Source organism: Diadema antillarum, unplaced genomic scaffold (assembly GCF_040938485.1).
Source record: "Diadema antillarum isolate AM-2024a unplaced genomic scaffold, OU_Dant_1.0 seq00000961_RagTag, whole genome shotgun sequence".
Classification (NCBI taxonomy): domain Eukaryota; kingdom Metazoa; phylum Echinodermata; class Echinoidea; order Diadematoida; family Diadematidae; genus Diadema; species Diadema antillarum.
The window spans coordinates 294,958-349,252 of NW_027271808.1; the positions used below are offsets into that span (position 1 = coordinate 294,958).

The following is a 54,295-nucleotide window of genomic DNA, read 5'->3' on the forward strand; positions in this document are numbered from 1 at the left end:
GATACAAATGACGCTTTTCTGCTTATGCACAAAGTGGAATTACGAACTGGTCTAGAAGCCCAATGAAAATCAGTGGCGCGAAAACGTGATTCAGAGCTGAGACTGATGTGTATTGAAGCACCATTGAACGCTCGATGGATCTACCCGGGGTGACTGGAAGACGACTTCTGCCTAAATTTCTATCAATGTTTCATGAGGGTTTCATTTGTTTCACTCGTAAGATAATCTGAGACTTTCAGACCGGAGTATTTCAGTGGGTTACTGTAACTTACAATTAGGCAGGTCCGCTGTTTTTATATTTTGCTTGGTCTCAACAGGGTATTTAAGAGTATGTTTTCATGTAATGTAATCTTCATATCCTGTCCTCACCATGACTGTGTCATTGCACTGTGGATCATATAAACGAAAAATCCAAGTAGCACATTGTATCACGCACACCTCGGAAAGAGCAACATCAAGTATTGCAAAAACAAAAACAAAAACAAGAAATGACACAATTTGAAAAGCAAGCTTCTCAAGAGCAAAGTATTATTTCAAGAACAAAAATACACTTGAATGAAACCCATCATTGCCCATATAGGAAAAACATTTGAGTACACACAATCACGAATTTCCCCACATATTTCAAGGGAATTGATATAATTCAACCTAGATTCAATATGTGCAAGAAAAAAAAATAATGTATGCGAAACGTTAACTCTCCTTACTACTTCGAAGGAAGTTTGAACTTTCACTTTAAAACATGCCATATAAAAAATATTGACATCTACAATTAAATTCACCTTCACCTGGAAGGCTTACAAAGACTCGTGAAGAAAACCTCTGTTATCCCTTTTCAAAAATACAAAAGCGGCAATTTTGTACTATTTGGTACAAAATACACGACCACTTCTGAAGTGTCTGTTTTAACTTTGATTGACAGAAATAGACGGTCTGCTAGTTGTCTGTCTCTTGAGTATGCTTGACATTGACAATTTCTTAGGTGACAATTTTCACTTCCTCTTTCCTCTTCCCTCTTCTGTGAGACTTTCACATCTGAGCTATCCTCTACTCTAATCGTTCCTATCTGGAGATTTGCATGATGGAATAACTACCTTAAAAACTAGTCATGAAAACATTATTGTCATAAATAACCTAGTATTCATTCTAACAACTACCACAGTGGTAAAGATTTGTTACCATTATCAGGAAATACAAGTCCACTGGAAAAAAAAAAATCAAAAGTGTGTAGACGTGAGCTCAACCATTGCAGAACAGAATTTGGACTGTCTTTGAAGTGCTGTCGACAACATTCACTTGGCAACACGTTTTTATTTCCTTCTTCCGCAATGAGACTTTATTTCCTTGTTTATTCACATGTCACAGAACAATCAGTATTGGTATAATCATTCTGATGTTGCTAAAAGGAAAATAGAAAAACATGATGAGATAAATTGACATTCTTCTGTCTCTCAGATTTATATTCACAAACATGTACTGATGACAGAGGAGTTAAACTACATATTTTCTACAACAGAGCAAGAAATGTGAATAGTTGAGGGCACTTTTCACTAAATGCATCAGCACATATCAGTGCACACATTGGAAATCTGGTCATCTCACAACAATTCAAGTCCTTCACCACGGAAAGGGCCCCATCCAAAATAACTATCTGACGAAACAGACTTTGAGTGCAGAATCGATTTCATACAGGGAAAAGCACCATAAGGCTTCACACTGAGGGTAACATATGTTGTGCCATTTCTTCAAAATAAAACAAATGCCATTTTGTTTTAATAACAATTTATAAAAGCCATAATAACGATGACAATAATGATGATAATGATGATAATAATAGTAATAGTAATAATAATAACAATAATAATAGTAATAATAATAATAATAATAATAATAATAATAATAATAATAATAATAATAATATTAATGATAATAATAATTGATAATAACAATGATAGTAAATACCATTTATGTAGCAATGCATACAGGCACTTCTAAGTGCACTGATACAGGAAAGTTGGATCGAAATACAAAATTAAATTACATTGTGATATGTATACAGCAAAACAAAACAAATATATTACGACTGATAGAATTAGTAAGTTTCAAACATAGATTTTGATTTGAAATGCAGCTGTATGAGTTTCTAGGTAGGTAAGGTTTCGCTTTTATTTGCAGCAGTCAACCAGTCAATGACCTCCTTTCAACGATTTGCCGTCAACATTGCAGACAACTTGGTTCCATGGCAATGACTACCTTACTTACAGCTGATTGGCGGTTTGTCTGGCTGTTGCCATGGTAGTCAGCAGTACTTGCTGCACATTTGCACATGTCACCAGTCCTTTCCAAAAGACCCTGGAGGGTTGTACATCAAGCCGGAAGCATCACTTCATTTTATGGCTTCTTCCAGGAAGTATTAAGAAAAAAGGGGCATGTGACCCATTACCACAATAGCCTCATAAAGTTGTGTCCATATGTACAGCCGAGATAAGTGTTACATAAAGTGATCTTGGTTGTAAGTTTGAAACTTGAGGTTTGTTTAGAATTTGATACCATAACAACCTTCTCTCTCAATTTAAAGTCTTAAAATATACTTTGAAACTTTCTGGTTAGTGTGGGGTGTTTTTTTTTTTTTCATCACATGGAGCTTTGCTGTCCTAGTTTGACAGAAGTCTGTAGCTTCTGAACTTCAAAACCCATTTGTTGAAAACTGTGCTTCATTTTTCATTTCATTTCATTTTATTGTTTCTGTATGGCACAATATAATCAACTCTGATCACTTTCAGAAATAAACATATGATTCATAATAATTCATGGCTGATTTTGCACATGACAGGTAATCAAATCTTAGTGACAAAGAGCGAAGACATAATGATAATAAACAAAAAGTCAAGGTACCATACAGGAGGATCCCCAGTAAGCCGAGCTTGATATTGGGGCCTCATACACAGATAAATGAATAAACAGTTTCAACCAACTGTCGGTTTACTTAACTACAACAAGATAAACTAGTTTTACACAACAAAAACAGTTACACAACAAAACATACACGGACATGTACGCAGGTGATGCTAAGAAAGCTTACCTGGTATAAGACTGTTTCAACAGTAGTTGCTTGTAGGCAGAGGAGAGAGATTATTTTGACATTACATTCAGAAGGCTGCTGTTGGTACCAAATGATAATAATGATACATGTAATGATAAAATGGGCTCCTTTACCCTGGGTAGCCTCGTCAGTGTTGACAATGTTCTACCGGAGGGCCCTGCCATTATTATTAGCCTAGCATTGTCAGGTACCCATTTATACAACTGGGTGGAGATGGACATGGTGGGTTAAAAACATCTTCTCCAAGTACATACTCACTGGACGGGATTTGAACTTGGGTGCTTTGTTTAAAAGTCAGGAATCTTCTCCACTTTGCCACAGTGCCCCCAAAAGTAACAAGACACAAAAACAAATGTCAAGTTCACTTGTTTATCTTTTACATTGGACTGAAGATGTGAAGTGTGAAATAGATCAAACATGACAAGAGCATGGAATACATTAACATGCATCGTGAAAATACTTTTTTCTTGGTTGCTATCCTGCAAATGTGTTTTCCTTTGTCAAGCGGAAGTTTGACTGTGTTGTATAACGGATCACGGAAGATTTGATACCATGGCCCACCAAATAAGCACAAACAGAATAAAATGTGATCAACCTTTTTCATGGCACATGTATATCTGCCAACACTGGCTCAGATGCACTTGCATCGCCTGAGTGACATTTATTTCACAGTATTCCACATTAGTCCCAACCACTGAATAGCATACACTTATTAACCTACATAATATTGTGTTGATGAATGCACACCTCAAACATAGTGCCATAATAAACACAAATATGACATGCATTTAATATCCCCCATCCCCAGGCGTAGGTGATGTGGCAAACATTGCCTTGATATTGTAGTATGATAAAAACACGATTCTTTAGCATGAGGTGGCACTGTTCAATTATGTTCTTAATGTGATGTCAAATGAAAAGACAATACATAAGACTAGAAATGTCGCTATGGCGACTGGTATGCCACCGCCATAATGCATGATTCTCCTAATAGGTCTAGATAGTATATGTGGACAATGTGTGATTACATTTTCACAAAACTGGCAAAATATTGAAATGACAAGTTTGTCACAAATGTGTTGAATGTTCACCTTCCTTGACCTTGGTTTAATTGGATGAATAGGAGAGCATGTATTTGGGGATTTAAGGACTTTAACTTGACTTTGACCCATTCATACATTTATGCATTGAGTAATTTTCATGGTACCGGTATGGAGAAAAAGTGCAATTTCTGTACTGAATAGTAAATAGTTACCATGTTCATCTGGCCTTTGACCCTAAAATTCATAAGATAATCACTTTCAGGTAGAACATGCATAAATATGCAGTAAGTTTACAATAAATTGAGCCACTTCCGAGATATGGAGGAAAAAGTTAGTTCAGCACTTTCACTTGATCTTTGACCTTTTGACCTTTGAGGCAAAAAAAAAAGAAAAAGAAAAAAAAAAACTCTCCTGAGAATTTCTATTAGGTTACACATGCATACACCAAGTGTAAACAAAAATGATAATCCTGCTGGCATTGCATGAACATGAGGGAAATAGTAAAATTTTGAAGTGTTGCACTTGGCCTTTGACCCCTGACCTTTGACCCCATGAACCCTACATTCTCTAGATAATCACTGCCAGTCAGTACATGTATATACTATGTTCCACGAAGATACCTTGAACAATTTTCTAATTTACACAGAAAAAAAAGAAGTTTTAATACTTTTACTTGACCTTTTGACCTTTGGCCTTTGACCTCATGACCCAATCTTTCACCAGAGAATCTAAATTAAGTAATACATGTATACACTAAGTTTCAAGAAAATATCTTCTGGCATTGCATAGATATGGTGGAAATAGTGAAATTTTATGTACAGTATTTGACCTTGACCTTTTGACCTTTGACCTTGAGCACGTGCACCCAAAAGTTGATAGGCACAACTTCACCCCCTAATACACATACATGCCAAGTTTCATTAGGATACCTCAACAGGTTTTGATAGTTACCTTGTCCACAAAATTCATTATGGACGGACGGAAAGACGGACGGACGGACGGACGGACGGAAGGAAGGACGGACGGACGGACGGACGGACAACCTGAAAACATAATGCCTCCGGCACCACTTCGTGGCGGAGGCATAAAAACAGAACATCAATTTTCAAAAGTAGAGCCTCTAAAACAACACAAAATGACTAGGTATGGGTAAATTTCTTGTCTGATTGTCATTCAGGCACAGCTGTCATCCAACAACGCGTCTTGACCAGGAGTACTCAATTATACCTTCAAAGGGAGGTGAATGTGATAACTTTCTCCTCTCTACTTGAAACTACCCTGTAAAATGTTCGGTGCAGACTCCAACCTCCAGTTGCCCTCTCAATAGCCAATGCCACTGTGCTCTCAATAGCCAATGCCACTGTGCTCAAACCTAACGGAAGCACGTAGAAAGTCTGTAGAGGCAAATGAGCAGGAAACAAATGCGATGATTTACCACAGAAAGCTGATTTATTGCTGCGGCTCCAGAGCACCGTTTGGAAGAGTTTGAGGCGTTCAAATGTTCATCAAAAGTTCTCTCTCCTTCCGTTTCATTTCCTGTTGGAAGTATCAGAAAACACAGCAAGAAAGAAAAGTATTAACTCATTTGAGCAAGAGTTTTTCAAACCCCACAAAACAGGAAAAACATGTGTTCATCATCCTATGTTTTTAGAAAATAAACATGCTATAGATCAATTGATCAATGACCCTATTGAACTACCAAACTTTCAAAAACCCAGTGACGTCAATACAGAATATAGACTCTCACTTCTACAGTATTTCATACAGAATCTCAAATATCTGGAGTGTAAGACTACAAGTCTAAAATGTAAAGTTATGAATGTGATGCTCTACCATTTTTACTTCCTGAAAATTGTTTCTGAAAATACTGGACCATCTGTCTATTTATCTCTCATAGCAATCTGCAAACATTCACAAATCAAAGTAGTATACATTTTACTCTTACAAAATTTCAAGCACACCCAACAAAGAGCAAGCAGCTTGCAAAGTAATCCACAATGCACAAACCTGCTACATGTACATCTTCAATCACCCTGATACAAGATCAAAGCAAGCACTCCGCACATTGTCCCAAAATGCACAAACATTTCATTTGTGCATTTTCATTGACCAAGACTCACATCATTCATGCAACTATTTACAACGCAACTGTGAAATGAGTCACTAAATCTCCCTTCGGCAAAAAGACATAAACGTCTTGTTAAAGCTAACTAGATGTTTGTTGTTTCAAACAAGAGAAGCAAAGAAGTGTTCAATATTGCTATACAATTTCAATCTGTCTGGTCAGCACTCTACAAACTCTGCAAGGATAATTATGAACAGATATCTACAGAAAGACAAAGGTAGAATTGATCAGTCAGGGGCAGAGTCAGGAATTCCATAAAGGGGAGGCGCCTTTACAAAATTAAAGGGTGTGTACAGTTCTGGTCAAGGTGAGGATTTAGCATTCAACGTTTTGCGAGATATTCAGATACCACTCTATGAGATGGCAAAGAGCATGCAATTCTAAGGGTTATCAAAAGTTTATTTGATGAAAATCGGTTTTGAAATGGCTGATATCAAAAAAATAAGGTGAAACAAAGAGATCCTAATAAAAGGCATGGCCTGCCGCCTTTTATTATTATCACTTTTTCGGTTATCTCAGCCATTTGAAAACCAATTTTCATCAAATAAATGTTGAATTCATCTTAAAAATAAATGTTCTTTCATAAGAGGTTTCTCATTATCTTACTTAGGAATGTTCAAAACATTAATCCCCACCTCAACCAATACTGTACAGTCCCTTTAAAGGGGAGGGCACATGCCCCCATTATTTTCTTTTTCTTTTTTTCTTTTTTAAACAAAAATAAAGAGGGGGCGTGCGCCCAGTGCGACCCCCTCTGGATCCACCACTGTCAGTAGTCCCAGTGACCCACTTTTGACTATCTGTCTTCCCACAAGCAACAATAAAAAATGAAAGAAAAAAAAACACATCAAAACAGTCCTGCCAAGGTTATCAAGGGCAGACTTTTGTTCTGACTTCGCAGATTCAAGGCAAGAAAAGATAGAAAATAAATCACTATCATGAATACCTAACTTCTGTAAACGTTGTGTCAATAACAAACTCTTTCAATAGAAAGAAAGTCCTTGCATTCTAACCTCCCTAACAAAGTACACTGCAAATGACAAAAGAAGAAGAAAAAGAAAAAAAAAAGTTTAAGACGCCTCCCCCATCCCCTCCCCCATAACTATTGAATAGTTGAACAGAGGGAATGGATATTGTATAAAGCAACAAGAGTAACAATGCTTTCTTAGGAGATCACATTTTAGCGCATGGCATTTGAAAGAGCGTACAAGGCAATATCATTTTCAAAGGCATTGTGCTATACAAAGCAATACACCCCCACAACACTTTACAATGGCCATCATAGGTGTTTTCTCTCTATTAATGAGGTAAAGTACTGTGTCATGGAGATCTAATCTATGTATTACATATTTCATGATCATGGTATTTTGCACAGATCAGGACTAAAAAGAAAAAAAAAATCTGCATGTGCTTTGAATTCATACACAAAAACCACAGCCACGGAAAGAAAAGTTGGCATGATCCCTTCATAAGAAGCAAAGTTAGGAATTTCCCACCTTGATAGCAATATGATTATTTTTGCATGTCGGCCTGTAACATTTGTGAAAATAAAACCACTGCTACATATCTCCCTGAGGATCATTCGGCAGACACTGAAATTACTATGAACTGCAAAGTGGGCTATTTTGAGGCAATATGCAAGACATCTACATTTCCAGGTGCTGGCCAAACTACAATGACTGTAGAATAAAAGTTTTAATAGGTAGCTTTGCTTGTTTGTTTGTTTGTTACCATAGGACCAACAGCTGTTAAGTTTTCCACCTAAGATCCAGGCAATGTTGTAGCAAAATCAGTCCATCCTCAACGGGTTAAGGGGTGGTAGTACTTTAAATTGTCTATGGATGAATTACAAATGGGAATTCCTTAGTGAAAACTTTGCTTTCCGCTCTTTGAAAGTTCAATGTCAGAATGGAAACCACACACTTTGATAGAAATAAAAAAAAATCATACAACCATAGTGCAGTTGCCTTGCTCTCGCAAGCCATATAAACAGATTGGACAAAATTGGAAAGCACACAAACCCTAAGTTTGCAGAAAGACTGCAGCAGGCAAAAACACTACACTGAATAGAAACACATCAGATTTAGACAATTCTACATTATGACTAGCATATAAATCTCAAATCAAATGCAGATAAAACATATCTCATTCACAGCCCAATGACATCAATAAGCTCATAAGACATGTACATGAGCATCTTGGTGATGTTAGCACTGTCCAACTCAGAGGAGATAAAAGTTTAACACATTTGCTGACATAACTCATCAATGATACTGGGGTCCATTTTATGAAAGTCTTATGAGAGACTTTTTTTGCTCACAAGACACACTTATGAGAGACTTCATGAAATGGATTTTACTTCTCTTTGAAAGTCTCACATAGCTACATATGAGCAACTTAGGCAATTCTGAGATTTATGTAAAGCCTTTTATGAGATGACTTCATGAAATGGACCCTAGGTCACTAAAATATCAAAGGGCCACTTTGAAACGTTGACGTTGAGTTCTCATGACATTTACAGCATCCACGATTTCTCTTTCTTCTCTGGGTTTTTCTTGGTTACACTGCGGGTTCCGAGGGTTCTGCGCTGATAACGTACTGGTATATGTAGTTCATAATGATATTGATTGTGACCTTTGCCTCATATAAATGATGGAATGGTTCAGTGTTCTGTCCTTCTCTCTTGACTACAAGACACCATGAATGAGGCACAGTCAGGCATGACGGAGTGGGCTTTCATGCATGTAATGATCCCACATTGGGTGTAGGGTATAGAAACTGTTGAGGGGGCTTTGGTGCACACTGTTTGGATATGGGCAAAGTACACTGCTGTGATTCGTGTACAACGAATGCAATCAACAACATACACAGTGGCAAAAGGAAATTTCGCAAACACATGTGGAGCTCAATGTTAAGTGGTACAAGACACATTTTTCAACAGTGGACTCAAAGTACATTACCATGGTAACAGCTCATTAAGTTATGTCAAAGTCATACAGATCAAACATCTTCTCTAGTTTAAAGCAATTCAAACGTTTGGCAAACATGTAGAGCTTAATGTAGAGTTCTTCTTCTTCTTCTTCAAAGTAAGTAAGGTCCACCATCTGGTGTATTTTCGCACTGTTTGGCGGGTCTGGTGTGGTGTATGTACAGTGCCGTATAAAATAACTACCACATGATAACTAAGTGCAGCTAAAAAACAGCATTCCCCTTCGAGTTGTGTAATAATTGTGTGTGTGTGTGTCCGTATAAAATAACTACCACATGATAACTAAGTGCAGCTAAAAAACAGCATTCCCCTTCGAGTTGTGTAATAATTGTGTGTGTGTGTGTATGTGTGTGTGTGTGTGTGTGTGTGTAAATAGAAGCTAAAAGTGCATTGCCATGATGGTATTACGACATATTATGGCACCAACTTTCAGGTAAAAGCCTTGGAGATTGAAATTCTCCTGATGTTTGTAAGCAATTGAGAAGAAATGTGGTGATTGTGATGTAAAAATGTGCAGAAGTTGGGCATATCTTTAAAGAGTGGAGTAAAGTACGTTGCCATGGTAACAGCACATGAGTAAATTTTCCATGGTGCCCCTTGATTGGATATCATTAAACTGAATTGTATCTCTCAAGGGGCATTCATGGAGGCCACCTGAATAAGTTGAACAATCCATTTCACATCCCCTACCCTCTGCGAATGATTACTGCCCGCTTCTATCCAAATCTGACCATGCATTTTACAGGAGAAGATGAAAGTGTCAATTCCTAACCCCCTACACAACTTGTTTTCCCTCACATGTGCCCGATTATGCCAACCTCTGCAAATTTTATAAACAACTTGTATTATATATCTCCGGGTATGTCTGAAAGAAAAATGACATGGTTTCATCACTTGCAGTTCTTGAAAGGAAGACTTTTGAAAATTATTCATTTGTTTATTATCCCCTACCCACAGAAATGATTACCAATAAGTTTGTTAAGACTGGATGATCAGTTTTAAAAAAAAGAGAGAGAAAAGATTAAAAAGTGTGTGAATGACATACAATGAATGACCCACAATGTGTAGTGCATGACAGTTGATAATAATTGCAATAGTCAAAATAATTCATGCACACTCTTGCCTGTGGTTAGCTAAAGAAAACTGGGGAAGTCATTTTCTCTGCTGGAATTCTGTAGATTAAGAAACTGTTGACTGCTAGTTTATGCTTGGTCTTTCTGCAAGTTCTTCTGCTATGGATAACTGACTGAACTACTAGTACATGCTGATTACCACCAGTCCTTGTCAAGCTTGTATGGCAGTACACATGTAGGTGTTATTCTTGGCATATAGGACCAAGCAAAAAGGAAAAATATTTTTTTCTGGAAAACAAAACTTGTATGTTGGTGCAAAAATTGATAAATAACTATACTTTACATGGCTATTCAAACGAAAAAAAAAAATCTTCATTTCACAAACATCTTCTTAGTGAAATGCAGAAAAAAGCAGTACATCCAACATGCTTCAAAATATCATTAAATTTACTGACTGTATAAGCGGACATTTTCGCACATTTTGCGCAACCAGAAGCTAGTGTGAAAATAAAAGCACACAAATGTTTCTGCATGCCATAATGACCTGATTCCGCAGAATTAAAAACATGCCAAATTAATCTTATACCCAGCTGAGCGCAAAATATCACTCACACTTTTACAGTATATAGCAGTTCTGTATCAAAGTGGCAGAAAATAACTGTACAATGCACTGTCACCTGGCCTATTAGCAAAGAATTGAAGAACGTCTAAGGCTACATTCATGTATGTCATCAGACAATCAGTGAGGAGTTAATTTGGCCTTCAACATATGCTTGCTGCAAAGAAGACATATAACATAACATGATAAAGTAGGACAGGACATGACACAACACAACACAACAACACACCACGTGACATGACATACGCCTACAAATGCACTGGCAATTGCACTGAATTTCTGTACAATTTGCTGCAAATTTGTTAATAAAAACTCAGATGGTTGCACTGCTCTCGATAGAGAAGTGTTAGTAAGTAGCACATATGAAAGATAAAAATATAAAATCATGCAACTTATACTAATCAACAATATTGTTTCCTTCACCATCCATCATTTCCAACTTCCAGAGCTGGGTCTCTCATCTCCTTTACTCACGATGTCGAGGGGAAAGTCCTGTGGTGTGGGAACTGGGAACAGGAACCTTGTGTAAATGCTGGGGCAGAATGCTCTACCCCCCCCCCCCCCCCCCACAGAGTCATCCCATGATACCGACACTCGGAAGTCCATAGAGCCCACCAGTTTGACATTAAAAAAAAGGTCCATGAGCCATACGGCCAACGAGTTATACAGCCCATGAGCTTGACACTAGGCAGATAAGGCCCATAAGTTCAACAAATAGGAAAATACAGCTCATAAATTTGACACTAGGCAAATAAGGCTCATGACTTTGACACTAGGTAAAAACAGCCAATGCGTTTGACAGATACAACATGGTCAGTCTCATGGGCCTTGTTTGCTTAGTGTCGAACTCATGGGCTGTATGACTCGTGGGCTGTATGATTCGTGGCGTGCACCCATTTGGTGTGCTGCATTGTATTTCAGGGAGGTTGTAAATCCCAAGATGATTCAAACCCTCTGGATGAAAGAATTCTGTCTGGTCACACTCCTTGGTCAGTCACCATCTGCAATTATAATGTGACATAGCTGGCTAAAGAGAAAAAATAGCTTAAAGTGTACCAATACCCCGAGTATTATGTTTGTTATATTTGTAGAATATACTTCACAACATTACCTCTGCAAAATGTTAGAATTTTTTGTCATTCCAATTCTTATTTATTGGGGTTTCAATCTATATAAATTTTAGAGAGTTTACAAAAACAACAACTTGAAATAGACGATTCTACTCATTCTTTCAATTGGACAATCGTGCTATCACTGCTATCACTATTTTTTTTTCTCTCCATATTTGTCTTGAACGATAATGATATGCAATGCCTAGATGTACTTTGATTCTAACTTACCGATTGACATGGAATCTTGATATCATTTGTAAAAATGTATGTGTATAGCTAGAATGCACACACATCAATACCGGTGCTTGCGGAGCAGAACTTAAATGCACGAAGCACAACTGCCGGACTTGTTAGAGATATGATCTGATTGATCAAAATATGTATACTTTCAGGGGCTATCACAGGTGAATTATGGCTGTTTTTGTGTATTCTAGCTGTACACAAATTTGATTTCCAGGGTATTGGTACACTTCAATGATTTGGAGAAAGGAAGGCAAAATCCCATACAACTGAAGATGTTCATCATGAGCAACAGGTGCAAGAAAACAATAGCCACAGTGTTCAGTGCCAGAAGTAGAGGGTTCTCATGAGGGACTCCCACAGAGAATAATGGCAGGAGGAATAAATCCCCAAGGATACTCCAAGAGGGACATGTCAACACAATGATCCTCCTTCAGACACAATGCTTCTGCATTATCATCTATCAATCCTGGTGTAGAGTTGTAAAATGAAGTGGGGCCGGGTTGGGGGTGGGGCAGCATATTGGGTGGGGAAGGGAATGGAAGGGAGGGAATGGGTTATATTTTGTTTTGAAAGCAACCTACAAAACTTCATCTCAAAACCAGATTCTGATTACTTCTCACATTCAGAGTAAGAAGAGCTCTCATTTAATATAGCCAATGTTTTAGTTGAGGCAAATGCAAAAAAAAAAAACCAACAACAACAACACAGGAACTTGGTAGGAATTGGAGTGTGACTTGCCATTCTACGTCACAATAGGCGCGGTCAGACTGGCAAAAGATCGAGAAGTTCAAGATCGCGATCTTTAAGATTTCGAAGTTTTGCCAGTGTGACCGCAAACTTCCCACATCACCAAGGGATTTTCCCCCCACCCCCTCCAAACTTCTCTATCTTTTGCCAGTGTCACCGCGAGAAACTGAAACTTCACGATCTTTGTCACATGACCAGTCCACCACCTGCTTGCAGGCAGTGTCTACGAAGCACGAGGCCATTGTCATGTGCAGGCATGCATTGTTACATCACAATCACCAGCCATCAGAAGGCGCGCTCTTTCTTCTTTGTCACACGCGTGCACCAATGACCCAAACTTCTTGATACAAAGATCGAGAAGTTTGGCTGCCAGTGTGCCCGCAAGACAAACGACCGGGAAGACTTCGCGATCTCAAACTTCTTGATCTTTTGCCAGTCTGACTGCGCCTAATATATATATATATATATATATATATATATATATATATATGATATTACTTTGATATGCCATCTTATACTCTCCAGGACACAGCCTTTTGTAGTTCTGCCACCACAATGACTTATTGGCTCATTTCCTGGGGATACAGACTGCTTTTCCTTGCATAAATTTTGCTGGTGCCAGGTATAAAAGGGGACTTATCCCAATCACATATGTGGATTTAGTGACTGCAGAATATGAGAATAACAGATCAGCAGATGCTTGGAAAAAAAATGTGACAATCTACTCTTAACCCGTTGAGGATGGACTGATTTTGCTACAACACGCATTTCCCATAGACCCCTGCCAGAGTATACTTGGGATTCGTCCTCAATGGGTTAAAGTTGGATTTGGATTTTTTTTTTTTTTTTTTTTTTTTTTTAAAGATTTGGCTAAAGATTTGGCTACATCCATGTGATGTCATTGCTGGATGAGAAGGCTACTGATGTCACAGTAGGGGACAAATACAAAGAAAATGTACATAGAATACCATAAAATTTATTTTCTCATGACAAGCACACATTCCTTTGACTTGCTTAATACTGACATATGTTAGGAATATCATTATTTCCTTCCTTCTGAAGGAGGTTAGAAAGGGCTTGTTCATTATGCTAGAAAAATGAAACTATGTGGAAACTCTCTATTTTCTTTGTACCATTCCCCTACTGAGACATCACATAATCATCATTGTAGCATTATTAAATCCAGTGATGACATAACATGGTTTTAACCAATACATTAACATTCATATGGGTAACTTTTGAACGGATCATCCAATTTTCCTCAAACTTCGCACGATGTGTTCTACTACAAATACATCTACATTCACTGACCCTGAATGAATTAAGGGTGAATTCCCCTTTAACCGCACCTTCAATTTTGATTGTTTTCAAATCTGCAACACAATGCATTCAATAAACTGGTAAATAAGACTACTGTCTGAGTTACTAGGAAGACATTAAATTTAGATGAAATGGACAGAGGAATGATCATCTCTAGCCCTTTTTACACTTGTGTTTCTTAACCCCAGACTTTCTCTGACCCAGGACTATCGTTAGTCCTGTACCAATTTTTTCAGCTTTTTACACTAGCCAATTAGTCCCGTACTATCTCTTGTCCGGGGCTAAGGAGAAAACTGACCTTTTTACACTCGTATTTCTTAGCCCCGGACTTTCCAAACCACATGAATATTCATGATTACGCTGTGCACTGTACACGTACACGCACGCACCGGCAGCACTTGATTACCTCGTTTCTGATTGGTCAGTGGGGGTCGCACTTCGTTTCCGTCGCTTAGCCCCAGATTATTTTTTCGTTCTGTTTACACTCACTTGCTTGGCACCGCAATTGTGGTGCTAGCACCACAATTGCGATGCTAACCCTGCTATTTTGCAGGGCCAGATAGTACCGGACTATCGGTGGGGCTAGCCCACTTTGGCAAAAACGAGTGTAAACAGAAAGTGGGCTAAGGATAGTCCCGTACAAACGGTGGGGCTAAGGCCCCCCCTTAGCCCCACCGTTGGTACGGGACTAAGCAAAAATTTACAAGTGTAAAAAGCCCTTCTGAGGCCTAAAGTGCGGCTGCATAAAAATAAAGCGCAAAAAACCCCCCAAAACTTCAAAGACAATACCTAAATGCAGGATGCAATCTTTCATTCTGCCATCAAGGGAAGGATTTTCAAACAGGAAATTAACCTCAAACTTATCATTGTGCCAAAATGGTGTCCAATAAAACACAAAAGGAATCCTGTTATACAGATCATTAAAAAAAGAAAGATATCCAGGTGACTCCAGTTTGGCAGATCCAGCTGTTTTAGCCATTGTTCCTGGCCGGTTTCCCCTTCTACATATGGATCCTTTTTAAAAGACAAAGTCTGCTTGCTAGCTAGCATGAGAAACTTGTGTATACATATTGTATTTGACCAAAAGATCGGTCTGTATCTGGTCGTCGGGGAAATGTTCCACGGAGACTGCGTCTCGTCTGGCTTCACGGATCCCCTCCTATACGGAGGAGAGCGATAATGTCAAAAAAATAAAAGACTCCTCCGGACAGATGGATCTTTCTGTCTAATATTGTATGTGATCTTTGGTTGACAGTTAACTACCTACACATCATCAATCTCTATAATGAAGATGGCAGCAATCATTATGCCATACAACAGCGCCCTCTTGAATCCCAGGTTTGTGTGCCTCTTAACCTGTTCCCTACTAGATTCTAAAATCTCTACAGATGTTGCCACAGGACCGATCAGGTTTCTGAAAAGTGGTGGGCTAAATCATTTTCCCCCTATCATGACGACAGGCGATTATTTACACACTCAAACATCACTTCTCCATACAATATTTCCTTACATAATAACCAGGAAAAAAAAGAAAATCAATGCAGACTGTAAGCTGTTTTATCTCTTTATGTGCTATGGTGTAAATCCCCTGTGTGCCACATTATTCTGAGACAGCAACATAGTCATGCTTACGGAATATATTCTATTTTTCAAATCTATGTAACTTTTTAAAATTTTGTTACCTTCACCAAGTAATGATCAAAGTTGTAGAGAAAGTCTCAAGCTTTGCTTTGATGTACTGTATACGCTGTTATTTTCGCGTCACAGACTTTTTCACTAGATGTTGCTTTCGCGAATTGACACCTACGCCATAAATCTAAATGTACTATTACTCTAGTGTCTGGTGACATTTTCGCGTGTTGTTAATTCGCAATCCAACTGTGATTCGCGAAATTCGCGAAAATAGCAGCTTATAGGGGATGGCTAGTAACTGATCAGTGGGAATCAGTGGGAATGCTGGAGGACGATTGTTCCAATCCTTGTGGGATTCATTTAAGAGTAATTATATACGACTTGTTGAGTGAAAATTATTTGCTTCAGAATGGTCTCATATTCAAGTAATGTGCAGTTTAATGTTTCCAGCTTAGCATGCCTGGTCAGTGACGGGGCATTAATCTGCACATTACTTGAACATGAGACCGTTCTGAAGCAAACAATTTTCACACAACAGTAGATATATAATATACTCTTAAATGAATCCCACAAGGATTGGAACAATCATCCCTCAGCATTCCCACTGATCGGTTACTAGCCATCCCCTTTATACAGTAAATTGTATGACAAATACACGTATATGATTATTTTTCTTTCAAATGACCAGTAGCTATATTATTGTAGAGGCATCACTTTCGCACAAAAAACAGTGACAGAAAGTTAGAATTTACTCGCAAACCCAGTAGGGAACACCACTTGATATTCAATCACCACATGAAATGCGAGCTACGTGTGACGGAAATGGAACCTCGAGAAACGCTTTCATTGTACTGTGGCATTTGGTGATTTATCGATCTGTTTGGGCGGGTTTATGCGTTTGAGCAGCATATGCGAACTTGGCACGCCGTCGACTGAGTCGGGCATGTGAACGTGGCAAATAAAGAGTTTTAAATGAAAGCTGTATGTCTACTGAAACCGTACAGTGGTGGGGAAAAGTTAATGTAAACTAGACAAACATCAAGTAAAGTTCAACCATTTGAGTACAACGTGGGCAGTCAGATGTCCTGCACAGTATGTCATTTTTTAGTGCCACTGCCAACATGTGATACAAGAGGCACAAAACAAGACAGCACTAATTACTCATATTTCTGTAAAGGAACAATCGATTCTGGACCTCTCATGGACAACTTCCAGCAGAAGTAAATCCCCTTTCACAAGTTTGAAAATAGAAATGTATTTTCACTGGTCTTAATATGTTTACTACAAGCAAGGAGTAATCTTAAAGCACAATGTAGGCACACTGAACTGAGACAACTATCTCTAACCCTAAAGGGGCCGGACTTTTTTGGCCATGCCCCCCCCCCCCCCCCCCCCCCCCCCCCCCGAGATCTCGGCCATCGGTGGTGCGATTGCGATGAAATTTTGCATGCGTGAGACCCGCGTCATGATCTACAAGATTGTGTCATAAGATTTTTTGAACAATCAATTTCTAATTTTAGTTAATTAATTATGCAAATTAAGCTCAAGATCATATTTTAGCCTAATTAAAAGCATTGAGAGTCTAATTTTTGATCTGTAAATATATTTTAGCATATTCAACAATTGTACATCACAAAAATTTCCATAACTCATTTCAATTCTTATGTATTTTATTGTTTTCAGAATTTCTTATGTATTTCATCGTTTTTCAACTTTTGTTTTTTTCTTTGTTTTTTCATTGGAAATTGTCACTGACCACTTTTCTACCATAATTAGCACAAAACTAATAAATGAAAGTGATTAATTGAAAAAATAATCAGGTTTTTATGACTTTCATGACAGATCACTGTTTTCCATAGGAAATGTACATAAAATCACAAAATTGTGCCCGTTTTGGGGCGACATTCCGTTACAAAAACGGGCGTGGCTTCGCAAAAGTATGCGTGGATGTCGCAAATTTGGTCTAAAAAGTTGCGCGAGGCCTTCTTGCGTCACAGAATTATAGCGCGAAACGTCGAGGGGAGGCGGATTCCTCTAGCACCCCGTTCAGAGTCCCACTTTGTCTAGCACAACCTCTAGAGGTTGTGCTGTGTTCACGCCAGATGATGGGGACTCTGAATGGTCACGGCGTAAGCATTTAGCACAAGTCTGGAGACGAGTCTGGCGTGAATGTCGTGCTAGACAGCCTAGCACGAGTCTAGCATAACCTCTAGAGGTTGTGCTGTGTTCACCCCAGATGAGGGGACTCTGAACGGTCTCGGCACAAACACGGAGCGAACATAGTCTGGTTTTCAGACCCTTTGCCAACTGTACTCCTTTTACAAAATGCACCCTCCGCGGATTTTGTTGCCGCCCTTAATAAAGTCACCGTTTTTGTCAAAGGGTAAGGCCCATCAGCTTAACCTGCTACTTCTTTTGTTGTTGGAAGCAGCAAATATTCTGAAAAGGAAATTAGTGTCAGAAAACAGTCTGAAAACCAAACTAGCGTAAACACAGCACATACTTCCACTGACCAGCACTGTTTGTGGAGTAAAAAAATACCCTTCCACTGATTTCCATAGAAATGTATGCGGACCTTACTCTAGACAACAAGGGGACTCTGAACGGGGGTCTCTCTTACCAGTAACCATCCACTGAGTTTGTATAAAGAATAGCTAGTTTTCATCTAGCATGTCCTCCAGAGGTCCTCCTAGACAGGGGGACTCTGAACGCGGTATAACATTCAATATGTATAGTGAAGACAAGAACTTTCGGAGTGCATTTAAATTTTGCGAATCTTGGCTCTCGCAAATTTCGTGAAATTAAAATGCACCCGAACATTCCTCGTTTACAGCATTGGTAATAAAAGAAATAATAATTTTTTTTTCCTTCTCTCTCTCTCTCTTTCTCTCTGAGACTACACACTTTGATAAGAAAACATAGTTTTAATAGCATGTACAAACATGTACCATTCCGCAAAGTATTTTTTTTTTCCATTTTGACAGACTGCATGAGTGACAACAATATACCAACACAAGACTACTGCAATGCCGTTTCTTTACCCTCCTCTGATTAACTGTACATGTTTACATTTTGGCATTTCCAAGATAAAAGGGTACCTTTCAGGGATGTCAGATTATTTTCTGTGTACAATGTGCATTACACCCAAGACATTATGATCTTTGAGAGCACTTTAAAGAGAGATAACTTTGCCCCAAAATGCTTCAAACAAGCAACACATCAGAATCTATGCCAAAGTGAAAATTTTGGGGTGAACGTACAATGGCTTGATATTGAATAGAAAAGAAAATGACAGCCCTCAGAATCTGTTGAACATTGTGTTTTTATACCATTTCTAGACTTAGTGGTGAACTTATGTTATGTGGACTGACAAATATGTAACAGTGTTGTCAATGTGTACAATCATGTTTGATGTGCACACATATCAAACTTTATCATTTGGACACAAAATTACAAGTTCATTCTGAACGACATGCTTTGGAAAGCATCAAAATACATCATGCTATAATTTCTTTGGAGAGTGTCTCAAAGGTAGTCTGGATACAAAACTATCAGAATGGCCATAAGGTGATTACAAATGCTAATCGCGATAATTTGTCTACTGCAAGACAGACTATAAGGCTTCTTTGAACTTATTAGCAATAGCCGCTCCATTCTTTAATAAGCCTGTCTCAGGATGCACATGGAAATGAGTTACTACTGGGAAAGGGCATACAAGGCCACATCAACCTATCAAACATAAGGCAGTCTGCTCAGTATATTAGAGGCATTTCTCAAATGGCAAAATGGCCTTCCAGTGATCTGAAAACATAATATCTACCGTATGGTGATCAGAAATCTCCAGAAAGAGGACCAATTTGCATCCTGTAAAAGGCTGATATGTTTGTGAGGGTTTAACTTTTCCAAATTTTACAAATAACTGTTTGGCTGAAAATTTAACAAAATGCAAAAACATCACCACCTGATGCATTAGCTCAGTGAACGCACAAACAGGCATTACTGCACTTACGATAGCCTAAGTGTCAGATCGCGAAAACAACATCTAACAAAATTATCTGTGACCTCCTCATTTGTGAAAATATCTGTACACAAAAATTACAGCTCTTACAGTAAATGCTAAACAGTCACATCTACACTCACCTCAGATTCCTGCAAATGTTTGATGTACACTTCTTCATCCTCTGCATCCAGCTGGTCTTTAAGCTTCTTCTTGTATCTGATCATATAATACAAGAAATACCAAATACGAACAAAAAAACAAAAAAATATGGATGCAGCTTTCTATATCAGTGGTGGAGAGGACATGTTTGTGAAATCTCATAACTATCTTATCATAACACCACAAAACCAAAATGTCACTCATGAAAATATGCTACACTTCATATCATGACGGACTTTGCCCATAATTAAAAGTTTTGAACATATGTGGGATCAAATCAATGGATCAGTGGAAGTTTGAGTATGCTATACAATTATTCTATTTTTTTTAAAAGCAATTTAAAAATCTTTAGTCAAAACAGAAACAATAGCCTCTTGAAGATGTGGTAGCCTGCATGACTATCTCTGGTCATAAATAAGAATATACCAGGCACAACTGTTATATTTGTATGCATGCATGTCTTTTGTGTACAATTGTGGGTAATTCAGCAATTTCATTGCTGGAAGTCACAATTTCAATAAACAATGAATAACACATTGTTGGTATGTTTTCTTTTCTTTTTTTATTTCCCATGGTAGATTACACTAAGATCCAGCACGAGCTCTACCATCTATCCTTTAAGGGACTGTACAGTACTGGTTGAGGTGGGGGTTCTTGTTTTGAACATTCTTAAGTGAGATAATGAGAAACCTCTTATGAAATATGAAAGAGCATGTAATTTTAAGAAGGATTCAACATTTATTTGATGAAAATTGGTTTTCAAATGGCTGCGATATCCAAAATAGCGATAATGATAAAAGGCGACAGGCCACAACTTTATTAGGATCTCTCTGTTTCACCTTGTTTTTGGATATCTAAGCCATTTCAAAACCGATTTTCATCAAATAAACTTTTGAAACCCGTTAGAATTGCATGCTCTTTGTGGTGTCTGAATATCTCGCAAAACATTAAAAGCTAAATCCTCACCTAAACCAGAACTGTACACACCCTTTAATCTACAAGATTCAATGAAATATGTTTAAGACACAAAATTCAATATTATCATGGTTACTTTTTGTTGTTATTGCTACTGATGTAACTGCATTACTGCTGATATCTAGTAGTGATGTAATGAGGTAATAAACAAATGGTAGCATTCCAAACAGTGACAAAGACAAAGGAATTAATTAGAGTGCTGAATTTATGATAAATTATTTATGCCAAAATTCAAGACACAAATCCTGCAGATGTTCCTGATATTGATGTTATTGGAGAAACAAACCCACAAAATCACACACACACACACAAAAAAAATGTGAAACTGCAACCACTTACACTTCACTCTCTGGATTTAGCTCCTCATTGCGACATTTATCAAGTTTCCTCTCTAGTTGCTTAGCAACCTCTCTGTTCAACTTCGGCATGTTTCTCACCATCTGTCTGACGGCTGAAGAGGGAGAGTGTGTACAGTCATAAAACTTGGTCACATCAAACACTATGTATATCATAAACATTTGACAAACAGGTTCACCCATTTCTAGTAAAGCCTGTACATTGTTTTCACCATTGTTTCATCCTCACCTTAAAAAATAAAGAGCTCACTATGTTTTCCAGTTCGATTTACATAAATGCATATTTCTCCAAATAAACATATTGCACAGCAAGAGAAGGAAAGAAAATGACCCCAATGTACAACACAAAGCTGGTCAGATTTAATGCTTGAAGTACTTTTGAGTTAAAGCATTTCTAATGCACAGCCCTTACAATTCCCATGTTACACAGCTAAGCACTTTGCCTATGAAACTTTAAGATATTCTAAATTTATCATATATAATATTACTTGTAGCATACAGCAGAGGACATACAATAACAGCTGAATCACATATTTGGTGGTATGGAGGGGAATTTCAGATTTGACAGATACTCATGGAAAAAACAACAACAATCAAATAACCCAGATTAATGGGTAACTGTATAACCCGGTAATCTTGAAAGAAGACTAATGTTAGGACCAGCATGTTTCCCCGACTCATTGCTTGAGAAAACTCAATGGGATGAGCTGATTTTGCTATAGCATGCATTTCCCATAGACACCTACATGAGTATACTTTTTCCATGCTTCTTTCAATCTTTAATGGGGAGCTTCCTGTTTAGAATCACGGCACAATATCAATGAAAATGAGTCTATTCTGCTTCAAAATGAATACTGACTTCACAAAATCTATAAAAACAGGATGTATGTCCGTGTAATCTGTGATTTAACAAAAAAAGAGGAATTGATTCATACTAATTGGAGAGGTAAGCACCAAACATGTCAAGATATACGGAAGAAACTTTTGCTCCACAACAATTTCAGCGCACTCCTATTGCTTAAAATTTCAGATGAGATTATTCCTGTTAATATTTCAATATATCCCTGAAGCATGCACTCATTTTATTTCTATTTTTTGTGCCAGTCCACCAGCATGCAAAAAATTACAAATAACTGTATTTCCAGGTTAACAGTGTGAATTATCTTCTGTCCAATCTATTCCACTTATAATTACATGGCATTCCCGTTATAACTAACACGGTTACAACAAAGTAAAAATTCTGGCTACAACATTATTCGCTCAATGTTTTTTACTGTTAATTCATTCGGTTATAACATGGTTTTGATATAGCGAAAGAAAATTGCTGGTCCCTGGGACTTTGTTATAACCATGCACCGGGAGTCTACTGTATGCGAGTCTTTGAATGTTTGTTTGGTTCTTTTTAATTTTTCCTGGACAAGGAATTTTGCGCAAAAACACTTACTCTTGATTGCACTGATGATATCTGGGAGGTCTTCAGCACTGTCACGGCCAGCAAGCAGCAACTCTGTGACGTACCTTTAAATCAACAGAAATACAGTATGTCAAAAAAAAACAAATTACAATCAAATTTTCGCATTGATAACGTCCAATTTTGTTAAGCAGTCTAAATGCTACTCCAGGGTCTTAAAATTCAACATCTTAGCTCTATTTTGCAGAAAACCCCATTCAATTTGGTTAAGCGGTCACAGAGAAATGTGGATTGTTGTAAAGCATGTCTTGAGCCTGATTCTTCCAAGTTTAGCACTTGGATGCTCTTGGAACTGCATGTTAATGTGTAAACACAATAGGAAGAACTTGGAGGAGATATTCCTGACATGCTCTACAAATATTTCTCTTTGACCACTGAAGCAAATTGAATGGGGTGTTCTGTGAGATGTGGGCAATGAGTTATAGTTTCATACCCTGACATTGTATTTGGATTGATTCACTATTTTTAAAGTTATTGTTGCGGAGGGTAATGTTATAATTTTTGGGGGGGACATACGGTAGAATCAATCATCTCCTTTTCATTCAAGGAACATTGCGAAAAAAAAAATCATACAACATCCATTCTCTTTGCAAACACAAGCGAGAAACATTATAATCTCAGCCCTGTGTTCACTCTGAAGGAACTTGGCAGATAACAACTTACTCAGCATGAATTTTAGGATTTAGTGTTACATTACTGAAATTTGCAGTATCAACAGTACCCTTGTTCGCCCAACCAACGGCTCTCCATCTGACATACAGTTGAACCTCTCGTATCCGGACAAGTCGGGACCGGGGCTCATCCGGATAAGGGATTTGGCCGGATACGGGAGACTCAATGCTTTATACATGTACATATACATACACATGTACTGATGTAGCCCATTGTAGTACCACATGTAGTAATGTGTATACTGCAACCTTTTCATTGTTACACTTAGTAACAGACCCCAAAATAGAGGTTCGTGTTTGCAAGAATGAAATCATTTTCTTTTATAAATTCTTGGGATGATTTACCTGTATAATTATTAAGAAATGTATCAAGTAGATCTTGAAAATAAACAGTACGAGTCGACGAAACTACGCTTCAAAATTCGATCATCACGGCTCGGCAAAGTCGACTGTAGGTCGCCATAGTTAGATTGAGTTGGGAATCCCCCTTTCCTCCCGTAATTATAGAAAAAAAAAATCACGGCGAGATTGCGTCCATATAATAGAGAGATCCGGATAAAGGGAGGCCGGATAAGAGAGGTTCAACTGTACGACGAGAAGTTTTATCAATTTTTAAAGCAAGCAAAAAAGATAGATTAATACATGTCAGCAAAAAACCAAAGGCTATGCATCCCCTATCAGCTGGAATCAAATTCATATTATTTACAGTAGATTGTTTGAAGCTGTTAGTCATCTTGCGTACTTCATAATTATCATGCATCAGGTATATTATGACTGTCATTTCTAAATGAATGTTCTTCAGATGTAAATTAAAATTCTCTTTGGAAAAAAAAAAAGAAATTAGAAATATTGTGTGCCTCTGTCATCCAGAATTTTAACTTAACCTTTGACCCTTCCCCTTTGACCCCATGGCCAACAACTTTCTTGGAATAATCACAACTGGTATGAACTGGTGACATCCAACTTTAACAATACTTTGAGCTATTTCCAAGATATGGGAAAAAGGACCATTCTATTAGATTTTCACCTGACCTCTGATTCTATGGCCCAAATCTTTTTCTAGCGGTATATGCATATAAGTTTCATGAAGATACCTTCAGCCATTTCCAAGGAATAGAGAAAAAGCAAAAGTTTCAAAATTTTCACTTGACCTTTGGCCTTTGACCCCATGGCCAAAAACTTTCTCTAGAGGATCTTTATCTGGTAATGCATGCATGCATTAACTTTCATGAAAATATCTTCCAGCATTGCATGGATATGGGGAAAATAGTGAGATTTTAAGCATCTGACCTTGCTGGAATGGGCATGTGCAGCAGAAAAGTTGATAGACACAGCTTTCTCCACTCAAACTCACATATGCCAAGTTTTATTTGGATGTTATACCTCAAACGGTTTTTATGGTTACTTTTAAGCAAAAGACGGAAAGACGGAATAACAGATACTGTATGAGCTCAATTTTTAAAAGATTTTTGTGAATTTCACGAATCGCCTTTGAACTGCGAAAATAACAACGTGCAAAGAACGAAGTACAATTAGACCCTCGCAACCCCGAAATTAACAACAAGCGAAAATGTTCTCCAAGTAGCAATTCGCGAAAATATCTGTACGCGAAAATTTCAGCTCATACAGTAGATGGATGGACTGATGAACAAGCAAAAAAATAGAGCCTCCATCTACACTCAAGGCAGACACAGGGCTGCCAACACTGGAAACTAGTTGAGAGTGAGACTCCCATAGGCCAATGCTATAATTTAGGAGTCAAAATGAGTGAGATCAATAGAAATGCATGCAAATGAAATAAAGTTTTAGAGTGAGAAAGGACCAAAATGTGTGAGTCTCACACTCAATGCGTGAGAGTTGGCAGCCCAGATGCATAAAATCTAACTGATTCCATGTTTGTAAAGGTCATGCAACTTTTCAGAATCTCAGGGGTTACCAATCAGGCATCTAAATTCTGGTGACCTTCTCGTGAAAAGCCACTGAACTTTATGTCATATGACACAACATATCTCTATAGCTTTTAACATGGTCTGCGCATACTCTTCTTTTCAGCAACTAATGTCAACAACACCTGCCAATCAAAACAAAAGCCAGTGGAATGCCAAACAAATAAGAGGTGAATGTTTGATTTCATGTTGCCTCTTGTCAAGTAAAACAATATTTTGATTTTTCCCTATTTGACAGCCAACTGTCACAGAAAAAAAAAAACAATACTCTTTCAACAGCTGCTCTTGAGAGTTTGCAAGATAATTACCAAATTCCTTATCTTGTTAAGGTCATGAAACTTTTCTGAACACATTGCATTCACTGGAGCTTCTGTTAAATGAAAACTTACTTCTTCTCTATGGCTTTTAACATGGTTTACACACACTTTTCTGCAGCTTTTAACATGCAGATGGTGTTCTGCAGCTTTTATCATGCAGGTGTGCATAACTAGCATTTCAATGACAGGTGCAACAGTGTAAATTGATACTAGCACCTGTCAATCAAGATAGCAGTCAGAAGAATGCCAAACAAATAAGTGATCAATAACAATCTGCCTATTGTTAAAGCTCCAAAATAAGTTTTGGCCTCTTTTGTGAATTCAGTTGCCAGGTAACACCAGTAAACAACATGTCAATTTTGAGTGTTCATCATACACAAACACCAATTCTTATTTTGTAAAGGTCATGCAACTTTCAGAATCGAGACACTCAAACATTAGTGACCAAGCATCACAAAACCAACAAAAAGTCACAAACCTTGATTTTTAAATAAGGACTCAAAATAGGTGAAACAGGTCAACTTAGTCAATCTTGAGTTTTTCATATTTTCTGAGAGGACAATTAAGTCTTCTTCTACATTATTCCAAAGTTTAGGAACATAAAACAAAGGGGAAATTGTGTTTTCAGCAGTTTTTCTTGAATACTTTTGTGGAATACTGTGATTAGGTATATCTTACATTTCCCTTTTCACATCTTAAAAACCTTTTTATACACATGCTTCCTTTTAAACTCTGATAACTTTTGAAAGGATGATGCCACTGCTTTGAAAGTTGGTATTAGTCATGGGTACAATGTGTTAATAGAGTATACTCAATGTCTGCCTAATCTGATAAGCTCTCTATTGTTGTTGCTACAGAGACATCCTGTTTTTTGTCTCATTCAGTGGACAGAGCACAGCTTGGAAGAATTAAGTGCTTGAATAGACCAGGGAGGTGGGCCCTGAATAGACCCTGCTATTCTTCAGAGTCTCTTTTCACAATATACACTTTTCCTAAGTGTGTGCTTTCTTTCCATTTGAACATTTAGACTGGTTAGGAGAGTGCACTTCAATTGAATTACACATCATTTTTAAAGCTTAAAATTTGCTCTTTCAGTATCTGCCCTTAACTAAAGTTTCTTGTTGATTTTGTGGTGCAGGGTCAAATTTGATGATGAAGTTCCAAAGCTACTCTGAACAGCTATGGCACAACAAAATATGTGAAATCGACATTTCTCAGTTACCATTACTAGAATTTAGAGTCTAGATGGTCCTTATCTACTCTTCAGCAGCATTTGACATCCTAACCCATACCGTATGGGAACCTGGTAACCAGCATATTACGTCTATGGGCATTTCAGAATTCAGGATCGATGGAACGGGTTAGCGATGAAGCACTATTAGCATTCAAATCGTGAGGTGCATCAAAGTACTGTAAATTCATGCTCTGAACACAGTAGCTGATGGTGTTCTATTGTAAAACAAACAGCAAAAGTGTTAATAAAACTGGCTATTGAGTTGACATTATAATTAACTAGAAATGTCACTCTAACTACTGGTGTGCCTCCGCCATTTCATGAGTCTATTAATAGCTCTAAAGAAAATCTTGCCAATGTGAGACAATGGTTTTATATGATTGGCAAATACTCACTCTCTGTATACACCAATAATCATGACAATATTTTCAGCCATTTTCAAAATATAGACAAAAACAGAGAATTTTCAGCATTTTCTCTTGACCTTTGACTGAATGGACCTTATCTTTCCTCACATAATAATTGTCCAGTATACTCATATTTAATAAGTACATACATTACGAAAGTAATTTCCAAGGTACATCTCTGTACAGAGAAAATAGTGTAATTTCAACATCAAATAGTATACTTCTTGCACTTCCACCCTTTGAAGACTAACCCGAGTTTATTTTTGGGCAGGTGTCTATGGTAAATGTGTGCTCTAGCATCAGTGGCGCGCCCCAACGGGTTGATCTGATTTTTTTTTACCCCTGACCTTTGATCTCATGACCTAACATCCTCCCAAGAGAATCACTGGCAGGCAGAACAGTATGTACATGTACTAAGTTTCATGAAGACATGAGAACAATTTCTCTTGTATGGAGAAATAAGTGAAATTTTAGCATTTTCACTAGACCTTTGACCCTTAACATTTGACTCCATGGCCTGAAACTTTGTCCAGTGAACCCTTACCTGGTGAAAACACCTTGAAGTTATAGGTATATGGGGTGAAATGGTGAAATTTTAGTATTTGACCAAGACCGATGACCTTTGACCTTGAGCATGTGCATTCAAAGGTTGACAGGCACAGCTTGGTTCATTCATACATACGTATGCCTAGTTTTATTTAGATACCTCAAATGGCGCTTAAGTTACGCTGTCCACAAAATTGATTACGGATGGATGTAAGGACAGACTGACAGATTGACGGACAACCCAAAAACATAACGCCTCTGGCGACACTTTGTAGTAGAGGAATATAAAAAAAAAGATTGATCAAAAGTCAAGATGGCGTCTTTCTATGTATCAGAACATAGCAAAACAAACTGATAGCAGCTAAATGTGCATGGAGGATAATGCCATAGGTGATATTACAGCACATGAGGACAATACATCAGACTTACTTATCAATGTTCAGACCTTGCTCTGAAGCGCTGGATATCAGGGCAGCCAGAGCAATCTGTGAAAGAGATGCATTTAATTACACAAACACAGTGAATGGGCAATTGAGCTATAAGAGCAAAGTGTAAAAATATATGTTGACTGCTAGTATAGACATGGCCAAGTAAGTGGACTCTTGGGTATCTCAAAGAAATGCTACAATCCCAGGTGCTTGTATGTTGGTTCATGGCACTATTGTATAACCCCTGCAAGTTAATCAAAGCTGTTATAACTTGAGCAAAAAGGCATTAAGCGGTCACTATTTCTGTTTAAAAGTGCTCTAGTAAAACAAAGGTACTTTATTTTTAAATTAATTCACTTATTTACCGAGTGTTTTCTGTAACATTAATGTGAAGGGCTTATAACCTGAGAAGGTGGGCGTGCATACACTATCTAGCATGTACCTTGGAAAGCAACCATTTGGAAATCAAAACTTAAAGTGTGATATCTACTCAACCAGACAGATATTGCACTTGTGAACTTGTACGGATTGCAGCCAACATTAAAGTTGCCTTCTGGCCTAGGCATGTACAATTCATTCTTAGAAACAGACAGCACAAGATTCAATTGCAAACCTATCAGATGTCCAGATTTTTTAGATGAGGTAGAGCATCACTTCGTCACAAAGCTGGTAGAGTACATTATATGTGCACAGCAATATTCATGCATCATTGGATAAACATTTCATATTGAAATTGATTCATCATGCCAGGTAGATGGTGGTTATCACCACACCACACCAAACTAACTTTTACTCAATAGTAGTGTAAGGTAGTTTTATGTATGGTTGATAAGGTTTATAACACCAGTAAGGGGTTTGTATGTAAGTTTGTTAAGGGTTGGAACACTGTATGTATAAGCAGTGTACTCAGCAGTAAGAAACTGTGTGTTACAACAGAATGAATAGAACCCAACTGTGTAGGTTTTGGACTATCATATAGCACTAGGATTAAAGATATAATACAGGGCACAGCATGTATAGCCTATCTCTACTTCCCAAGTGAGTCACTCTTTTATATCAAAGCAGTATATTGTTCACATGGAACATATACTGGTATAGCTATTAATTAACATGTCTGTAGTCACAGTAACCAGATTGATAAGTATAAACAGAGATACAGTGTATATACAGTGTGACTTGGAGAACAGGGTCAGTCTTGATTCCCACCTTCTTCAGGTGAGGACCTCAGATCTGCTGAAAAAAAAAACCTAGCCACCCCCTTCGTTGGGTTACGGCTTTTACATCATATATGGGTTATACCGCACTTATACTTGACTGGATATTGTGAATTTGTTTCCATGCTCGAAGAATCTTGTGTTCAATAAACCTGCCGGTGGACTTCAAATAAATGTGTTATGCTTCATCATTGAACTGCTGTTGTTAACACTATCCCACCGCTGCCACCAATGTAACACTCAATGATTTTGAGGTAGCGTGGGAGAGTGTTAACAACAGCAGTTCAATGATGAAGCATAACTTATTTGAAGTCCACCGGCAGGTTTATTGAACACAAGATGCTTCGAGCATGGAAACAAATTCACAATATCCAGTCGTATAAGTGCAGTATAACCAATATATGATATAAAAGCCGTAACCCAATGGAGGGGTGGCTAGGGTTTTTCAGCAGATCTGAGGTCCTCACCTGAAGAAGGTGGGAATAAAGACTGAGTCTGTTCTCCAAGTCACACTGTATATACACTGTATCTCTGTTTTTCTTATCAATCTGGTCACTGTGACTACAGACATGTTAATTAATAGCTATACCAGTATATGTTACATGTGAACAATATACTGCTTTGATATAAAAGAGTGACTCACTTGGGAAGTAGAGATAGGCTATACATGCTGTGCCCTGTATTATATTCTTAATCCTAGTGCTATATTGTTAGTCCAAAGCCTACACAGTTGGGTTCTATTCATTCTGTTGTGACACACAATTTCTTACTGCTGAGTACACTGCTTATACATACAGTGTTCCAACCCTTAACAAACTTACATACAAACCCCTTACTGGTGTTATAAACCTTATCAACCATACATAAAACTACCTTACATTAGTATGGCCTTCCCAAAAGAAACATCCTCGTTTCTAAATTCTCAATCAAATACAAAATCGATGGAGTTTGCTAAAATAACATATATGAAACAACTTAAAATATCAAAACTAACAAAACAGCATTCACTTTATAAGAAACATACACAAACATTAAACTTATTAAAAAAAATCAATAACAAAAACTTAATCACAAATCATTTAGATGGTATGTGTTCACTAAATGATATACATGAAGGAACTTATTTGTAGTACAGTACTCTCCGCGTAATCAGGTATAGCTTAAACGGGTACTCCGTTTAATTGGGTAGTATTGTCAGAGTCAGTTCCAATGCACATTAAAATTACCTGATAATCGGGTTGCCTCTGCGCATAAACGGGTAAAAAATTTTCTTCTAATCTAATTTCTACCCACATTTTATCGCAGATATAACACTTTAAGAAATCATGCATGGCAAATTTTTCACAGCTTATCACAATTTCTGCTTAATTTGCAAAGAAGACCGATCATTTTGGGAGTGATTAAACATGCAAACACTTGTACACATACCGACTTGCCACACAAAAACGAACATTACAAATGAAGGGGTCGGTGCAATATAATGCTAACCCACACTTCTGTCAAAATTGAGTTGCATTTTCATAATCCTTATCCTTCATTCTCACCTCCGTGAAAATATCATATTTGAATTCAACCAATAAGATGGTAAAAAATGCATGCATTCATGTTTTATAATGTACAATGTATGGACTTTTCAAACATTCAACAACGATTATCTCAAAATGACTATTGTGTGGCTTAGCACTATAGTGCACCTACCCCTTCAAATGTAGCTGGCACTCACAACTGCATAGACTGACAGGAGTTGAACACACTTGTGCTCCTGCCTTGCTCCGTAACAACATTCACAATACGAGAAGCTTGCAACGAAAATCAGGCCATGTACCATCTGGCCAGCTCCATATAATTTTGCTTATCCCCAGTCACTTCTCGAAAAGTAACCCGACGTTCTACGCGACTTATACACGCAAAGAGATGTGTTCATTTGGGAAAACGTCTGCGTGTTCAAAAAGCGAGGAGTCTATAGTCAAACGACAAAGTGTTCTGAAGACATACTAGTATTTGTTCATAAAAAAAGACTGTAAATTATATTGCTCGTGACTGAGCAAGTGCAAGGTATCTATAATGTGCCGTGCAAGCATGGGCGTTAAGCATACAGCGTAGGTGTTTGGTGCAGTATACAATGCATGTAAATACACATTGTGTGTGTCAATTGTGAATGAGACGTGTTCTTCTGTTAATCGGGTACTCCGCTTAATCGGGTAAGAAACGCTCTGCCCGAGCATACCCGATTATGCAGAGAGTACTGTATAGGACGAATGTCTATTATATGGAAAGCAATAGATATGAATAATAATAGGTAAAGCACCATGCAAAATTAGAAACATAAAAATGAATGGCAAATGACAATGGTGTCTCATAGCGGAAAAGGGATTAGGACACATGTAGAGAAACGCAAAAAAAAAACAAAAACACATAAATTACTGTATGTCAAATGAAGCGTCTAATACAAAACATCAAGATGGATTAATAACCACAGTAATATGAGAAAACAAACGAAGTTATTAAACATAGACGTAATTGTTTGTCTATCGAATTTGGTCATTGCATCTTTTAGCACACCTTTGAATGACCAGTTCAAGCAAGGACTTGGTTCAAGGGTTAATCTCGTAAGTTTGACCCATATCCATAGCTAGAGAGACTGGCCAGGCATGAATAAATGGAAAATGCACACAGCTGCACCAACATGCCAAGGTAGACTTCATGATGTGCAAATTCTACAACTGGAGCTACTGGGGATACACCAAAATTTTACACTACTCATTGAAAAACTTTGGTTTCTCTTGCCTCACAATACGGATTACTACTTGTACAGGTACTTCAAACAACAAATGACGCAGATATGATTCACACTGATCCTCAGAATATCATAAAAATAAATACCCATTGGTGATGTTTTGTGATACACAACTAGCTGTGACTAAAAACACAGGCTAACAGTACATTTATGGGCCACAGCAGGAGCTGATATAGAATAAAAACTCTCATGTTTTGCAGGCTTGTCACACCCGACCCCCTCCGCATTATTATTTAGGGTATCATATGCTTGTTCCCTCCCTTTGAAAGCACCCTTTTATCTGCACAGCCAAAATTTCTTCTGTGTTTTCTGCCTTTGAGATCCTCCTAAATAAGGAACACTGTTAAATGAACCCCCTATCTCAGGTAAGCTCTCACCCCTTATCTCAAGACAGACAACCCTACCCTATGTCAGTTAAGCTGTCAATATACAATACCTTTAATTAGGAGATAATATTTGTGTATGAATTCAAAATGGGGTCTCTGAACTCATTAAAAAAAATGAAATCAAAATCTTATGATGTGTTTGATATATATTTTTAAAGATTTCAAAGGTATTTTATAACTCCCTTTTTAAAGTTATCGGGAGCACCAAAGAGAAAGATAAAAACACTGCCTAAACGAAATCTCCAGGTAAGAAGTCAAATACACCTCTTTGGTTTTTTGCTGCCAAGACTGCGTACCTGTGACGGGGAACACAGGAGGCAGGAATCTGTACTCTGTGACCTGGACAGGAACTCGTCTGCATTCTTCCGCAGCAGCTCTGGATTCCTCAGAGCTGGAAATCTTGTCTGCAATTAAGGGTACAAAGTGATACGGATTAAAGCACACCAGGAGGTTCATCTGCTCTACCCAGAGATGCTGTAGCACACCAGTCTGAGGATACCTGCTATCGTGTCTCACCATTTGCAAAGATTTCAAAGAAAACATGCATTAAATTTGTCTCTATTGTTGAAAAATATGTGACCCGCTACAACAAAATGGTCCTAAAGTCGTGCACGGTCGAAGCCGTGAAAATCGAGTTTGAAGTCAGAGCATCAAAATTGGTCAAAACTTACGATTTTCTGATTTTGACATATTATTGTAGTCTGACATATCTTCTATCATCTGCCGAAATTTTGAAGCAAAATGGTGAAAGGAAAGACCAAGAAATAGCGTTTTTCTGGGCCATGTTTTTTGGCGTTTCAACGAAGCAGAAACTGGTTCCAAAATTTGGATTGAGCGCCACAGATAGGCTCCGCCCCTAACAACGACCAGAGTGATCTCATTGGTCAGTTTGCTTCTTGCCGCTAACCGAAGCGTGAAGCTCACACACTGCCCAGTCGACTATTGCGTGCAGGCGGGGTGCGCTATGCCCAGCCGTTTCTCCTGGCATCCTGGTCACTGATTGGTCGGTGAGGAGACCGCCGACGATGTGCTTGAATGAGCATTTCGGGAGTTGCTAGGGCTTGCCTTCTATTGTCCGGAGGTGAAAACTGACTTGCGTGTCCCTTGATCGCGATTGCGTTGCAAGGAAAACTTTTAGGGTGCTTTTCTCGAAACAGTAATTTCCCAGACGTCTCGACATGCTCTCTTTTAAACATCGATATCTCCGCAGCCGATTATTTTTATAAGATGTGTTATATATCAATTTAAAGCAGAAAGATGAGGAAATTATGCCATGCAATTTTCAAATAATTGACCTCGCCCGACTTTAGGATCATTTTGTTGTAGCAGGTCACATATGCCATCATGACATTACCACATAATGTAATTTTTATGCTTACATTGAGCTTGACATCACTACATCATTTTAATAAAAATTCTGCCCTATATCAAAATTCAATGAAACTTCTATCATTTTGTTTACTTCACTTTATTTTACTTTTAGCAAAAATAAACTTAACTAGAATTATCACTGAAGGTGATTAATACCCCCGCCCTAGTGTCGCTTTATAGTATGTGATGTCATGAGGGCAGTGACATTAATACCAAGTTTGTGCACTTGTCGAATTGGAAACAGAATAATTTTAGTTTACTGTACAATTACAGAGTTTACACTGAGTTCCACAAGGTTTGGGTAAAAAGTGTGGTTACCATGGCAATGCATTGTCTGATACAAACACAAGGGACATTTTGCATAACTACACTTAAAGACAATCATACTAACCAAATTTGACCTTCATAGCTTGGATGGTTTATTTTGATACAAAAATGAATGGTTACCATGGCAACACATTTTCCTTAAACTAACACATTGTGTCTTGCAAAACTACACTTCTAGATCATGATACATACTAAATTTGATTTTAATTGCTTGAATGATGGAAAAGTTATTCGATCTGCAAGGTTTTGGTAAAATTGTGGTAACCATGGCAATGGTTTGTGTGACAAACACAAAAATTATGTGTTCCACATCTATACCTCAGGGCCATAATGCCTACCAAGTTTGATTTCAATTGTTTGAAAACTGGAAGAAGTTCACTCCACAGGATTAAAAAAAAAAAGCGGTTACCATGGCAATGCATTGTCCGATACAAATACAAAGGACATTTTGCAAAACTACACTTCAAGAGCATCATACACACCAAATTTCACCTTCATAGATTAAATGAGTCAATTTGATACAAAAATGAGTGGTTACCATGGCAACACATTTTTCTTATATTAACACATTGGTGTCTTGCATAACTACACTTCCCGATCATCATACATACTAACTTTGACTTTAATTGCTTGAATGATGTGGAAGTTATTCAATCCATAAGGTTTTGGTAAAATTATGGTTACCATAGCAACGCTTTGTCCGACAAACACAAAAATTATGTGTTGCACATCTATGCCTCAAGGCCATAATGCCTCCCAAATTTGATTTAGATTGCTTCAAAACTGTGGAAGTTGTTCATTCCACAAGATTTTGAAGAAAACAAGCGGTTACCATGGCAACGCTTTGTCAAGTACAAACACAAAGAGTATCTTGCATAACTACACCTATAGATCATCATAGATACCAATTTTGAAATTGATTGCTCAAATACTATGGAAGTTATTCAATCCACAAGGTTTTGGTAAAATTATGGTTACCATGGCAATGCATTGTCCAACAAACACAAAAAACATGTCTTGCACATCTATACCTCAATACCCTAAGTTTCATTTAAATTGCTTCAAAACTGTAGGAGGAGTTCGCAACGCAAGATTTTGCAACAGACCGACCGACCGACCGCTCGACCAACATCACAGTGATTCCTATGTACCCCCTTCACACTACGTGTGGCGGGGGTATAAAAATGGATTGGAATCTCACTTTGGATGTGTGCAGCATGATTTTCACCTACACTGGCGACACCTTAAATAATACATGAGCTTGTCCTTGTGTATACCCTGGTACACTTTATCCCCCTTGATGATGTCAGGCATCTTCTTTACAGAATGGGTAAAGAAAGTGCTTTTCACAAGAGTGCTGACAGGTATCTGAAATTTAATCCAGACCATTATGACCTACTTGAACTTCAAGGGGTCATTATAACTAACCATTTCTCAAATGGAGTTTGCAAAACAGACCTCAGGGTTTTCATTGTGCCCTTTTGCTGGAAGCAAACTGGATATTTCTTTCACCAGTTGTAACTTTTTCACACATTGAACCTGCACTTAGTATCATACGGGCCAAAGCTGTTGTTTCCGAACAGAGGAAAGCGTGGGGTTTGAATTCCAAGGACCTCAAAATTGTAAGGCAAACATGCTAACGATCGAACCAACTTGCAATGGTACTGTAGCAATAAGCGAATGATACTGACTGCTTGCTGCTCCTCCAGGTGACTAGAAATGGTCAGCAATCAGTATTAATTTGCACATTACACCATACAAATGAAGTAGGGGCTGATACCACTGAGAACTGCACACCTAAGTTGGTGACCCACCTTGACATCAATGAAGAGGCCCTCTAGAGGCCTGAAGGGGTTATGGACAGTCAGGTGGTAGTTGAGGTGCTGCATGATGAGGAGTTCGTGATTCAGAATGAGCTCTGCCATCCTTTCCTGCTCCTCGGGTCGAAGGTTACCACAGAACTGTGATATCGACACATTAAATTCCTCAACCTTACAGGCCAAGTACGCGCAGGTCAACCTGACGGCCAATGAAAATATTTTTTTTTTTAAGGTGTTATTCAGTAGCAAATTTTAAATATCTTCAATAGTGTCATCACATACCCCATTGAAAAATGTATATATATGTTTGGAAATGCAAAAGGTTTATAAAGATGTTGCCTCAATTCAGTGTTTTTCAATTCTATACACTGTGAATCAAGAGTGAAACTCTGCAATACAACTTTGAACAGTTTCCAAAATCTTACAGGGTGTTTGATAAGTTTTGTCAGAAATGAAGATTTTAGATTTGATTAAAAAAAAATAATACCTTAGTGACTATAAAAATTCATTAGATTCTGTTTATTTGGGATTTAAGCCCTTTAACATAACAAAACAACCACACAATATAGCATGCATGGTTATATTAATTTTATTGCAAAGGATTTAAACTTTTCAACATTGCATATGATTTACACTATTTATGGCTCTGCACTTTCTTTCAGAAAACAATGTTCCTAACCACACATTACATCATACATCAAAACAATAGGCATCAAAGTTGTACACAGCATATCCTCAGTGATACCAAATACATTGACATCTGAGTACCTAAATCTCCAGCAAGCTGTAACTGCCATCTCTGGGCAACAAGCCCTGCCTATTATAGAGCAGAACATACTCACATGATGTACTTGGGATGGTAATCCATGACAGTATTGTTGACGTAGAACCTCTTGAAGTAAGTGCATGACGTTCCCTGGATACAACATGTCAAAAGGTCAGATATTTCAAAAATGAATGAATGGATGGAAACAGCCAGTGTTTATGAATCTACATCATATTGATTAAAGATCATTTTAAATGAGGAAATTATGCACATTTTGTGTGAAATTATCCCCCCAAATTTTTTATGCCAGGGACCAGGTGTCGGCGATAGCTGGTATGGCTGTGAACACACAAGATGCACGGAAAGGAATGAAAATGCCAGGTAAAGCAAAGTACTGATAACATCTAACATACCAGTTCTTTTGGAAGCCTTTGTTGGTTATAACACCATGTTCATGGACACTAGCTAACACTAATAGGACTGTCAAGTTTTAGTTCTTATCTGACAAGACTGTTGCTGTGTTACCATACACTCTCTCAAGGAAATGCCTACTCTCCTGGTAAGATTTTGAAATATGGTTCAGATTGCCTCAACAATAGGAATTTCTATTAAAGGCCTAATCTGATTTTATCTTTATTGGTACTGTATGTAGCAGAAATGGTCATTGATAGGACACAAAAATGGTGCCAGTGAATGTGATTTTAGTACACTGTACTGGCACAAGTAGTTGCAGGACCTTTAAAGTGTACCAATACCCTGGAAATCAATTTTTTGTACAACTAGAATACACAAAACAGCCATAATTCACCTGTGATTGCCCCTGAAAGTATACATACTGATAAATCAGATCACATATCTGTAACAATTTGGCAGTTGTGCTCTGCGCATTTCAGTTCTGCTCAGTAAGTGCCGGTACTAATATGTATGTGTTCTAGATATACACGTATGTTTTTACGAATAATATCGAGATTCCATGCCGATTGGTTAGCTGATCAGGCGCACACATTGATTATCACTATCGTTCAAGATGTGTTTGGACAAAATATCAATAGCGCGATCATTTGATTGAAAATATTGGGTGATCAACCAGTCTGTTTCAAGTCGTTTGTGTTTTTTTATACTCTTAAAATTTACATCTAAACTCCAATAAATAAAAATTGGAGTGACAAAAAATCTAATATTTTTTGAGAGGGCATGTCTGAAGTATATTCTACAAATATAGCAAGCATACTATTCAAGGTATTGGTACATTTCAATTACAATGAAACAAAAACTAGGAGTGGAAAGAACAATGGGCAGTAAATATTGAGAATCATGAATTGTTTGTGCCTGAACACTTTCCACTCTGGCTGTAGTGTGTCTACAACCTTCTGAATGGGGAATTACAACTTTAGGTCAATTTTCATCCACTTCAATGCACCAACTAGCTGCCAACACAAGACAGATAAAGTTGCTTGCTGAATCTCAGTGGTATAGTGCAAGCACTCTAGCCCTTGGCTTCATTCTCAGTGGGCACGAATAAGTTAAACACTTTGTGTCTCAGAGTAGCACTTTGTAACCATCCACGTATCTATCTACCAGTATAACTTACAACCTACAGATAGAATATCAAGGTGTGAGTCACAAGTGGTCTAATACATGTTTGAACCGTATTTGATAAATCACCTCCCCCGTGAAAGATTCACAACATAGCCCTTCGATCTGCAGGTTATATGTCCTTGTAATCTGTAAGAGTATTTGCATTTTAAAGGGATACATACACAGTTTGAATTTCATTCAATCCCAACACCATGAAAATCAGAAACTAAGGCCTAAATAAGTAATCTTTCATCCTGGGAACACCCACCCCCACATTAAAAAGAAAAATGTATAAATAATCAGCTGCTAATATCCTAAATTACCTTATTCACTTGTACATTGTACTATTACTCATGTTTGATATATGCTGATACCACGTAAGACATAAATGTAGTGGCATTACTGAAGTACCTACATGCGAGCAGTATTCTCTATTATGGTTGATACAGCAGCAGGTGCTTGGTAAAGATAATGCCACAAACCTCTCAATACAAACATGAGAAAAAAAAAGTAGCATTGTAAAACAAACTTGGTATAAATGGGCCCTGATTGTGCACTTGTACAAACTATACATGGTATTGTAACTTATGCCATTTATCTTATTGTTGCTTTATTCTTATCTCATTGTTTTAATATTTAAATGTATTCACATATGTGCACAAATTCACATATCAGAAACTCTATTCTATAACAGATTAAGTCAATTCAAAACAAAACTTATTTTTTCCTTTGCAGTTACTCTGTTGCAAAGAAATTTGAGCAGCACATGGTGGAAAATGTGTTATCAAAAACAGTACCCCCTGGAGATAATCATGCAATCGTCATCACTTCAATACCTGAATTTGACATTCAAATGAACAAACATCATTCACTAGCAATACAGTCATATTTACAGCCCACATGAGCGAGAAATGACAAGGCATTTTACAAATTCATGCAAAAGCTAACCAGTTTCTTTCAACAAATAAAGCCAAAACAGTACTGAGGCTTTGAAACATCAAGTTTGCTAGGGAAGAAAGGTTGAGTATACCACCTTGTGGAATTCATTTCATTTCGATATCTACTACATAAAAGTTCAGCAACAGCTAAGGAATGAGACTACAGTTTGATCCACAAATGCTTCAGATTTTGTTTTGTTTTGTTTTGTTTTTTGTTTGTTTGGGTTTTTTTTTTTTCGATGGTGGACCAGCACTTCAAATTGTCATTACACAGAAAAGGAATTGTGTTTATATTCATTTGGTATTTTCACTGTCTGGTAGAATATCTTAGATTGCAAACATGATGCATTTAGTACTACAATCAGCACAGTGTAAGTTAAAAAACTCAGGGTTCATAGGGTGTGTTGAAAAAGGTGATTTAATCTAAATGTGATTTGTTCTTCAAACAGAAACCAATGGACTTACCAAAACAGCGGGGGGCATTGGTGGCTGGAACTTCTTGCAGAAATCTCTCAGACAGAACTCATATGACTCGCAGAGAGTTCTCTCCTCTGACTCACTCAAAAAGAAAGTTGAAGGGTCTTTACCCTGAGACAAGATACAAGATAGAATGTCATTATTGTGGAAAACTTGTAATCTAATATTGTTACTCTGTCAAGTTATCATTCAAATTTATTGGGGGGAAAAAAACTAAGTAAATCAACAATTCAAAGTTTCATAGACCTGCAAGGCACCAAGCAGAACACATAATATTCAATCAAGGTTTCACTTTTCAATGCCTATCATCATTGTCTTTTACTTAAAGTGCTAAATGCCATTCAAAACAATGATCCAAGAACTTGCAACCAAAAAGTGATAAAGAAAAGCAAGATACCAGTTTGCTCTTTGGGGTGGTGTATAACATTGAAACATCACAGGTTTATGTCACAAAATGCTCAGATGCTTGATATTTTTAGATATTGTGACACATCCTGTGACAGTTCATTCAATCATTCAGTTTGGTTTTATTAGTCTTAATCATCAAAAAGTCTGAAGACTAAAAGTGTGAGTTTACTTCAAAAAAACAAACTAAAATACACACGCACACACATTCAAAGAATGTAAATTTATATTCATAATAAGATTGCAAAGCATTGATAAAACAAATATATGTACATTTAAAAGTCACATCCCAACAGTTCCTGTAATCATACCATTAGGTACTTTACCATTACATTTACTCAACAGCCTGTCAGCATGTTGCACTGCAGTTCTAATCCCAATATGGTTTAAGGAGGTCCAGTGGTTGTTGATTTACTTTACAATGTAAGCAAAACTTAAAGACAACCATGACCTTCCTTGGCCAACTAGTGGCAAACATCACAACTGGACATATTGAATCCAGAATCTATTTCACAATTTTACAGCAATGCGTACTTACAATGGGTTAAATAAATTTGTTATGGTTTTTGTTAAGTTTGGTTTGAATGTTAACCGTTAAACCTAACCCATACATAACTCATGTGACCAAACGTTCAATCAGTTACAAGGAATATGTCAGAGTCAGCAATTTTCAATATATACCTGTTGCATGCTATCCCATATGTTCAGAGAAGTGTCAATGGACAGCAAAAACACAAATGTCACAAATAATTATCATATTTTTTTTTTTTTCTTTTCCACTACTGGGTCTAAACAGTCACATCACTAACATGACCCTTTCACCTCTCCTCATACAAACCTGTGCTTTTGCTGCATGCTCATCCCTATATCTGCGGTTAGCAGCACTCCGTTTCTCTGCCAATTCCTCAGCAGAAGAGAAAGTCCATTCTCTTTTCTGGCTGCTGGTATGATACATTTCTCCTCTTGTTTGGTGTGGTTTCTCTTGGCCTTGAGAGGGGTGGGGGCTGATGAATACTACTTGTCAAAAAGGACTCTTTCCTACGTGTCAAATTCCCCCTATGATGAATACCAAACTGCTCCAATCATGAGGTATGCCTTGCCTGTTGATAACAAATTGAATGCACAAAATGAAAAGAAACATCAACTAAAGATCAATCTGTATGTCTTCTTTAATAACATCTACATGCAAAGGAGTAGAAACAAAGCCTTGGAGTCAGAACTATGTGAAAGCAGATTTGTATTCAAGTAAACATCTCAAATTTTGCTTCATCAAAATGCATCAACATTGCACAAAATATTTTCTACCATGCATTGACAAAGAATTAGGTGGGAAAATAGTGTATTACAAATGAGCTGTCGAAATACAGGCACCCCACAAGGATGCATACTCTCTCCATGTTGTTATCACTCTTCACTAGTGAGAATCAGCTGGATTCTGAAAGTTGTTGAAGTTTGCAGATGACACTTGCATCACTGGTTTGATCACAGACAGCAAGGAAAACATTTATTGAGAAAAAGTAGCAAACTTTGTATCGGAATGTAGACTTAGTAAATGTCATTAATGTTGAACACCAAGAAAACAAAAGAAATGATTGTTTATTTCAGGAAAAACGATAACGACATTACTCCACTTTTAATCGATCATGATGAGATTGAAAGTGTGTCGGAATACAATATCTTGGCACATATAGTAGGCGCACACAATACCAAAAAGACTGTCTCTAAGGCAAACCAAAGGATTTACCTATTGTTGCCTCAAAGTTAATCTTAATATCACAACATTTAACAGTGTAAATATATTGTTAGAAATGTTCACGTTTGACCATTTGACGTATAACAATTAATAGTTATACGAAATTTGAGCCTCATTTGCCATTTTTCTCTTTGTCGTCCGCTCAGTACGAATGTGTACAGTGAATCGTGGGTATGAATAGTGATTCTGGTGCATGAATATTAATTAAGATGTGAATGGTAAAAGTTGTCGATTTTACACTGCACTAGTATTTGTAGAGGGTTCACTTGAATTATATTTTCAAAATAGAGAAAATGAAATTCACATGATTTTGCAAAATTCATAATTTTCAGGACTTTGAAAAGAAATTGTGTTATTTTTGCTCAAAATTTAATCCTCTGAGGATCGGATTCAGAGCAACGAAAAATACTGAAGTGTCCGGTAACACAGGACTCTCCTACTGGAGTACTAAAGTAACGTTACTACAACACTAGTTCTAAAGAAAGCATTGACGTTTAACTAGTGGTACAAACTACTTAGTAAAGTAACAATTAAACATCAAACACAGATTCAGATACGTGGGGCTGGCTGATCTGAGCGAAGCAACAAAAAGTCAAATATTTGTCTTTTGCTAAAGTCATGCCCGTTCTACATGTTTACCTCAAATTTCATAGCCAAGAAAGTCTACTTACAATCTAATAAGGTCACCAATATATAGGGGAAATGGTCCAAATACTGTTTTCTGTCATGTTCTCACGCGAGTGGCCTTACAGTCACACGAAGAGACGTCTGCTTCTTTCCACGGCGAACCGCACGCTGCTGTGTGTGGGGGAGTGATAATGTGACTTGGAGCCAGCTGGTTATCGGTAAAACGAGAATGTTCGCGTGCATTTTAATTTCGCGAATTTCGCGAGCGCCAAAATACGCGAAATTAAAATGCACGCGAAAATTCTTGCCTACACAATATGTATTGGATGCCAAAACCCAAAGAGAAATGTGGATTGAGTAAAAGCACCAACATTAGTAGAACACATCAGTGAAAGTTTGAGGAAACGGACAATCGATGCAAAAGTTATGAATTTTTTAAGTTTTGGTGTTGGAACCGCTGGATGAGGAGACCATAGAGGTTATATAAAAACGTCATGTGTGGACAAAGAGCTTTTCCCCAGGAGAAAAATCTCTTTGTGTGTGGACAATATAAAGAAAATATAAAGGGAATTCCACGAAAATTCACTTTTCTAGCATAATGAAAGAGCACTTGACTAACCGCTTTCAGGAAGCGGGGGAATATTTGCTACTCTTAACATATGTCAGTATCAAGTTGATGGAATGTGTAATTTTCATGAAAAAAAAATTATGTCGTGGAATTCCCTTTATATTTTCTTTATATTGTTGTCCACACATGACGTCATGAACTAGTAGTCATGAACTCTGCGTGTAGTTATCACTGGTTAAGACTTTAAAATCATTCGTGATGTCACATGTAGGGCAAAAAAGAAAAGAAAAGAAAAGGAAGAAAAATGCCGAAAGAACTTTCCACTTTTTACGACACGTTCCTGCGACTTGTAATGACATAATCATACTAAAGGGGACAAATAGCCCAAAAGTTGTGTGTAGACATATTGAGTGAATATGAATGCCACAACAGAATTAGTGAAGTTTGAGGAAAATTGGACAAAGGCCTAGATTCTTTAAAAGTTATGAGAGGACTACAGTTCGTGTTCATGTATTACAAATGATACAAAGAAAATGCAAAGAGAATTCCAAACATTTTATTCGTAAGTGTAGGCCATTCTATACTAAAGTAGGCCCTATAGGCCTGATGATACACATTATAAGATGTATAAGTCGAACAAGTGTTCGGAGTTTTGTAGATATATGCTATGAAAAATTAAAATAAGTTGAATTCTCTTTTATTTATATAGCTGTCCTCAGCGACACCACGAACGATGTAGTAGCAATCGCGGAACAGAAACTTCAAACACCGATAAAATTAATATTGCGCGTATTGTCCGGTTCTCCTCAAACTTCAGTGATTGTGCTCTAAATGTCACTGTGGTCCTATACAAATATTTCTGCCGATTCACTCAATCCACGTAGGCCTACAGTGCACTCCTGTCAAAACAAACAAGGTTATAACAATAATTAGAGATGTAGATCTCTATACAGTATGCCCCACCCCCCCCAAAAAAAAAAAAACACACACACACACACACACACATTCGGATTTTCGCATTGATAACTTTCAATGTGATAGAACTGTCTAAACGCTAGGCCAGAGTCTTGAAATATGACCCTACATTATAGCTATTTATATTTTGCAGAAAATCACATTTTATTTGGCTAAGTGGTCACAGAGAAATGTGGACCGTTGTAAAGCATATTCAGGGGCGGATCTAGCTTTTTTCCAAGGAGGGGGTTTAAGGGTTGAGCTGGGTATTGCAAAGTGAGTGAGAGCAAAGCGAGGGGGGGGGGGAGGGTGTGGGAGGGGGGTATCCCCCCTCCCACAGTAGGGAGATTTTCAATTTTTAGGATTGCCAGCTTGCAATTTTAAGCATATTAATTACTTGCTCTATGCTATGCTCTATTTTCTCTCTCTCTCTTTTTTTGCCAAACATATATACAATGTATATATTATATATATATATATTTTTTTTTTTTGGGGGGGGGGGGGGGGGAGGGGGGGTTGGTGCAGCCCCACCCGCGCCCCAAGCGCGGTGGAACATGTCTGGTTTGGGGGGGGGGGGGCAAAATTTCGACGGGGATGGGCACATTAACGTGATGGTTTGAGATCCTCGGCGAGGGAGCGAAGCGACCGAGCGGGGGGAGGGGGAGTACAAAAGTCGCGTTTATAGAGCATTTAAAAGCAAATTTCTAGGAAATTAAAAAGTGGATAGAATCATTTGCAAATGACTATGATTATACGGGGGTATAACATTATTTCATGAGACGGTGTGAGATCCGCGGCGAGAGCGAAGCGACAGAGCGGGGGAGGGTGTGGGAGGGGGATATACCTCTTCCCATGTCCCACGCATAGGGACTTTTTGTAAAAACAGAGTATAAAAGTCGCGTTTCTAGGGCATTTAAATCAAATTCCTAGGGAACTAAACACAGTTAAAAAAAATCCCTGCGAAGGACTATGATCATAAATTATGCAAACTATTCATTCTATTATAAGTATGGACAGAGCGAGCGAGCCACTCTCACTTTGCCATTCGTCTGAAATGTATCCATTAAAAGCTAAAACGTAATCGCATTGTTTGAGCAATAAAAATTATTCTTGTATTACAAGAAAGCATAGAAGAAAAGAAAAAAAGTAGGCTTTACTAAAGGTATGTTCCACGGGGCACACTCGAGGACGCGAGGCTACCATCTATACACTAAATTTACTCATAAAGTAAATATTAGTGTATAAAGATATGATAATGTATATTGATAGTGTATTATAATTTTCGCCCCGTTAGGGGCGAAAATTTTGCATATTCAGTTTTAAAATTGACAGCTTTTACGCAAGAAAAGTGCCTTTATTGTTGATTTTGGTCTTCAAATAATTGACTAATTAGTTGTTGTTTGTTTGTATGTTCTTTTTTTTTTTTACTTGGCAGCCCAAGAGGGGGGTTTAAACCCCCTAAACCCCCCCTGTAGATCCGCCACTGATATTATGGGTCTCATTCTTCCACTTGGATGCCGTGGAACTCCATTATATTGTGTGAACACAATGGAGCAGAACTTGGAGGGAAGGGATTCCTGACATGCTCTACGAAACTCCTCAGTTCTCTTTGACCACTGAAGCAAATTGAATGAGGTTTTCTGTAAGATGTGGGTACAGATTCATATACCCTGAAATTGTATTTGGATTGATTCACTTTTTTTTTAAAGTTATCAATACGAAGGGTATACCGTCGTATTTTTTTTTTATTATTATCATTTTTTCATTAATGGCATCTTTATTCAGGAAATCATTGATCGCAGCCAGAGGCTGAATTACAAATGATCTTACAAAAATAAAGAATATACAAATACGGTATTTATGCATATAAAATTACATAATCAAGATAACACAGGCTCATACAAAACAAGAACAATTCGATATTGCATCAATAAAATATAAATAACTGTTATCAATTCGGTTTGTATAAAATAAACTAGGGAAAAGCAACAGAGATACATGTATGTCCAAAAGAGTGCAGAATACTAATTTCAATAATGATTTATGAAATGCGAAAGTTGTTAAAAAATATATGATATCTTTCATGTAAACACCATAAACATAAACGAAAGTATAATATGATTCATTTCAGTTTCAGTATGCCTCCCCTCCCCCTCCCCCCCCCAAAAAAAAACCCGATCTCCCTCTCTCTCTCTCTCTCTCTCTCTCTCTATATATATATATACGCTCGAAAATTTGTGTGAAGAAATAAACCGTTGGTGAATACAGCATGAACTTTGTTGCAGCTTTGTTACTTATATATATATATATATATATATATTTATATATATAACGAATATATATATATATATAACGAAGAATAAACCGGTAATGCAATATTTCGCCAATATAGAGTTTATTGAGGAACTCAAATTTTCGGTGGCTTCCATCCACCTTCTTCAGGAGTCTCGACGCGGAATGTCATTAGCCGGGTTCACACGTACACCAATTAGCGGGATACAAATCTCGAGATTTGCATCGCGATCGTCATCCCGAGTTTTTTGCACGTGTGGACAGAAAAAACCCGAAAATTAGCGGGATAAGCATCGCGATGCTAATCCCAAGAAATCTTGCGCTGGTTCGTCAATTAGCGGGATAATTGGCCCCACGCTGGTACGTGTGAACGGTCGGGATTACAATCTCGAGTTTTTACATCCCATCATGCAATGCGCACATGACAACAGCGAGGCCTCTGCGAAGAGGTCCTTCACCCCTTTGGAACACAACAACAACAGCGCGCGAACCACACCACTGACGCGTAAAAGACAATGGACAAAAGTAAGTGCGCACAGGTAGTGATAGAGAAGGGCGCTGTGTGACCCAGTTTGCAGGCTTTGCTGTTATCTCTATCGGCAATTAGCGGGATAATTCGGTACGTGTGGACGCTCGCCAAATTAGCGGGATACCGATCGCGATCGCTATCCCGCTAATTTGGTACGTGTGGACGCTCGCAAAAAAACTCGGGATGAGCATCGCGATCGTCATCCCGCTAATTTGTACGTGTGAACCCGGCTAATGTCAAAACATAAATTGAACATTAAGAGCGCGCACTCATATACACAGAATTGGTTGCTATGAGAGTGCGTACCCTTTACAATGATGTTGCCATGTAGACGCAATGTAGTCAAGGCACCCCACGCATAAGGAGGAGGACATTGACAAGCTTATTACGTAACAATGGTGTTCAATTACTTTGTATTAACACAAGTTATGATATCGACATACTATGTACTCATCAACGTACCATAGGTTACAAAAATAAGTTAAAGAGCGCTCCAGCAATTAAATTGTTTCATGTGATATCGACACATGTAATCATAAGTTACAAAAATAGGTTGAATAGCGCTCAAACAATTAAATGACTCAGAATACAATAATCATCGGTAGGAAGAAGTCGATATAATAATTCCTGTTAAGAAACAGTTCAGTGTCTCACTGAAATCTAAACAGATTTGAACATACAAGTGTGAAATTGATTGTATCATACAAATGAGTATTAGGATGACAGTGTGAATCCATCTATAGAAAATAATACAAAGTAAGAGTAAATTGATTATTAAGATGGAGACAAGAAATCATAATATTCGCTTTAATTCATCATAATCTCAGACATGTCAGACAGAATAACCCACTAATTTCTCTAAACGCCAGTGGTAGTGAAACAGTTATCAATTAAATATCTTATAATCCTCGACATGACATATTCTTCTCTTTAACGGAAGAATGAGTAACCATTTAAAATGGATAAATCTCTGTTCAACCCTTCACCTTGAAAGCTCTTACTCTTTACGATTACTCGTAACTCGGCGAGTTTTCTTTCCTCTGCTGATGTGTAACCTCCTCCGAAAATGCACACTCTGACATCCGTCAGTGAGTGGCCGGGGAGGTTGAAGTGTTTGGCAACGGGGAGGTCGTTCCGATTTTTCAGGATGGACGATTTATGATTATTAAAGCGCATCCGGAATTTGGTGCTGGTCTCACCAATATAGACAGCGTGAGGGCATTTTGCACACATTAGACAGTACAGTACATTACTGGAATCGCAGGTAAGTCTCTGTGGACGGAGGGTGACATTGTTGGAGATTTTCACTCTGGTGTCAGTAATAAGGTGTTTGCAAATTTGGCACCTAGGCTTAGCACATGGTGTGTTACCACTCGGTGGTAAAGGCGCTGGGAGTTTGGTGCTTACAAGCAATTTTCTGAGATTTGGGGGCTGACGCTGGGCGTGTAGAGGTTGATCTCCAACAAGTTTCCCTAACTCGGGGTCGAGAGCCAGTGTAGGCCATTCTTGCCTGACTTGTTTCACGAAAGATTTGGTAGCAGGGTGGTAAGTGGTCACGAATGGAAGGCGTTCCTTGTTTTTCTCCAACTTAGTTTCGTGGGGTGCCTTGACTACATTGCGTCTACATGGCAACATCATTGTAAAGGGTACGCACTCTCATAGCAACCAATTCTGTGTATATGAGTACGCGCTCTTAATGTTCAATTTATGTTTTGACATTGACATTCCGCGTCGAGACTCCTGAAGAAGGTGGATGGAAGCCACCGAAAATTTGAGCTCCTCAATAAACTCTATATTGGCGAAATATTGCATTACCGGTTTATTCTTCGTTAAATTGGAGCCAATACGTGAATTCGCAACATATATATATATATATATATAAGGTAACAAATGGTTGTTTCAACCTTTTACGTTTAAAAAAGGTGTGTTCCACGGAGACCTCCTCTCACCTATGATTTTTCTGCTATGTTTCAACCCCCTTATCGAATATCTCGGACAGATGAAGGATAGACTGGAGTACGATCTGAATGGCACCAGAATCATAATAACTCCGTACGCAGACGATTTCAATTTGATCACGAACAACAAAGTACAACATCAAAAAATAATTGACCAGTTGCACTCATACACAGCGTCAATGGGACTCAAACTAAAACCTTCCAAATGCTGCAGTCTTTCTATCTGCGGTGGTGTCCCGAAAGAGATTGAGTATTCAATCGGCACTGAACGTATTCGTTCAATCAAAGAAAAGTCTCATAAATTTCTGGGTTCGCATATTTGTTTTAGTGGCAAACCAGCCGAAGTATGCGAGTTCGTTCACAATGAAATAATGGTCAAGATGCAAAGAATTGAAGAAACATTTGTCCGTCCGGAGTTAAAGGTTGCCATCTATTCACGTTACCTGCTAAATTCTATCCGTTTTTGCTTACAGTTCATACACTGCAAAAGACCCACCTAGATAAACTCGATGTAATGACCGACAAATGAAGTAATTCACACTTTGTGAGGAATATAGTGTTAGACTTTGCTGTTAGTTGGAATTTTATTAGGTGTAAACCAGTACAGGAAACTGGAGATTGCAGTTAAAGTGCAGGTATTGTTGTTAGTGTTAATTGAGCTGCACTTTGTTTGGGTTTTATTTTGGTGGGCAATTGAGTTGGGACTATGGAAGGATTACCTGTGGTAGATAACAGGGAAGGGGGTATAGCTCTTTGTGTATTGTGCCTTCTCTGTATCCACAGCTAAGGGACTTAATAGCAGTATAAAATGTTTTGTTAGGGAATAAAGTTGGCCACCTTGGATGAGCTTTTAATTGGATCTGTGTTTAACTTGGGAAATTGTGTTCCTTTGTCCTTAGTTGTGAAGGTTAGCTATTTGGGCATGGGAAGGGGAGTTGGATTTTCGATCTCACTGAGGACAGACCTGTACAGTATGTAGGGGAGAGAACTGTCTAAAAATGATGATGAGCTGCTGCTCATCATCAGTCAGTCCGAGTGTTTCGTCTTCAAAGTTTGAAATATCTTGTGATCTGGTGAATATGTAACTTTGGTTACGTAAATAAAACCGCTGAGGTCAGCTTGGAACTATACACCAGAAGTTGAAATCTCCCTATGTTTGAGTATATGTGTGGCAATGTTGGTGATGACAGTCACAACTATGGAACTGTGAGAAAAAGCCCACAGGAGTGCAATTGGGTGATGCCCTCCCCGCGCGTATCTCTACATTTGGTGTCAGGAGTGGGATGGGAATTTCAACAAGTTTTGGTGTATGTGGAAGACAAAAACAGCAAAATGTTGCCAGAAATGTTTTGCTTGTCACAGGATGGCTGACATAGCAGGAAGGATCAGCATGGAGGACTGGAGATGATACAGTATGTCACGATGAGTAACTGTTTTCATTATATATGACTGTCTTCAGAAGTAACTTTATAACTGGTAGCAGGATAAAGCGTCGGCTGGTGTTCAACTCTCTGATTGGGCGAGCGGAACTTGAGATGGAGTCAGGGAGCTGCTCATCGATGAGTCTTGAGAAGCTGGAATACCAAGATGCAGGGCGACTTTGGGATGGATGGGCTCGTGGTGGCCTGGAGTCTGGGTCTGGACCCGATGCTGACTCGAGAGGTGACGAGGAGATGCTTGGATGGAGGCAGGATTGCTGGTTGCCGAGATAGGATGCTCTACACCTGATGTCTCGAATGGTGCCAGTTATGCCGAGATTGAGAACTTGATTATGATGAAAATTTGTATACATGTTCATAAACTGAAGGACTGAGTGGATTTTATCATTTTGTTGGATATGTCCCTTAGGGCGTAATGCATGCTACGATTGCAATTCTTGTGTCTGAGAATAAGGTTAGTAAAATTGCTTATTTTCAGTATGTGAAGTATGTGTACTTGCTATGACTGTGTTCATTATATTGTGTGAGTCACAATAATGGAGGGTTTGCAAATTGATAATTGCTCTCTGACTACATTTCGACAAGCAACACTTGAGCTTTGTAATCTCGCTCTAGGCCATGCACAATTTGAAAAGTTTGGTGGGTGTTGTGAAGACGGCACTGAAACACCTTTTTCTAACTGGTTGGAAGGATTCAATTTCATTATTGAACCTTTCCATTTCAGTGATGAGGAGAAGGCTTGGGTTTTGGTGAGCAACCTCACGGGGCCAGCAAGAGAGGAGATAATACATTGCTTGTTGAAGGAGGAACAGAGGAGTTTTAAAGCGGTAGTTAAGGCTCTCCGTTCATGCTTTAGTAGGGAGAATTCTCACTATTTGCAATGCTTGTTCCACAATCGTGTCCAGCGTGATAATGAGGATTTGGCGGACTTCAGCAGAGCTCTCATGCGTCTCTACGCAAAAATAGTGGATGCTGCAGACGATGAGACAGAAGCTGCAGTATTGGGGCAGCTGAGGGATGAAGCTCTGTCAAGTCGGTTTATCAGTGGGGCACGGGATGTGAGGGAACGGGTTATGTTGAGGCGCCTGTATTTCCAAAATCGGGGCGGCCAGTTTGAAGTGTTTCGGAGGGAAGTATTGTTCATACTCTATGGTGGTCGTATGCCAGAGAGAGATGGGCTGAATGACGTGAGTGTGGATGCTAGAATACATGATGTGTTCACTGAGCTAGTCATTCAGCATCCAGATCTCTCGGGTACAGCTACCATGGAGGTGAATGAAGAAGCATCTGCTCTTTTGAGAGAACAGTCGCAAAGTGAAGGTTGTGTTAGTGCAAGTGGGGGTGGTGCAAAATTTGATGCAGGGGGACAGGAGCATGATGAGTGTGACAAATGGTTTGATGCCAAGGAGGAATTGGATGCTGGGGAACATCTAATGGTAGAATCCTTGGACGAGGATACCATGACGGATCCCACTTTGTCACATGAATATCATGATGTCCAAGAGCATGTAAATAGGCAGCCACTAAGCACTCCGGTAGCACACAAGTTGCGGTTGGCTTCAAAAGGGGGGAAGATTACTGATGTTGATATGGATGCCAGTATCTTTGTGATGACCGAGGTGCGCCCACCTCAGAATAATGTATGGGATCAAGTAAATGTTCAGAGAATAGTTTGGGGTCCTTGGGAGTCGAATTGGAGACCAGATTGTGTCAAATGTTTTCTGGCTGCAGGATAGATTTATTTTCCATTATCATCAATGGTAAATCAGTTTGGATGTCAATATTGAGAATTTGATGTGTTCATCTGGATATTTTTGTGCAGTCAAACAAGATCTGACTTTTAATGTAAATTTGTGTTGAGAGCACAAAACTTTGACTCAGGGATAAAAAAAAAAGAAAGGTTTTGTGTAGTTATGCAACTTCATCAGTTAAGTGAATGATAATGCTAGTTTCAATGTTTTAATGATGAAGTGTGTGCTTTGAGAATGATGGATATTTCTCATGGTGTTACAGTCTACACTGCAAGTTAGTATGTTGTAGATTATTTTGTTCTGAATATAGCCCTGTTAATTAAGGCTATTTTGTTGTTAGTCTGGATGATAATTCTGTCAATAGAAATTCATTTTTTTTTAAATGGTACAAGTGTATGCTTGGTGAATGCATTACGGGGTTCTTATCATCTGAATGTTATACATGAAATTAAGGTAATCCCTTGATAGTGAAGTATATTTTGTTTAAATCATTTCACAAATGAGTGTGTAAGTTGTAACAAAGGATATAAACAGGGTAAAAGAAGAGAAAAGCTTCAGTTGTTTATATTAATCAAATTCTTTACCATTTGTTCATTTGAATGTGTTTAGAAGAAATGTAGTGGTTTCCTGGAATTATTTTTTTCATGATGAAAATTGATATGACAAAATCGGGATGTTAAAAGGATTCACTAATGGAAAAAAAAAGATTAATGCAATGATTCGGTCCTTTGTTGAATACAGTATACAGACCGTCCTGACAAGATAAGATTAGTATGCATGTATTTGGTGGTTAAAGGATCACTGTGTATTTGAATGAATATGATCATTTATGAATCACTGCATTACAATGTATATCCTTAAAACAAATGAAGTTTGTCCAGTGTTTAGGGGTAATGGTGTATAAGCAGTTGTACAGCATTTGTGTTTTTATGTGTTGATTGGTTTGTTATTGGGCTATTATAGGCTAGAGCCATAATTTTAGGAGAATGCTAGAAATGTTCAGTATGTATTGTAAAAACTGTTCTATTTGGCAGGTGAATTCTAGCATTAGCACCTTGCAAAATAAGTGGATTGAGATGAATTAATGTATTTGTGGTAAGATGACATTAATTGGGGGGAACTTGAAGTAATTCACACTTTGTGAGGAATATAGTGTTAGACTTTGCTGTTAGTTGGAATTTTATTAGGTGTAAACCAGTACAGGAAACTGGAGATTGCAGTTAAAGTGCAGGTATTGTTGTTAGTGTTAATTGAGCTGCACTTTGTTTGGGTTTTATTTTGGTGGGCAATTGAGTTGGGACTATGGAAGGATTACCTGTGGTAGATAACAGGGAAGGGGGTATAGCTCTTTGTGTATTGTGCCTTCTCTGTATCCACAGCTAAGGGACTTAATAGCAGTATAAAATGTTTTGTTAGGGAATAAAGTTGGCCACCTTGGATGAGCTTTTAATTGGATCTGTGTTTAACTTGGGAAATTGTGTTCCTTTGTCCTTAGTTGTGAAGGTTAGCTATTTGGGCATGGGAAGGGGAGTTGGATTTTCGATCTCACTGAGGACAGACCTGTACAGTATGTAGGGGAGAGAACTGTCTAAAAATGATGATGAGCTGCTGCTCATCATCAGTCAGTCCGAGTGTTTCGTCTTCAAAGTTTGAAATATCTTGTGATCTGGTGAATATGTAACTTTGGTTACGTAAATAAAACCGCTGAGGTCAGCTTGGAACTATACACCAGAAGTTGAAATCTCCCTATGTTTGAGTATATGTGTGGCAATGTTGGTGATGACAGTCACAACTATGGAACTGTGAGAAAAAGCCCACAGGAGTGCAAT

The 54,295-nt window shown here is 38.0% G+C and overlaps 1 protein-coding gene across 1 annotated transcript; it reads right to left on the reverse strand.

The window, feature by feature from the left end:
• Positions 1 to 5,293: 5,293 nt before the first annotated feature.
• Positions 5,294 to 43,132, reverse strand: LOC139741892 (cyclin-H-like). The gene is made up of 11 exons (XM_071652466.1): positions 43,020 to 43,132; positions 41,434 to 41,695; positions 40,179 to 40,301; positions 37,274 to 37,347; positions 36,426 to 36,630; positions 33,210 to 33,317; positions 28,518 to 28,573; positions 22,941 to 23,014; positions 21,480 to 21,591; positions 20,147 to 20,222; positions 5,294 to 5,682 (listed from the first exon to the last, which is right to left on the reverse strand). The coding sequence occupies exons 2-11, from the start codon at positions 41,548 to 41,550 to the stop codon at positions 5,641 to 5,643; spliced, it is 987 nt and encodes a 328-aa protein (XP_071508567.1). The 5' UTR covers positions 41,551 to 41,695; positions 43,020 to 43,132; the 3' UTR covers positions 5,294 to 5,640.
• Between the last annotated feature and the right edge of the window lie 11,163 nt (positions 43,133 to 54,295).

Excerpts from the sequence above, each read along its gene's own strand:
- LOC139741892 (XM_071652466.1), bottom strand. The coding sequence starts at position 41,550 with ATGTATCATACCAGCAGCCAGAAAAGAGAATGGACTTTCTCTTCTGCT. Across the intron at positions 33,318-36,425 it reads GCCTCTTCATTGATGTCAAG|ACAAGATTTCCAGCTCTGAG; the intron begins GTGGGTCACCAA and ends CCTTAATTGCAG. Across the intron at positions 20,223-21,479 it reads CTAAATCCAGAGAGTGAAGT|ATACAAGAAGAAGCTTAAAG; the intron begins GTAAGTGGTTGC and ends TTATATGATCAG.